This window comes from Pelecanus crispus, chromosome 20 (assembly GCF_030463565.1).
Source record: "Pelecanus crispus isolate bPelCri1 chromosome 20, bPelCri1.pri, whole genome shotgun sequence".
In the NCBI taxonomy this organism is placed as follows: domain Eukaryota; kingdom Metazoa; phylum Chordata; class Aves; order Pelecaniformes; family Pelecanidae; genus Pelecanus; species Pelecanus crispus.
In genome coordinates, this window is record NC_134662.1 from 4,872,607 (window position 1) to 4,936,700 (window position 64,094).

Here is a 64,094-nt window from a genome sequence, read left to right on the forward strand (position 1 = left end):
CTGCCCCGCTGCAGAATCAGGGGGGACCCGCTCGCTGCCAGAGGATTTCCTGGAACTCCACTATAAATACTTTTGGAGCCCCAGCAGCTTCCAGAGCCTGGGAGCGCCGGCTCGGGGCGGGTGGGAGAGCAGGGGGTTCCCGGGGAGCCGCCACTTTTGGGGTCGCAGAGCCCAAAGCTGCCAGGTGGGTGCAAGAGCTGGGGGGATCCCACGGCCCCCCAGGCTGGGGCTGTGCCCTGGGGGGCGGGGGGGGGACCCCAAGACCCCCACGCCGTGTCCCCGGGGCTGGGGGTGCACTTGGGGAGCCAGGATGGACCCTGCCGGGATGCCGAGCCCCGCGTCCCCCATGGCCATGGCGTGGGGGGGGATGCCCCCCAAAGTGGCTTTTCCCTTCCATCCGTTCGGCCCGGGGGGGGCCCCAGCAAGGGGAGGGCAGGCGCTGTGGCAGCTGGTGGGGAACGGGGGTAAAATAGGTTGTGGGCAGCATCGCAGCGGTTATCAGGCGCGATTCAGCTCCTCCCAGCCAGCGCTCTGGAGGTGATGTGTGTCGCTGAGGGCCTCCTCCTCCTCCTCCTCCTCCTCCTCCTCCCGAGGGGCAGCAGACCTGTCATTTCCAGCAGACCTGTCATTTCCAGCAGACCTGTCATTTCCAGCCTAACACAGCCCCTGAACCAGGCGTTTTTCCGGGGTGTAGCGGCCTTAACCCTTCAGATGCCAGCAAGATCTAAGTTAGCGCGCACAATTAGCACGACAGAATTACCTCCGTGAGTTTTGAGATGCTAACCTGTGGCACAGGAGCGCTCCGCAATGTCATCCCCGCAGCCTGCCAGGATCAGATATTGCCGTCTTCTACCACTTTAATCCACAGCAGCTTGATGGGTTTGGTACCGAAATAGCCTGGCGTTAACAGCTCGCACTTCAGCAGTTTTGCATAAAAAGACTTCCTCGGTAAGAGCCTTCACCAGCACAGCAATTAAACAGCTTTGAGGAAAATGAAATAGCGTGAATTAAACTGGCTCCTGAACTTGCGTATTCAGAAACTTTTCCAATTCTGGAAGGTCAAAAGCAGCTTGTCCCCCAGAAAATCCCCCCACTGCTGACGAGGGTCAAACATTTCAACCATGCACGAACACAGCGGAGGGTTGGGGTCCAGGCTGACCCAGTCGCGCCCAGCGGAGCCGGGAGAGGTGGGCTGGGGGGGCCGGGCTCTGCCCACGCTGCGCTCGGCTGTGGGCGCAGATCTGCTCGTAAAACACCGCTTCCCTTCCAGGGAAGGGGCTTTGCCCCGGGCTGTAACCTCCTCCTCCTCCTCCTCGCCACTCTGCCGCCCGCACGTTGGCAGCAGGACCTGTGGGACACACTCCTCCCATCGCACTGGCTCTTGTGGTTCCAAAACCAGGTTTTACGCCGCCAAAACGAGTTATTCCTGCTTTCAGCCAGAGCAAACCGCTTTTCACCCTTGGCGAATGCAGGCATCGCCATCAGGGAGGCTCGCCAGCGCACAGCCAGGCTGCAACCATCGCCTCTCCCTTGAAACAGCATCTTCCCACTGACTGCAGGCTCAGCCTGCGGCAGAGGACCACGGCTGGAAAGGGCGATCAGATGATTTCTGGCAGGATGAGGCCGGGATGCTCGATGAGGATCGGCGGGGTTTCCAGCCCGGTATCACAGACAGAGAGGCCCAGGGCTCGATCCAGCACGTGCATGAATCCCGAGTTACCATCGTGGTCTTGCCCGTGACAATGCAAATGGACACGCTGCATACGGAAACCTGAGCTGAAAACAAAAAACAAACAAGAAAATCAGTATTTTTCCCCTCCCTTCAAGCTGGGATTTGTTCTAGAGCAGGAAGCGTGCCCCTCCTTCCCTCTCTCCCTCCGAACAAGCGACTCCGGAGCACCGGCTGTCGGCAAAGCCCCGTTTCTTCACCTTGCTGCAAATCACGGCGAGTTGAGACGACGAGAGCGGCTTTGGGGAAGCGCCTGCACCAGGAGACACCCAGGCGTGACGGGACTCGCTGTGCGCCTTGGCTGCGGCTCTTCCCAGGTCGTTGGAGCATCGTTCAGCAACTTTTTTTAATCCAGAATTGGGGCCAGAAATATTCTGGCAATGTTCTTGTTCAAGTTTGCAATCTAAATCTCCCCCTTCTCCTCCCAGAGGGTAGCGATCCACCGGGTTCTTGAGTTATCCTGGGGTATTTAACTCAACTTACCAATGCATTCAACTATTTCAGGAGGAACACGGGATTAAATTTCTGGTTTGGAACGGCAGAGCGAGCAGAGCTGCAGCTCTCCAGCTCCCAGCCGGCGCCGTGGCACGCAGGCAGAGCGCAGGCAGCTTGTTTCATCTTCTCCGGCTTGTCTACCGGGGAGGTCCAGCCCTTAGGACAGGACACGCAGGACGGATAAGCCCGCGGGTAGCGAGGGGCAGAGAGCAGCGGTTCCATGGCGAGCAGGGCTGAAGAGGCGTTTGTGTCTCGTTTCCGCCCGGAGAGCGCGCGTGCCCCGGCTGCGTCCAGCGACGGCATCCGTGAGGACCTTTAATCCGCTTGCGGCTTTGAATTTCCATCTGCAAAATCCCACACAGGCATCAAGCTCCTCCTTCCTCGCCTGCTCTCCTCCCGTCACCCGTTTCGGGGGAAGAACGTGCGTCCTCCCCGGAGGAAAGGAGCGGGGCCACAACTTAGCGCAAGCATCCTCACCGCTGCGCGAGCGGTGCGAGACGAGGCGCGCCTCAAGCCCGCTGTGCTCGAAATAAGAGGCAGACCCAACAGTTTGTCCATTTGTTTATTGTCATTCAAATACTAAAAATCCCTCACAATACAATATACAGTTATTGATTTCAGATTCTTCCGCCATTGAGACTGACTATCAGGTTTTAGTGGGAAATTTTTTTTTTTTTTTTTAAATTTTCGTTTTATTATCAAAGATTTAGAGTCACAATAAATACGAGTGACAAAAACATACCCTGCGCTGGCGTAACGTTACTCTGTTACACTCCTTTGTTAGATGATTATAAATTCTTTTTTCTTTTTCCCTTGTTTTAAAAAAAAGCACAATGCAAGTTATTTCGCTAAATGCAATATACAGCGTAACTCTGCCTTAAGCAGACAAACACTACTGCGGTTCCTTGAGGTCTTTTTGCATTATATATATATATATTTATATATTTATATATTTATTATTTTAAAAAATGCCTTCTGTGCCCCCTCCTTCCAAAAGGAGAAAGTGACAAATGAGCCAAATAAGGTTTCTGACGAGACCTGCCTAAGCCTGCTCTGCTCTACTCACTTCTGCAGCCCAAGTCCCCCATTTTCCATTCTGAACTGTACTTTGGTAATTTTTTTTTTTTTCCTTAGTAAGAAAAAAAAAAAAAGACAACTAGGTCTGAGAATTCAGAAGTAAATGAACAGTTCCCTAAAACGATAATAAAAATGTCTATAGAAAAAAAAAAAACCAACCCCAAACTATCTCAAATTTAAGATTAACCAAGAGTCTTCCCCACTACTACAGCCGGAATGCCATTTACAGGTATCCCTAGAATACAAAAATCAGCAAAGTCACCCTTTACACGAACTGGAAAAGCCATCCAAGTCGACTGCGCTATAAAAATAAAAGGTTCGACCAGGCCACTTGCCGTGTTTCTGAGCAAAGGACTGCAATCTCGCCACCGCTCAGAAATCAAACAGATAATAAATTAGGTTATAAAAAAATAAAATTAAAAAAAAAAACCACACAGCTCCCAAATTGCAACACGGGTTTCAAATGAAAATCCGGGGTTTATTTCACAAGTTGCTAAAATCTAAGTACAATAGTCATTTTCATTATTACTATATTATAAAATCTTGTAGTCGCAACGTCTCAAAGAAAGGTTATATGGCTTGCAAGAACCAACGCTGCTCTAACCCTCTCCCCAGGAGAGGGGGAAGCAAGCAGCATCTGAGCAATGTCAAACCAGCTCATGCAGCAGTTTGCAGCGAAGCAGTGGAGGGTCGGGGAAAACAGGACACGATGCCGGATACTCCACCTGAATGATACCGATTTACAGGTTCGACTGTCGAGCAGCACGTTCAGTCTCTTGTTCCGAGGGAGCTTTAAGTAAGATTTTTTTTCCAGGAGTGGGCTGATGAGGTGACTTTCAGACAGCTCTGCGGCAGAACTAATAGCCCTTATGGAGGCAGGAATCCCAAACATGACAGCAGTAGAAATAAACCAAAGATTTGTTCTTAAAAGCGTGTCTAACCCCCCTCCTTCACAATTCCCAAACAATTTAACCTTTAGGGCATAACACCATTATGTGAATATTCCCTCTAATTGAGCTTTTCTGTTTGTCTGTTGCTTTTTTGGGTTTTTTTTCCTGCAAGAAGGGGAGCATACAGATGGGAAGGAGGAGATTTGGAAAGACTGCAGCAAGTGTTTTAACAACTATCTAAACCTAGCATGGTACCTTAACTAGCCCAGTTCAACACTACTCAACTGAATATGCAGTTCTGACTACAAAGGAAGAAGCAATTCTTCTGGCATTTAACACCCGTGTACCACTTAGCTCTCTTCCCCGTGCATTTATCTAAAACTTTGCAGAAACACATATGCAATAAATATATCCTCTAAGTTACCTGCAACACTCCAAGAACCACAGGTTAAAAACGATGTCAAAACTGGTTTGAATCCCGACAGCCTAATGTCCACGCAGTATTTTCTGTTCACTTAAAAAGCCTTCAAAATAATTCTACCCCAATACGTAAGACGTATTTATGGGGTTTTATTCTACATTAAACGAAAACAGATTGCGGTCTAGCACTGCTGAGGGAGCGACGTTTGTAAGACAGTATGTGCAGACTCATTTTTATTTTTAGTTCCGAATCTTAAAATAAGTCTTCTCAATTATTTTAAGGCTTGTTTTAAGTCTCCCCTATCCATTGTGCTGAAATGAAAATTTACAAGCTGCTGTACTGAACTGGCGGTATCCAAAACGGTTTTGACATAGCTTTTAAAACAGGCAAGTTTAATACTTCTGCCCCTCTTTCCATTCCCCCTTTTTTCCAGCATCAGCTGAAGCTAAAGCTACCCCAACACTGGAAAGAAATTGCGAAGTTCTCCAGGCTTCCCAAAAAGGGATGTGAATTTTAGTTTGTGAAGTTTTGCTTGTTCTTTTTAAACAAATGCACTCTTTCCAGGTGATTTAACAGTGCTAGACATTTGCATCAATGATGAGATAATGCAGGCATTTGTCAGAAGAGAGAAAAAAAAAAAACCCACAACCCAAAAAAACTCCACACGGGTAAGGAACTGAAACTTTTTCATAATATTTCAAAGTGCAAAAATAAAATGCACTCAATTTCTCTCTCCACATCTCCCAATTGAAAATATCTTGGAATGAAAAGAAAAATTAAAAACTCAAACCAATTCCTCTCATCCCCATTTAGTTCTTCATACACATTTGTAAAACAAACAAAAAACCAAAGTCAAATTGAAATTCTAGGGCTTTATACAGCAACAGATACCATTTTGCAAAACTAGGTTTTTCTATACTACTGAACAGTTTTCAAAGTATCTAAATACTGATATTCACACAACAGAAGAGGGGCTAAAATGAACGAGTTCTCTTTTTCACTATGCAATAGTTAGATCTGAAGGGGGACAACCCTATACAGTTATTGGTTTCAAGTTAGATCTAACAGCAACTGCTAAGAAAATAGATTCAGCATCGACTGAATAGTAACCCCGCCCCCCCTTTTCTTTTATATATAGATATATAGATATATATATATAATTTTGCAAATAATTCTTATCAGCACTACTTCTAGTACTGATATGCAACATAAGTAGTAAGGCATGTATTTCTGCCACTTGAATTCAACTTTAGTTTGGGAGAAGCACAGGGAAGAAGGAGGGAAGATGACGAGAAGGAAAGAAAAAAAATTGGACCTGATGGATTTGGGTTTAACCTGTGGAATCCCCAAAATATACTAAAACCACATAGAAACCTGTCCTTAAAGCAGGGTTACCTAAAGCTCTATCAAAAATGAAATACCGAAGTGATGGACAGAGGAGCATGCTTGGTACACCTGGAAGAACGGAGCTCTAGAGGGATCAAGGTAGGCAGTCCTGCCCCCAACGTGCCCAACGCGTGCTGGCATGGCCATCGGGCCACCGCGGCACGGACCAGGAACGGCACGGACCAGGAACGGCCGCTTCTCGGCGGGTATCGGCAGAGGAAGGAGCCTGCGACCTGACGGCAGCCTCCCGGTCCTCTGCGCCCTCCACTCGCCCTTTCTGATTGCGTGCAGCTTCTGGAATTCCTATTTTTTTTTTCTTTTCTTTTTTTTTTTTTTTTCTGAGTAAAATTGCTCAAAACAACAACAACAAAAAACCCTCCAAAAAGAAAATAATCAAAACCAGTTTCACTTTTAAGTCTCTGGGAACATATGAAAGGCCCAACTGCTCTTCGCTGGATTAGAAAGACCGAACAAAGGTGTTTGTCTATTCAGTAAATTAGATTTTAGACTACCAACAGTTCAAAGTCTATTCAAAACAGAATCCAACAAAAGTGAGAGACTCCTGCACTGGTTCCCACCTACCAGACAAATTTTGGTGGCAGCCAGTCCCTTAGAAAAAAAACCATACTCAACTGGAATTTGAGTTTGCACTTATTTATCATTAGGTCATCACCAGAAGATTTGGAAACATTATAATCTGTAGACTGCCTTCCTAGCTGGAGGAGGGGCAGGGAAGAAAAGCAAACATGAACTCGGCTCACTAAATGCATCTGCAAGATCGGGTTGAAATTCCTCTCTCCTTGAACTGACAATCCATGCTCGATCACGAACGAACACCATGTTCCTGGTGAATGGGTAGTTATTAATAAAGAAACCGAAGGCAGAGAGTCGTTTAGTCCTCCTTTTGTGCTGGTGACAAAAAAAATCCAAACTAAATACATAAAGCCAAAAAAAAAAAAAAAAAAAAAAAAATTCTTCCCCTTCCCTGACAGCCTTCATCATCAGTCAATCATAAGAATCTGAATCTGATAACCAAATGAGCTTAAGTCTTTCCCACCCACGTGGTGTCATTTTTTCATAGCAGGGACAGCAGCACTCGATGGGATGAGGAGTGGTCTTCTTGCATCCTATAAAGCCTGGGGCATATCCAGCTGGGATTAAAGCAGATTCCACTGTAATGTGGTATAAAAAGGAGGGCAGAAACAGGAAAAGTCTTCCTCTCGGGCATTCCTCTGCATTATTTCCACGTGGCGGACTGTGGGATGGACCGTGGGGGAATCATATCCAGGAGATATTCACGCTGGCGGTCTACTGCTGAAGACGACTTGTGCACAGCTAAACTAGGATTAACAAAAGGTAAAGCCCCACCTGACAAGATATAAAAGAGAAGAGAGAACAAGTGTCACAGTATGATACAAACATGAGACAAAACAGTGGCAAAAACACACTACTCTCATTTCACCCACATGAAATCGGATCATCTAAGGAAGCATGGGGCACTATTGGCCACAAAGGTCAGACACCTTCCGAAGAGGAAAGCTTCCAAAATCATCCGAACAAACAGGAGTAAGATTTTGTACCAGAAATGAAGATTCGAGCAGGCTAGAGCTCTCTGCAATGAAATTACGTTTTAAATGATAAATTAAGCTGTCAGGAATTTAAAAAAAAAAAAAAGTCAAGAGAAAACCATTCAGTACTGGGCAAGAACGTAGATCACAAAAGAGCTAGTTGCTACAGGTGTTTCCTTCTTGGAGATCCTAATTATCATTTAAGAAAACAAACGACTCTTCTCAAGTCAGATTCTTATATATATATATATAAAAAAGATTAGATTAGAATTTATAATTTCCATTTGTTCAAAGTAACAGCTTTAGTTATTTCAAATCCTGAGGAATGCTGGGAGCGTGCACTGTAGCCTTACCTAGAGCAAAACCATCTATTTACAGTATGTGGCTTTCAGCAAAGAGAAAACACCAGTCAAAATTAAACGACTGAATTAAAATCCCAGAAACTTACGACAAACTCCTGCAGCGCGGTACTGGCTGTGCGCACAGACTCAACGATGAACAGTCTGACATTACATCTATTTAGTCTATTTATAAATGTGTAAAGCAGTAGTTTTTGTTTGGTAGCACCACCTGATCGCCCCATTTGATGAGCATAAACAACCTCAAAAGCAAGTGCCAAGGATACTAAGAGCAAAGCCTCGGTACCACCAGGCTTTCATGCAGGAAGTGTCAAAGAGAAAGCATCCTTACCCAAAGAACTATGATTGTTGGACAGAGTGCAGCTAGTAAGTACAAAGAAAAAAAAAAACTTTAGAGAAAAATCTACCTGTATTGATGGGAGTCTTCTTCCAGGCGGCAGCGCTGCCCTTGCTGACAGGTCTCTCAGCATGCTTACCTGGCCTACTCCCAAGTGCTGCTGCAGACGATGCATTCTGCAACTTGGGTGACTGGCTAAATGCATGCAACACTCCTCGCGGAGCTCCAGGAGGACCTCGAGACATCTGGCTAGAAGTCTGGCAAGAGAGCAAACGGTAAGACAGGCGTAGCAGTGTCCTGTCTCTCAAGTACAACAGCCCCGATGCATCTTTACTGCCCCTCTCTCCTTTCTTGGCTGCTTCTGCCAAGCCCGGAATGCATTACTGTAGTTTCAGGGCTGAAAACTTCCAAAGACATCTCTACAACAAAATAAGAATCAGCTTTCTACTTCTGAAAGCACCTGTAAGGATGAGGAATTATAATCAACTGCAAAGCAGCAAAAAATGTGCTGTGTAAGCATCTCCACGCACAGTCAGCCCTCCACTTCCCTGTCCTAAATAACCACTACCTTCATTATTTCAACTCAAAGCAGCACTTAAGCAGCTTCTGTCTTCCTGCACCTGAAAGGTGCTTTTACAAGGTGTGCAAGATCCAGTCCCTGTCACAGATGGTTGCTACCATCACCTTAAAACTTCACAAGCAACATGATGTGTTTCTGGCTCAAGCCAATTCCCCCCCCCCCCCCCCCTTTTCCCTATCTTGGATCAATTCACTCTTGTATGTTTGGCACCGGAGCTCCTTTTTCCATTTGGTACATCCTAAAAAAAATTCAGGATCAGACTTTGCAGGATATGAGTTAAACACCCTGGATAATTACAATGACTCTGCAGGAAAAACATCGCTCTCTTCTGCTCTTCAGAACGTAATTTAAGTATCAGGTCCCCACTTGACAAAAACTACTTTAACCAGCCTGGTTTTAAGCTTACACTCAAACACACACACAGGGGAGCTTAAATAAAGCAAGTTCATGCATCAGTTTCGTGCCTGCATACCAAACGCTTGTGCTTGGAGCCACGGGACCCCTGCCCCACCGTCACCGAGACCTGGCTGCTGCTGGACGGAGCCCTACCTGCTTGAGCGAGTGGTGCTGCACTATAGGGTCTGACTTGGTCTGTACGGGAGACGCAGTCTGCTGCAGTATCCTTTGCTCAATCTCCTGCTCTTGCTGCAGTGCTTTTACGAAGGCAGCCTTCAGTCGGTTAGTGTGCTCAGCTTTCAAGGCCTTTTTCTGATTTGATGTCATGCAGGTTTCGCACATAATGGTTCCGTTCTTCTCCTCCCTCCAACGGCAGGTGAAGTCAGTCTTACACTGAGCACACATATAGGGCTCACGAGATGACACAGGAACCGAAACTTTACCTGGAGAACACAACCAGGTTAGCTCACCTCCACCTGTGGCTTCTATGAACAAATAATACTTGAGAAACCTCAAGAATATTCCAGCATAAAAAGAACCCGCAAAGCAAACCCTCCACCCGCAACTCCCCTCAGTCTGAAGCCTTTTGCATTACTAAATCTTTAAACTTTTTGCTTCTGTGAGTGCGTGCGTAGGTATCCAGCAGATACTTCTTTAGATACTGGTTAGAGAATTTAGTGGCAATGGACAAACAAGTGGCTGACAGGAAGTCAACAGCTCCAGGGAGAACTGGATGCATGCTAGAGAAATCTTTACAATCAGTGCCTAGCCTATGAGATGTCATAATGTTGTGAAATTTCAGAATTTTACAGTTAAAACAGTTTGAAAAGTATTGAAAGAAGTGAACCCTAGACTTGACAGAGTATGTCAACTTAATCCTGCGATGCCTGAAACTCCTCGCCGCCTGCTATTGAGCTAAAATCCAGACGGGAAAGGTTCTCTCCTCGCCTTTGAGAAACAATATTAACGCTATCTCACCTTGAGTTTCCAGCAAATTCTGCACAACTTCTTCCAACCCGACTAAGTAAATAAATTCGTTATTGGCTGCGCTTGGCAGGAAGTTCATCTCTGGCGCAGGCGGCTTGGGAGGAGGGATCTCCAACAGCGTCTTCTCCAGCTGCTTCCGCAAGGCGAGCTTGGCGGCGGCTTGCCGGCTGGCCGGTGAGTCGTTGGAGTTGACGATGGAAGCAGCGCTGGTCGTAGTAGCATTAGCCTGAGCAGACGTCACTGTTGTACCTTTGATTGAGGTTGGGGAAGCCTGGGAGGAAACACGACACAGCTTAGCGACGGACGCCAGATGGTTCGGTGCTTTCGAGACGCGTGCTGCTCTCCACCGAGGGACGGGAGGGAGGCAAGCAGCGCTGGCTCTGCCGCTGCGCGGGGCTGTCTGCGCGCGATGAAGGCTGGCTGCTTGGGGCTGGACCAGACCACCTGCCTCTAAATCTGATTTCGGGAGGCGACCAAGCAGACCACAGTACATACGGTCGCTGCACCACTGCACCCGTCATCTAACGCTCTAATTCTTTTTCTAAAGAACTTTTTCTTTACTGACCATTTTTATAAGGCAGTTTTAGAAATTCTAAAGAAAAAAAAAAAACCAAACCCAAAAGGAGCCCTTTTCCGTATGATTTTGTCAAAGCACTGACTTTAAATTGTTTCCTTTATCTACACTTGTACACCAGTATCAGGGGTAGATGCTAAGTTGCTGCTTCAGTATCTCCTGGTGTTTCAAACAGGAGCGCCAACCCATTCTGAGCTGTTTACCAGAACGCTCATTTACACTTCTTAAGGAGGGGGGGGGGGGGGGAATTTCTAATGGACAGCTTCATATTGAAATACCGAATGTGAAATGAGGCACAAAATTCAGTTCACTGAAATACGTAACTTCTTCCCAATACTCTGTAATGTTTTTCCTCATTCCTATGTGAATGTGAACAGAGAAAGGGAGTGCATGGGAAGAACAAGGAGCAGTAATAAACAACCGCATCAGTTAGATGACAGCAGGCCACACCACTTAAGATACAGTAACCAGACAATCAGTCATTAAAACCGTTTATCTGTTCCTCTGAGACGGATGTTATGTTCGGCACAAAACATCTTACGGAACTCACCTGCGGGATATTGACAAGCAGGCTGGTGTTGGGGACGTTGGCGACGCGGATCAGACCCTGCTGGATAATTCGCTGCCCCTGAATTTGTACGCTGGGGACCGATGCCCGCGGCGCCAGCAGCAGCGGAGGCGGCCCCGTGCTGGAGTGCTGTCGGATGTTGTGGATTTGCTGGGAAGACACAGAAATGGGCTGATGCAATGGTGCCATGAACGATGGGGAGGATTAGGCAGCGGGAAGTAAGCGGTGGGAGTTGAATGGGATGACATGAGACAGTGGAAATGAGGCAAGGCAGGGAACGCAAAGAAAGCGTGATAATTAACATCTGCGTCAAAATGCGATGTTTTTCCCTTTCCCTCTGTCAAAATGAAACAAGTAGAACATAACTGAAAAGAGATGCTTGTATGTGAGGCCATGACATTACGGCCAAAACAGCTGTGCCAAAAAAACTCCAACCTCTAAGTTTGAGTCAAATTTCTTTCAAAATGTATAGCTGTTAAGCCTGCTTCATTTTAAAGGCATTAGGAAAGCTATTTCTCAGAATGAGTTTTTCTCCATAATCAGAACAGAAAGAAAATGAAATACCAAATCTCTACCTTCCTCCTTAATGCTGGCTATGCAACAGATAAAAGCAGACCTTTTACTGCAAAATAAATCCTCATTTAACAAGGAAAATTTTTTTTCCTGGTATCCCATGGAAGTCGTAATTTCAGAAGAACGTATCAAATTGAACATTGCTTTCCTACTCCTTTAGTGACACCGCTGTTTTCTGTTATAGGTGATAAAGACCCTGCAAAGCAGCACTGTGAGACTTCCAGTCGACTATCTCATTTCAGCAGCTCTTACTCAATCGCAAGACAGACACAATGAGGAAAAAAAAAGCGAGTTTTAGCATTTGAAAAGGTGAAATTGATACGACACAAAGAATAATGAGGGGAAAAGATGGAAGAACGAGGGACTGCGTTTCATTTCCTCTGCTGCCGCTCTCCTAAAAAGCGGGTCAAGCTGGAAGCCTGTAAATTAACTTTCATAATAAAGGCAAACAAACTGCTTTGGCGCAGCTAAGGGAAGCAGCGATGCAGGTAAGACAGTACTCTGCATCACCACAGGATTTTCTCTTGCTTCACTGGAAGCGTTATAGGACAGCACAATATGCAAAACTGGAACGATGAGGATCTTTCAGTAGCAATACATCTGGCCATATTAAGAAATTCCAGCAAGAACTTCATAGGTTCCCTCCAGACAAGCAGAAAGATGACTAAGAAAATAGTTAAGATGCATTAGGGAAAAACAGAGCAGATCTACCACAAGGTAAATACTTACCTGTGCTCCTCTGACAAGAGGTGGCATTACTATCTGCGTGTTTTGCTGAGTTCCCAGTTTTGAAGAAGTCTGCTGCCCTCCACGGACCAAGGGAGGAGGAATAACAGTGCCTGGTATACGTGTAGAAGAGGTCTGCAAAACAGAAAATAGTTTACTCGCATTGTTGTGTTCTGGTATGTTTATACGCATGCTCTCTTCTGCTGCTTAGCGTGCCGATAAAGCAGTATCTGAAATCTTACGCGGCAGTACAGACATAGGTAAGGACGCGATGGCAGTCTGGCTACACACTCGGGGATTGTTCTCTCTCATCCTGCACAGAATTTCAAAGGTAAAGAGCAGTCCTGAACAACATTTTTGTCTGCCCTCCCACTGCTGAAATTCAATAGCTCAAGACCTGCGGTACCGAGACAGCCCACAGAGGCACACCATAACCCGAGTACGAGAGCGGGGGCACACGAGGGCAGCTCTCCTCTCTGGCTGGTGTGACGGATGCAGTATCTGTCTTGAGCCATGGAAGTACTGTAGGACAAGAGATGGCCAGGCTGGCTTCAGTGCAGTTAGTGTCCAAAAACAGAAGGGAAGAAAAAAAAAAAAAAAAAAAGAAAAAAGTGTATTTAGGGGAGGAATGGGGAAATACAAACTGCTGTCTTCAAGGAGAAGCAGAGGGCAGACAGAACTGGAGATGCAGGAACCCAGGGAGGCGAGCAGACTGGGCATGTGCATGTACGTGGGAAGGAAAAAAAAGAGACAGGAAAAGGGGAAAGCTTTAGAAAAATGAAAAAGAAAAGGAGTCCAGCTAAAGAAATTTGAAAAATTGCTGCCCAATGCTTTTTGGGCTGCAGACTGCATTAAACCCTCAAAGTTTCTCACGAGCTACACCAGGTGATATGGTTTCATGCATCACTTGCATTCCTGCAGACCACTAACGCTATGCAACTGAGCCTGAGAAGCACTCAGAGCTCAAGAGCAACAGAACTCTCCACCCTATTCATGGGGCTTTACAGATCTTGCCACTTCCCTCACTCAAGCCCCAAACTGACCATCATCTGTGAACAAAGACTTCTAAAAGCTGTGAAGCTCCCGCTTTCATGAGTTACCATGTGTACACGCACACATATTTAGGCAGGTGGGAAGTTTTATCCACTTCTGTTACGCCTTTCAACTGAAGACCAAATGTTAACTCAACTCCTACACACAGGAATTAGTAGAGTTTTTTTTACAGTCAAGCAAAAGCAGTTGGAGGTTAGGTTAATTTGCCCAAACACCGCAAATTAGACAGAATAACTTCAATTCTGGATTCTTAGCTCCCAGCTCTCTGCTCTGTCCAACTGAAGTTTCACTGTCTGATTGCTGAAGATTTAACTTGTGGTCCAGTTCCTCTGAAAGTGCTGTCTTCAGTGAAGGCAACTTGCCTCAAGGAAGAGATTACTCCAACTGACAGATTGCTTTAGGTTTTGTGAATGTTTCCTAAATGGATAGCAAATTTACCCCTTCCCTCGAGTATAGCATTCTAGGGGATTTTGAAATGAAGAGTTGCCATTTTCCAAGCGAAAGCATTTTGTGCTGAAGCAATTTTGAGATTTGTTTCGAATTAGCCCAAGGTAAATAACCAGAAATGTTTTACACCCGAAAGCAAAACAAGATACTAGAATCAAGAGGAAGATTCGGTTGACAGATATCAATTACCTCTGCTTTTTGTTTTTTTTTTTTTCTTCCTCAAGGCTTTCCAACGTTGCATTTAATTTAGCCTGAACCCAGATCTTTCCTACCATCACGTGCCATTCAGCCACCAAGCCAAAAGAGAAAATCATATGATTCACTCAGCTTTTACAGTTAATCATACTGAGGGCACAATTAAGTCTCCTGAGGGTACGGCAACAGGCTGCCACAATATTTCTATGACATAAAACGGCATCCTCTTTCGCCAAAGGTCGTTAGTACTAGCATGGACGTATTTATCGGCAGAGTGGATCAGGATGATCAGCCGCTGAAAGATAAGCTTATGAGAGTTATCTCCGTGTGACATCCTACTTCTATCTCCCACCCCAATCATTCTTAAAAAGCTTATAGCGGGGTTTCGGGAGTTTAAAAAAAAAAAAAAAAAATTCCACCTGGCTCCAGGCCATTAACGTGATGAGACTGTTTTTCCTGTACTGCGCACCTTCTTCTCTGCTCCATGCCCTAAACCTGGCAGCCTGGCCCGCCCCACTGACCTGGAGGGACGGCTTGCCAGCAGGAACGCTCTGCGGTCCCCGCACCAAGGGCGGAGGGGTGGCCACAGCACTCCCAGAGGAACCAGCAGGCTGGAAGAGGAAAAACCAGAAAGAAAGCAGACGAGTGTAAGGGTGTAAGCAGAATTACAGAAGCTAAGGGAATAAAAGCGTTTACCTCCTTGTGCCTCAGTAAGAGAATCTTCAAAGACTGTGGCTTCCCCCCTCCCCCATCCCTTTCTTCCTCCAAGCATCTCAACATACGTATTTAAATGAAGAAATTATTAGGTAAGGATAGATAAGATTATACCAGGAAAATAAAGGAGTCTGTAACACCAAAAGCAGAGCAATGCGGAAATTATTTCAGCAGTCTCAGCTTAGAGCCCACTTCAGTCTTATCCACCATTACTACTAGTCTCAACTAACTAGGTTCAAGCATAATGCAAAGTGAAAAAAAGTTTAGGAAAAAGACTTCAGATATTAAGAAGTTTAGAACATGCCATTTCACCCTAGTTAGTTCAAACATCCAGAGCTCATGGCTCAGCGTTCAGCAGCGAGTTGAGTGATGCAGGTATTTGCATTAGTTTTAATCCCATCTACTGAAGCACTCAGAAGTCCGGGAGAAAGACGACAATAAAACAACCAAAAGCAGCCAAGAGAGCTGTATTAACACCCATCTGCACCGTGAAGTGCACTCAAATCTATGCATCGCCCCCGTCACAAGATCCATCAAGTCAGTATCACATGCTGTAAGATAAAATCATTTAGTTGCCATTGTTACAGATACTTGAAATTTAGCCTGTGCCTCGATAGCAGCGCGTGGGGTGTTCGCACGCCCACTCGCCTCCCAACCTCCCTGCTCCCCTCCGCCACCCTCCACCCCTACCCGTCAGTGCCAGCGCGAACGGCACACGTAGCGAGCGGACCAGGCGACCGCTCGGACAAAAAGGTAGACCTTTTTTTCCCCGATGAAAACAGTTCTCCTCCCAGCACTCCGGATATTGCGCGTGGTTGTGCGAGATGAGGGGTGGGGAGAAAAGAGAAGGAAGGGAAGGGAGTTCAGGGTGGGAGGGCTGAACCATTCCTTCCAGGGGCTGCCTGGATTTTTGGATGATGGAAGCGTGTGGCTAACTGCAGACTTACTTCACCTGGTAAGACCTGGAATGCAGACCTGGGCTTCTGCCACGCAGCACAAAACGCAGCCCTCGGCCGCCAGCTCCCAGAGCCTGGGGTTCAAACGCTTTAACTCTACCTGTCAGCACATTCATTATGCGCACAAATCTCCTCCAAATGTATCTCGGCAATCTCTACGCGACATTAAGGACTGGACGGAGTGCTTAATAATCGGAAGTATATTACGTTCATAAATGCATCTGAGTTTTAACAAAAAAGTCTTCAACTTTTGAATGCAGTTGATAGGCTAAACTGTCTTGTCGTTTGGTCTTGGCAAGACAAAAAAAGGAATTCCACAAAAAGGAATAGTTAACAGGATAAACCACTATAAACTTCATACAGATTTTACGAAAAGTGAGATATGCTTTATTTGATAGCTATCTTATGTTCCAAAGGTTATGGCAACCACCACAGTTATTTGTATTTCCCTCCCTCCATTTCCAGAGATGAGATGATAAATATCTGTATGAAAATAAATACCTTCTGAGTAGTGGTCTCCTTCTGGATTTGACTTTGCCGTAACTTTTTCAATAAAACGAGCTTTGCTTCTTCTAACCGTAACTCTTCTTTTAGTTGTTTAATCATTCTCTCACGCTCCTCTGGACTGCTTTTCTGCAGGGCCAGGTAAGGCAATAGAGGATGGGAGAAGAGGGAGGGGGGAGAGGGAAAAGATAGATACCATACAAGTTACAACAAGAACCCACAGCATTGTAATTGTCATGCATGTCTTAATATCACCAACATGCCTGCAATATATGGACACAAGCCGAGTATGGAGAAAGAACGCAAAGAAAAAAAAAAAAAAAAGAAAAAAGTTTTGGAGATACTTTCACTAGCAAAACAAGTAAACCAAGTCGAGTGAAGATCTGGACAACAAATCTGTGTTATGCCATAGTGAATAAAGGGCATTGCGTCCACTAAAAAGCCAATTCTGAAAAAGGTGCACTTTTGAAGCATATAAAAATCAAGGAGGTAAGAGCCTGAAAAAAAGACATCAGCCTTTAACAGCTTCAGGATGCCCTGCTTGCAAATCCATCTTCATAAAACCACATATCCACCTGACCTTGTGATCGCAAGTGCCTCTGCAGGAGCAAGTGGTGTGTTTTCTTCTTTCTAGATGGCACAACTTAAAGTGTCAAGACAAGATGACTCACCATGAGTGCCTCCGTGTTGGTCTCTTTTAATGCTATTTTTGTTAAACCATTCATTCTAGGGCTAGAAGGTTCATTGTCAGACAACACTATAACGTCCGGTGAGGGGACTCTCTTTTCTCTCTTTATTTCACTGCAAATCAAAAGAAAAATACAGAGAACGAGTTAATAAAAACAAGCAAACAACTACTCCATGCTGCAAAGTAACATTATTTACAACCTCCTGCTAGATTAATCCTGAAGCTCTCAATTCTGAATAAACACGGAGGAGTTCAATCAACTTCTATTCTCCTAGTGGATACTAAGCTTCCCAGTACAAGTGTGCCATGAGGCAAGATGCAGCCACAGCATACAGGAATGGTGAATTCCTGCACGTTAGCAGCTTTTCCATCAGCCACTTCACCCCTCTTAGAAGACACGGAGGCTGTCCAGGGCTCCACATGCACCAGGGGAAGACCCCACCCCACCCCTAATCCAGGGACAAACAGGTCACTTGCTGCTGCTCTTTAACGTGCTGAAAGGCAAAACCATACCCCCCTTTTCATTTTCCTTTCCTAATGCAAAGATTTGTAAGTTGTGACTTTTCCCCTCCCAAATTACTGAATCTGAAGGAATCACAAACAATTCACACCTATTCACTTACCTAAGTTTAAGTACTTTATGTCATTATTTTCTTTCTATACCAATGCTACTAAAGCCTTTTCTGCTATTAACAGCGGAAACCTTTAACAGCCTTAACGCAGACACATCCAGGCAACTCCATCAACAACCACTGAAACACGTCCAGACTTACATTGATTTTTAACTCTTTATTTAGCTTAATGCTCAGTGTCTTGAGTGACGGCTGCACCTTCCGCCGGAATTCCTGACAATAAATCCCCTCTCGGCGCCATCGCCTACGATTATCACACGGGAACAGAATCCTAAACCGCGTGAACCGAAAGGGACAGAGACGATGCGATGCGACAACAGACGCCAGTGCCTCCCCTCTGCCGCGCAAGCTGGTGACCGTCAGATCACCTCCGGTACCAGGATCCGGGCTTCAAACTACGAAGCCTAAGTATTTCAGAGCACGGTTTGCTGCATGCGATTGCTGAGAGGTTTAGCAGGAGCTGCACGGGAATGGGACAAAGTCTCCTGCACCGCCCAGGAAACAACGACAGTGCTTGAGAAAGGGCCGACAGCAAGAATTTTAGGAGAAGGTAACACAAGTCGTTGTTTTGTTTTTCTTGTAACCCAAGGCCAGAAGCAGGAACAGGAAAGTTTACAGTGAGAACCTTCTGGCTTACATTTATGCATTAGACAAAATGGATAAAGAATTTGTATGAAGCAAGATGAAGCAAATATTTAAGTGTGGTTTGTATTATTCATAAATAAGAGATGTGGCACATGAGCTTTGTACTTTTAAATATCAGGCAATTACTTCTTAGACTAAACAGCAGCTTCTGGACTTAACTGATATGCCACCTTTATTAGGAATTCAATGATTAACAGAAATTAATCCTTATTATCTTAGTGATGCAAAGGATATTCGCAGTGAATAACAGCGCCGAAAAGCTGTGCACCCCAATAAGGTTCGTGAAACACACAACCTCAGTAAACACCCAGGGCAGGGCAAACAGTACTTTGGATACCGCAAAACCGTCCTCAAATACTGTAAAAACCAGCTTTTAAAATACAATTTCCACGTTAGCGGAAAAAATGAAGAGAAAAGCAGAGTGTCCTCTAGAGGGCACAGCAAGCCAGTAGACTGGAGCCATTTAAACTCTCCGAGGTTGTTTCCAAATGAACAGTGGCACAGGTGAAGTATTTCCAGCTTTCCCCCCCTGTATCTGAACGCACGCAGCCGGCTCAGGTCGCTCTTCGCAGGGAAGTAGCTGGGTCGGGCCAAGCTCCCAGCGGCTCGGTGAACTCCTCGCCACAGCGGTGAAGAGCGGGCGTGCAGGGAGCGCACCGGGAGCGCACCGGGAGCGCACCGGGAGCGCCGCGCAGGGCACAGCCCGAGCGGCTCCGCGTGAAGGGCCGAGACTCAACCGGAGCCAAGCGCCGGCCGCTCCTCCTCGAACTTTAAGGTTAAACCCCTTATGAAAAGCACGGGAAGCTACGTTACCTAAAAAGCTGGGAATCACGTAAACGCGGGGATGCGAGCGGCCAGCGTTCGCCACCCGAACCGGCCCTCTCCCGAAACAGAAGGGCTCTTGTGGCCAGCTCCACCCTTGAACCGGCTGCGGGGAGGGAGGCCGCAAAGAGCAACACGCTCCAGCCGAACGCGTCCCGCAACGCGAGGCGACGGGAAGCATTTTATTTGGCTAACAGACGAGAACCCCGCCGCCGGCGCCGCTTCGCCCCTCGGCAAGCAGCGGGGAGCGCGGCGCGGCTGCCGTCGCGCCGTCCTCCGCAGGCAGGCTGGTGGAACCCGGGAGCTGCCACCGCGCCCCGGGCCAGTTCTTCTCCGGCCCGGGCGGCCACGTCCGAACCCGCCTCAGATGGCGGCACTCCCGCACCAGGGCCACCGCCGGGTCACGTGAGACGCCGGGCACGTGACCTGCCACGGTGAAAACCATGGCAACGGCCGGTCCCAGCCGGTGCTGCCCGGCCTTCATTTTGTGAGGTGAGGTCGGGCTCAGGTGCCGGCAGAGAAAATGGAGCGGCCGTGCCCGGGGGTCCCTGCCGCCCCTCGGGGTCCCCGCTGCCCACCATGGGCACCCGCACCAAGGGCTGCTTGGTGGCTTTTTGAAGGGAAAAAGGGAGAAATGGGGGAGAGAGAAAGAAGAGGAAAAAGAACAACCACAACAAAAAAAAAGCCCCAAGAGAGTCAGACTGCATCGTGGAGTCCTCCTAGTTTTATTTTCAGGCTGGAGGAGTAAGGCCAGGCTGGAAGATGACGCCTGCCAGCCCTCGGGCTTTCCCGGGATACCACAAGGAGGAAAACCTTCACCCTGAACTAGCTCAGCGACGTGCTGGTAACAGAATGGCGAGACATCTGCAGCAAAGCGTGATCAACAGCAGTCTGCATTCATCAGCAACCTGAATACTCTACCTTTGGAAAAAAAAAAAAAAAAAAAACAAACCACCACAACAAAATTTAGGAGCGGGGAGCACACCTCGCAGCCCTCTGGCCAAGCCTGGGATTGCTCGGCCGGGGAGCCGGGCACAGAGGGAGAGCAGCGGGAGAGCGGCCGGCCGTGCTCGGGATGCACGACCGAGCACCGGCAGCTGCTGCGAACACCCCTCGTCAGCCCGTGTCGGGGCACCGGGAGCCGGCATGGACGTCGCTCTGCCCGGCCAAGCCGTGGTACCACACGCACTTTCTCCCAAAGCCCTTCCCGAGAGGGACCCACAGCACCTGGGCTAAGGAGCTGCCGCAGCCTGGATCAGGGATCCCCTCTGCTGCGGGGGGTGCCCCCAGGTATCTCCTTGCACTTGGGAGAGAGCGACATCAAAACAAAACGTCTACGCAAGATACCGCCGCTTTGCACAAACAAGAGCTGCCTAAGCCATTTTGTAGGGCCATGATATGAAATCTGGAACTAGGAAAGAAAACCTTGCCCCTAATAGCTCTGCAGTAAACCCCGTGCTTTGCTCGGGCTGTGAAGCCGGAGGAGACAAGACCAGGACGGCCCGACAGACGGCACTTCACCGAAGGGCCTCCCCGAACCCATGTGATTTCTCTGTTTTGCAAGATGCATTATGATATTCCTGACAGCTACGTTGTAAGATGCTGATCTAATAAAAGCTGCATTAGAAACCACTGCATTCAGAGTTTTAAAACCACGTATTTCCACAAAAGCATTAAATAGTCGTATCTATTTAGGACCATCTACCGACACCAATTTTGAGTCTGTTGACGTGCGACCTCAGAGAGGAAAACTCTTCTTGAAGCGGGGAGATCATACGTATTTTTTTAAGGCAATACTTATTGACCACAGCCAACAAAGTCGACTCATTTTCAGTATTACAGGATGCATATCCTCAGCAGCGTGACCAACTGCGTAGCGGATGAGGTGGCACAAGATTGAACTCCAGAAATGCAGACCAGAACTCTGCAAAACCATCTTCCTTCAAAAGGGAGTTTGCTTTACTCTTTTGTTAGCCTGTGTGTAAAGCAAAAAATTCAAAGCAGATGTTTCAAAATAAGAAAGACAATGGAAATATCACCACTTTCAGAAAAATACTGCCACCAGCAGTTAATAATTTGGGATAACTGCCCTGATACTATGACCTTTATCCTCTGAAGCCATCAGGCATATCCTTTAGCTAAATAAAGACATAGTTCTATTATTCTCCCTTCAGCTTTCATAAGTGTCGCTGTCTCAATCATTTGGACTCTACGCTACAAGATGAAAGCAGGGTTGCTGCCCAGTTACGTACACCCATTTAAGCATTCACAGCAATAAAACACAATTTAACAGAGACCTTGCAGAAAGTTTGTGTAAGGAATCAAAGGCTGACCTCCTAAAGTCCCTAAGTACCCTAAGAAAAAGGCCACGCTTCCTCCAATATCCTCTTTTAAAACCTCAGAGCACAAGGACAGACACATCACGCTATTCTAAGAGTTTTCCTTAGTATCTTGGAGCATCCTGTAGCAATTCAGAGCACAACAACTACTCCAGAAAAAAAACAAACAAAAAAGCCACCTTCTCATGAGGACACTGTGTATTTATGTGTTGATTTGAACGCAAGAAGAGGGTCAGGTAGCCGAATCCAGCCTTGGAGCTCCGCTTCCACTTAGCTGGGCCAGAGAAAAATTAATTACATTTTTGTCTTGAAGATGATACATCCGAGATCTAAGGTATCTCGAGGTGGACTCAACTTTTCTAACAAATCCACCTTCCTGCAAGACAGAAGTTTCAATGGAGTATGACCAAGGAAGACAAAGTTTAAACTTAGCGCTAGTAAGAGAAAAAGAGACACCCAGGAACTACTGGCTTTGGTAGAGGGTTTAGTTTCAGAGGACTCACGCTGCAGCTTACGGAGAGCTTCACGATGTTAACAAAAGAGCTCTCGTGTCACAACAAGCATTCTTTGCATTTGTTCGTACTGACCCAGAAGCCTTAGACGAAAAATAAGCTTCCTTTTACAGACCCGATCTCACCCATGCCCTAAAATGCCCTTTTGATGACTCTTCCAAAAAAAATAAAATAAAAGATAAAAATAAAATCAATGCAATGCTCACTTGGTTAAAGTTACAGAACTACGGACCCAAAACATGAAATCCCCCACTGCGGAGCAAGAGCCCCTGCAGCCCCATCCTGCGGTATCCCAACGCGTTCTGTCCATCCGAAGAAACCAAAGGAAGCATCACAACCGTTACTCAGACTGCAGCTTCATCTGCATCAGCAAATATGCAACAGTTTTGCCTCAGTCCATTCAACAATCTCTTGTATGCTCTCATCCAAAAATATTTGGCAAGGAAGGAAGACAAACAAGGAAAGAAGAAGCAATGCAGTGGGGATTTTCTTTTTTCCTGGAGCTGTTGTATCTACCCAAATCAAAGAAGCTGCAATGGATCTAGTGACTGTGGCGCGAAACTGAAGCAAAACAAACTTCATCCCTTCCTCTGAACATAAAGGAAGGAAACTTTAATCAAACTATGTCTGCATTTAAAATAAAACATTGGAATTCCCCAAGGAACTTCGGCATCAATTTTGTCACAATGTCCTTTAGTACAACACATACCAGGAGGCATAGATGCACCATACACAAGCTGAAAAGGAGATCTGAAGCATGGATCTGCGCCACATCTCCAGGCTCGCTAATGGGAAGCGAGGAGCCTTTCGCTCTTCACCGGCACTGCCGTGAACACCGATCCCCATAAATTCCAGTAAAGTGGAGAGTTTGGTCAGCCAATGCAGGCTGCGTCCTGATGTGCTCAGGAACACGTTAGAATTTCAGACCTGAATCCATTCATTTAGCAAGTTTTAAATGTGATTTGGCCAGATTTAAAAAAACAAAACCAAAACCCATCACCCTCAAAAACCCAAACCGACCCAAAATCCTTCAAAGCACCAAAATTTTGCATCCAAACCCTAAAATGAAAAGGGTTTCAGAGCACAGTCACTAGGCCAGCTTTCAGACAATTTCAAAACATTTTCTATGAGATGTTATTTTTAATTATCCTGTGTAACAAAAATGAACATGATTACTCTGAGGTTCCAGAGCAGCGCAACATTTATCAAGCACACAAATCAGAACCAGCAAGACCTAAAATTACAGGAACTAAAGAGTTCAGATAGATTATTTGCCTGAGAGCACTAATGCCTACGAACTCTTCAGTCTCATCTTTCCTGGCAGTTTTCATTTAAGCAAACAAGCAGTGGCTTAAGTCAGGCCAGCTCACATGTAATTTCAAGAAGCAAGAGCTTAAAGCTGTGGGTTTATTTGATACTTGTGTGTACCACACATCAGGAGACAATAGATGGGTGCAAGCAATTTTTGTGGAAAATAAACCAAACGTATCAAATGCAGACTTTTTGGCTTATTCAGACTTTTATTTCACTGGAAGGAAAATCCAGACTCTGTAGCTTAAAGTAACAAGACAACACAATACATATAGTGGTTTTGGAATGGGCGTTTTTTTTTTTTTGGTTGGGGTGGGGGTTTTTTTATGAATAAGACCCCAACTGATAAATGATCTGTAGGAATAATTTCTGTTTATCGGCCAGCCTTAAACTGGTTTTGATCAAACCACAGTTAATACAGGTGAGATAGTTAATATGCTAATTTGCTGCTCTTGGCAAATGGAGAAAATACAGGAAAAACAGAAAGATGTTCAACTGCCTAAAAAGTTTGCCAGTCTGCTTTACGGATGACACGTTCACCCCAAGATTGCCAACAAGACAAAGCAAGAACTGGGGACAGACAGACAGAAGTCAACTCTCATATTTGTATTTATTAACAGTATCACCCTCACCGCTGCCACCACGCTTGTGTGCTGTGACAAAACTATTTTCCTCTCTCTCTCCCTTTCCTTGTATGACTGAGAAGCCTCGCTTTTTGGAATTCCAAAGTGAAACATATTTTGAGGTTATCTATTTGGAGGATTACAATAATTTTGAGGATTTAAGATAGCACAGCGGAATAACCAGGCACAACACGGCTGCTCACAGGGTCAAGTAGCATCCTTGCCTGTAAACACCCCACACCTCTATTTACGAGCAAGGTTTCCTAAAATTGGGATAAGTGCGCTGCTCCTGAAGGGTCCTGACGCTTTTGCTCCAGAAGAGAGAACAATCTGTCCTCACAGAGCTGTCCGAGGACAGCAGCTCCCTCCGGACAGCCAGTCACACGCCTGCATCCAGAAAGATCACTCGCGGCCCCTGCCAACCTTACTGCGAGTACACCAGAAATCATGAGCTTAACCAGTACTGCGTATGCAACTGGTTCATGTTGTATGGTTCAGGAAATAGTACTAGAAAAAAAGAAAAAAAAACTTGGAAAATGGTCAGAATGTGTACTGTAGATGAAGGGAGCTGAAGCTGGAGTACAATAAATGCAATGTGATGCAGCAGGCAGCACGATCCAAAAACAGCTCCAGGAGGAAGCCCCAGCCTCAGCTGGAAGCAACTGATGCTCAAGGCAGGGCAAACGTGGTAGGAAATTCATGTATTTAAGGGGAAGGAAAGAACAGAGGAGCTGAAGAACAGAGGAAAGCAAAAGCAGAGCTTGAAAGCACGGACAGACCTCAGGATTCAACCAGGTTTGACAGATGTTCTTCCCCTCCAGCACGCATACTGATGTAAATCAGGGTATTCGCAAGCAAAGCCATTCACGTTGCGCTGTTTTACCATCCCACTGCAACCAGACAAGTCCTTATCAAGAGGGGGGACTCTCCTTCCTCCCATTCCTTCTCTGCAGTAGGTCTAGGATAATTACACACCAGTGTAGCTAGCTCCCAGTGCTGCAAAAACGCCATGCAGAGGAGCAAGATTTTGGTTTGGCCTTGCGTGACCTCTCATCAAAGACTTCTACCACTACAGACTTTCTTCTGTTTCTTCTGGCATCAGAAAATGTGCTCTAACCAGATCCTATTTTTAAATTTAGCTTCAAGGTTTAGGGGGAAAAGAAAAATTAAAAGAAATATATTTTTAACACAGAGATATTGCCAGGTTTGTATTTCAAATCTTGAAAATCAACTGATTTCAGAAAGATAATCCATTCAATCAGCTTTACGTCAGCTAAACTGTGATTATTGCCGGGCCACATTTTCCAAGGAAAATATTATGTTTTCAGTTCTAAAAGCATTAAGGAAGTTTAAAAGCCAAAACACCATACATCACTAAGCATGAATTTTACCCAAGAAGTTTGTAGCAGTTCGGTCATTTTAAGCAACAGCTCGTTTTTCATCTCCTCAGAAAATCCGCTCAACTGTTTTAAAGACACGGGTCTTATGAAAGCTGCAAGCTAAATTCCTCTGAAGATCAAAGGTCTGGAAAGGTAAGTTCCACACTTTAAAAAAAAAAAAAAAAAATCCTTAGAAAATTAAGATCCGACCGTCCCTACAAAGCCAGTTGTATTCTTATATATACAAGGGACCAGACTCATCCAGAGACAAGCCTCCTCCGTATCGCAGGCACCTTCAGACTCAGATTGCATTCGCTTGGAGATAAGTGCTCAGCGCCACGTTTATGCTCCGGGAGCGGAGCCACGCACAGACCAAGGGCACGACCACGATGCAGGAGCGGAGCCCCAGCGCCTGGGAAGCTGCTGCCTTACTTCCACAAGTTTGCAGAATCATTCAGGCTCATTTTTGTCATTTGAGCTGACCTAGGGTTTAATTCCTCTCTGTTAAGAATTGTTATAAAAAATACGCATTATGAAAGGCGTTCCAACTTACAAACAGTATCCAAAGAGCTTCTCCAAAGTCTTATGAAATGCTTAATTATATTTATTAACTTCAGTGGAATTGGGATCAGACCGCCTCCTTATGCAAGCATTTTTTTTTGTATGGGGAAGCCTCTTCTCCCTCCTTGCAGGAACTGAATACAACAATATCCTATTACTACTTGAAATAAGAATGCCGTACAGAGAGAGGATGTTCTCTCACCTCATCTGAAGAGGTGTTACTGTTCCAGACGCTCGCTGGGAAAGTTAAGCGTACAGCCCCTTGTTCACCATCCTGTTTGTGCATCTTGCAACAGAGACTGACACCAACAGAGCAGAAACACTGGCACGCATTTCAAAAATATTATAAATTCACAAAGAGCGTATATGCATGTGGGGGCAAGTACTGCAACAAAGAGTCAGAATACCTGGTTCTAATTTATTCAATTTTTGGTAGGAGCCATCTTTTTAGATATTCTTCAAAAAAAGAGCGCGCATACCTGTGTTAATTAGCAGGTAGCAATTACGCCAAAAGACACCTTCAGAGATTTACTCCTAGTCTGCACAATACAACTGCTTGACGTGGAAGTCATGCGTTACCCCGATTAACTGCTCCTGTGCAAGACATAAGCACCTCCAAAATATCAAACTGAGCAACTTGTGTAACTCTCCCTTTGGCAGAAGTTTTATGGAGAAAGCTGAAAACTATCACTTTCCCTCAAACACACTGACAGAAGAGGTCTTGTTTTACATACGCTGAAGCAGTATTTAGAGAAAGTAATCAGGCTCTTGCAGTCCGAGTTATTTCTCTTAGAAAGGCATCAAAAGTTGGGTAAAGGTTACAGATGAACTGCCATTAAACATCAAAGATACCCATTTTCTTACCAGCTCCCATCCTCCTCCCAATAATTCCTGAGCAGTTGATAAGGATCTCGTGTTTTCAGTTTCACACCTCAAATCTGCACTGCTGTAATACCCGACATCCAAGCGAACACAGACTTACTACTCCAAGAACTGTTTAAGCCATTTTGCACAGACAGGCAGGTCTCAGTTCTTATGTATTACCGCTCCAACATCAGCTGGTGTCAGAACCAGGAATAAACAAGGCTTCTAGACTTCCTGCTCAATATATTGGATCTTACAGCACTACAAAGGAAAAAGCAAGACTCTGAAGGGCCAACATCAGGGCCGCAGAATTTCTGACAGAATTTTTATCCTGGTACAGCCAGAATCTGGATTAGAAGTATGGTGGAAGATTTGGATTCTGGCTTTAAAGCGGTGCTCATAAATCTGTATGTCAGAACCACCCAATTCATGTGCATATATCATATACAAGTCAAAGGAAAAAGCTTTACATTTTTGTAATAATAAAATTCTCCAAAGAGATAAGGAACTTTGAATTCATGCTTTCAGATGTCAAAATTCAGACACCTTAAGGAGGCTGGACTTTCAAAAAAGTCTTAAGAACTTGTCCTACAGAGAATTGCTGCAGACAGGTGCTGTCTTTCCATACTACTTCTAGTGTCAAAATCCACAAGTCTTTTTGAAAAAAGAAAGTCAGACTTATCCATACGTACTGCTCCGTCAGGAAGAATCAAGTTGCAATTAAAACTCCTCTGTTTAGACAATTATAATCTATTATTTTTCTTATTTCACAGCTCAATTAAAAAAAACCCAAACCACTCTTCCTCACATAAATCTCAATCAGTAGCTCAAAGCGCATCCTCTTTAGAACTTGTATGGTTTTCTATTCAAGACCATATTTCTTTACTCAGCTGCTCATCACAGCTGCCACTGCTGTCAAAGCTTGTGGAAGAAAAATCAGTAAGGAAGGTACACAGAAGTAGCTGTTGAATCTCACGTGAAGAGCCAGAGCTGCAACGCACACGTAAAATTTTCATTCTGTCTACCTTTAAGACGCAGGGAACTTCTTACCTAGTGCCATCTGACCACTTTTTACTGTGCCGGTATCCCAAACGTTACAGTGCAACTGCAGCACGCAGGTTGCGACTCACCTTTTTGAGGTACTCATGTCCACAGGCTCGTCCCCCGTCTGAACCTCCACTTTAATGGTAGCTTTCACCTCTCCGCTTTTTAGTAATCCTTGCACTTTTCCAGCTCCAGGATCTGTTTTTATTTTCATGTCGCCTTCAGCATTTATATCTGTTCCTAGTAGTCCTTTCTCCATTTTTATTTTTTTACTGTCCACATCGTTATGCGTTATCTCACGTTCTAACGCTCGTTTCTGACTTCGTGTCCTGCATGCTTCCTCTGTCATTGTGAGGCTCTGGGGAGAGAGGAGACACAAACGAGTTAAGTACACTGGAAAAAAGGTAAGTTGGACAAAACACCTTAATTTCAAAACAGGGCAAAGTACAGCGGTTGCTGCAAAAGAAGTTCAGAAAGAGCAATAAAAGTTTTGCCGGTATGCTCACTTACCCTATCTTCAAAATACATCTCAGTCTGAAGCTATTAAGCACCCGGCATCACCGTACTTACACTTTTTATGTTAAGCAAAAACAAACAAACAAACAAAAGCAAAACAAGAACACACACACAAACCCCACTAAGCATAAACTAGAGTCACCAAGGAGAAAACAAAAAAGCCTGCATTAGAGCACAGGAGAATATACAAACCCCCACGACGAAAAAAAGTTTGGTTCTTTACCAAAAGGCAGGAAGAATGTATGTATTTGCCTGACATGCAAATAAACGCAATTACAAAATTCTAGATTAGGATCTCCCTGGGAGCGCTGCCATGCCTTTCTGAGGACCTAAGCCCGATTGCAAGTTTCGGGAATCAGACACTATGGGGAAAAGGACCACCACACCCTGCGTGAAGAGAGGCTTCCATATTTCTTGACAGCCTGCCGCCAGGCGCTAAGACACTGCCATTGTAATACTCAAGTTGAGACTTTCTCCCCTCCTGGTGAAGGAGCCAGGCTTTTCCAGGCGGCAGAGGAAGCGCTGGGCTCGGGGGAACCAGCCTTAACTCCTCGCCTGCCGGAGGCGCGGGAAGTTTTGCTGCTGGTGGGCTCTGACATCTCAGCCCGCACTTCGGTACCTGCGGACACCCATCCATCGGACGCGGAGCTGAGTCAGGCTTTGATCCCATGACATCACTGGGCTCCACATGACCCTTCCCAGGATGCAGCCTGCGAGACAAAGCACTTTCCAGAAACCAGTCTGAGCCGGCAGCAGGCAACCCGCAGCGGGGCTAACCCCGCCGCCGGCCGGCACCCCGGAGCATCCCTCCTCCTCCTCCTCGGGCATCCCTCCGGGTGCTCGGGGACAGCGGGCACCAAGGGGGTGGCACAGGGTGGGGGGGAGAGGGAAAGGCACCCCCCCCCAATTTTTAAATTAATTAATCCATTTATTTATTATTTTAAGCGTTCCTCCCATCCCAGATTTTTTTTTCTCCTCCTTTTAAAATGGATTTCAAGAGTAAGGCCAACACACAACAGTTGGACAAAGTCTTCTGAAATGTTTTTTAGCAGCAAGAGATTAACATTATTATGCAACATAATTAACCTCTGCTCACCCCCACCACCCCGTTATTCAACAACGTCACATAAGCATTATGCGAAATTCCCATTTTGATGGTATAAGCCCCGTGCAAGTGACCACAAGTTTCTCTGCAATGTGCTGGATGAAATATGTATTTTTTTTTAAAGGGGGAGGGGGCGAACGTTAAAATCATAGTCAATACACAAAGTGCCTCCTCTCGGCTGATCCGCATGCACAGTGTGACCACACTTGAACTTACAGTAACAGAAGAAAGGTGTGTTTTACAGAAAGGCTAAGTTAATTTTGGTATTTATGAAAGTGAGTAAACAGCACGCAGCCCAGGCAGGCAGCCAGCAGCACGGCGATTTTCAGCACGGCGCAGCATACCCCAGCTGACAGGCAGCAGCCTTTTCCAAACCCCGCTCCGGCTCAGACAGCTCTGAAAGCATGGCTTTTAACTAGAGCAGTAACTTGGTTTAAGTATCTCTGCTGACAACGCCGCAGCGTGACAACTGCTTCTCCCCCCGAACGAGCGATCAGACAGCCTGACCGGGGATCGCAAATCTTATTCCTATTAACTCAGCGCAAACTCATCTGAACCCAGGGCTAAAACAAAAGACGGGCCAGCTATCGCCCGGCTTACGTATGCTGAGATGTGCTATTAATCACGGTGACTTTCTTGAAGCAAGACTGCTTAGTCAGTAGGAAACCTCCTTAAAAAAAAAAAAAAAAGAGAGCCTGATCTGGGTTTATTTTCAGTATCTTTGTATTCTCCAACCTTGGACGGATGAGAAGCAGCAACTCCAGCAGCCTGTGCTGATCCGAGAGCTACAGCGGCACTTCAGGCACTCAGGCTGCAAACTTTAAGAATGTTTTTACGACGCTGTATTTCTACTCCTTTGGTTTTCCCAGTTTTGACTGGGATGGGGAAAGGCAGTACCTCGAGCTGTACATTTCACAGCGTATCACACGCAGAGCTGCCGGAATCTCGCTTACCTGCGTGAACATCACAAGCCACGGAAATGATCTAATCTCGTATCGGCATTAAGTTTTATTTAAAAAATTAACGCAAGCAAAATCCTACTGTAAAGACAGGTAATGCACACTGACTACTTCCCCAAGCACCTTTTTCCGGCTAACCGAGACAGCTCAGAGCGATGGAGGCAGGCACTAAGCACCCCGCCCGGAGCATCTCCAGGGGCAAACCCTTCGTACACAAACTCCTTAATCTGTTCAGTCTGACCTTTGGAACACCTTGACGAAAACGCACGGCGTACCTTTCCAACAAAATCCTCTCCTATTACATTTTCTCCAGGACACCACATCTTGCACCCTGCGACTCCTTCACGAACTAGCAGCACCCATCTCTCCTCGTAACCATCGCCCCCTTACCAGACACCGACAAACTTTACTTGGAAATGGCCTCGGCTTCCCTGTGCTTTTGCTACTCACACACTCAAAAAGCAACACCTCCGTTCTCCTTCGAGGAACGGTGCTGCTGCTATGACAACTTTTCTGCAAATCAAAATTCAGTCCAAGTTTTTGTTAAAAATTCACAGCGTTTTGTCATGACAGCGAAGGCTGGAAAGCAGCAACTGGGGACAGCGATTGCTAGAGAGAAGGAGAGTATCTGTAGCACAACCAAACCAGCGCGCTGTGAAGATCTATGTTACTGGAAAGACCTTGGGACGAGATTGCACTAAGATTTTTACAGCTAAATCTGAAGACTGCAAGCGCAGGCTCAAGGTTTATATACACTGCAATAAAGAGATCTGGTTGCACAGTTCCCCTACCGCAATAGTGATTAAATCGTATTTATTGTAGATGAGCCCTAAACCCAAGCTCCCTAAAATAATTTTAACCCTTTCAGGAAATAGTACCGGAAAACAATTTGCTAACATGGATATACATGCAGAGACACCTAAAGGAAAATTAATGTGGCACTGAGAGAAGGGGAGGAGGAAAAGAAGATATAATAATCAGAAGGATTTCTTTTAAAAGGCTATTCTGCCTCTCTTTTCAGGAACAAGAGATGGAAACTGGTAATGTCAGAGACTTTATGGGAATCACCTAGGTTGACGGGCCCCATCTCCTGCAAGTCTGAGGGCATCAAGAAGCAGGCGTATAGTCTAGGTGACTCCCTGGCAGGATCTATTTCACACAGCAGACTACAAAACTCTTCCCAAAACAGCCTAAACTCAAGGTCTCTAGGAAAAGGTTAAAGCCAGACGGGCGTCCTGGCAGAGAGGAGGAGGAAGGGCGCAGCTGCAGAGACCTGCACCAGCAGGGACGGTGTCCTCGTCCATGGAGAGGACGTGAGCAGCTCCTGCATGACAGGAGGAGTAAGAAAAACCCAAACCCACCTGGGAAGATAACTCCCTCCCGATGGCAAATCTGGCAATTTGCTTAATCCCCAGCACGCGAGGACAGCATGCCAGTCATCCCACGAGACTTCACCACCGTACCGAACAGTCACCTAACCAGTACACTCTGTGACCAGCCCTTAAGTCTGCCGGATTTATTGAGATCGCACCGTCACCAATTGATTCCCCTAGATGAGAATAAACCAGCTGGATGTTTCAAATCATCCAGGCTGTTTCAAGGATTACTTATCACTTCTGAAGCTATTCCCAAAATCCCCACTTCTGCTTCTCCACCATTAACAGCAACAGGAACCCATCAACACAAACAGCTTCAGTTCGACTCTGCTATACCTCCTCTTCTTTCAAATAAAAGGAAGTAAGGATTACACAGTAAATTTTAAGTTTTATGGAAGGTTCTGCTTTCTATTACAAGGAACGGCATAGCTCGGGGCGGAGTGCCCTGGACCTAAGCAGCAAATACTCAGCTGTGCTATCGCTGTAACAGATTAACTACTATGATAAATTCAAAAAGCAGTTAGTATATCATATAAAATGCATTAAACTCCTCAGAGTGCAGACCATTACACTGGTGGACCTGAAGTCTTGTCAAAAATTCCCCCACGCAGCTCCACTGCCCTCTGAGCACACTGACAACAGGAAAAACCCCAAACTGAACCAAATTCACAACCTATTTATGCTTAACCTGGTAAACATCGCGTATGCTCGTGGTGCCACCTGCACACTTTCCATCGGAAAATGGTCGGAAGAGCTCTCTTGCCATCTTCCAAACCCTTCCTCCGTCCGAAGAGCAGCGCAGCAAGACCAAGACGACAAACCTGGTTTAACTCAGCCAGCGTCTTTTCCAGCAGGGACGCGCAGGACACCGTGCATGCAGCCCACCCCCTTGCCTTGGCTGGGGACGCTGCAGCAATCACCTGCTTGCTCGCTTTTGCCCCTGCAGGGAAAAGTTACAGAAGAGGAAAAAAAACTCACAAAGTTCCAGCTTAGGACTTGGGAAATGAATTACTTTGTGCTGATTTTTCCAGATGTGCAGTCCAGCCCGGAATAAACCCAAGCAGCTGCAGAAGCCATGCCCGGCTCACCCGGCTGCTGCCCAACCAGGGCATGAACAGGCAACCGGGGTGGCAGCCCAAACAGGTTTGAGGCACACGCACACAGAGAACACCGACACGGTACATGAAGACAAAACCACAATTAAAAAAAAAAAAAAAAAAGAGAGAGAGAGAGAGAGAAAAGCAAAGCACACTTTGCTTGCTGTTTGTAATGTACACTTCCACTTTTCCCCACATCACGTTCAGAGTTACCCATATTGCCTCCTCTCTCCTCTATGATTTATAACTTCCTTGTACAAACTCCAAGTGATTCCTTCACAGAGGAGCAGCTCTTACTTTTCACTGTTTAGCACAACTTGGTAGTTTGAAGTCAAAAGGACTGAAGTTAAAATGACATCCCGACGTTTTGCTAGAACCGGCAGCAGTGCCGGCGAGCACCAGCAGCAGATATGGGTTCGGCACAGACCACCTGCAGCCGGGCTTGAATCCCACTGCAGCCACGCACTAACCCACCCAGCTACGCGATACGCGCTCTTTTGGATCGCCAAAACCAAGGATCACCAACCATCCTCCCCAGCATGATCTGGAAACCTTTACAGCAAAAGAGGGGGGGGGGGGGGGGGGGGGGGGGGGGAAGACAAAAAAGAGACAAGGTTACAGAGGAGGAAACAGGGAGGTTGAGACACATTCAATGCCCCTCAGTGAAAAGGTAGTTGATCAAAAACTTGCTGACTCTGCAGAGCCGCTGGCACCAGCACAGACCCAACGCGCACACCAGCCAGGCCTCCTGCAAGCGCAGCCCGTGCAGTCACCTTGGATCCTCCACACACGCCCTCCACACCATGCCTAGAAATTAATTTCTCACAGCAGGACGTAAAAAGTTTCAATGAGAAGTCACTGTTTCAGCTGAGCTTATTTTCTTGCCATGCTGTAAGCGGGCGTTTTTCCTATGTACTCATTGATAACGAAGCCAGAAGTGAGATGTCCTGGAAAAAGCCATTACAATTTACATCTCTGTGTGTGCGTGTGTCTGTGCACTACTGTGTGCACGCGTATTCGTGTGTGCATGTGCATAAGCGTGCATACGCATGCACACACAGAGAAGTTCATGACCTTATCACGTAGCTATTTAGAAAGGTAAACTTTAGAGAAAGCCAAAATAAGAACTAGATTTTTTTTTTTTTTTTTTAAAGACTAAATTAATGCAACAGCAGTAGGACAAGAACACTGGTTATTTTGCAGGTTGGGAGTGGAATCATCCCGCACCTGAATTCAACCGGGCAACCGAAAACCCATCCTTTCCCTGATGAAGGCAACAAAAAGCGCAAGAGCAGCCAGAGGTGGGTTGATCATTTTGCTACCTCAGCCATTATTTCCATACCATGAGACCTAAAAAGAAGAAGAACTGCAAGTGCTGGAGCCCCCCTTCAGCCGAAGGGAGGAGAGGGGGGTCCCTGCTCCGCAGCCCACTCGCTGCTCCCAGCAGGGAGAGGCTCCCAGCCCCTGGCTGGCTGAGCACTGCAGCCCACCAAGGGTTAAGCCCTGCCATTTTGGTGCCATTCACTGATATGTCCATTAAGGGTGTTACATAACAAAATGGCAGCCCTTAACCCTTCCCTCGCCGGGCTCCCACGCTGCTCCGCTGCACGCGCTCACGCCAGCCGGCCACCGCAGCACCTCCCGGCTGCCCAGTCCTGCCTCCCTCTTCCACTATTGTTGTTATTTCCCCCTTCTCTAAGCATTCAGGGAAAAAGAAATGAGCTTGCTTAGGACCGTTAAGTACTTGTGATTAAAGGGAGACGGAGCCCACAGAAGTTTCCTCTGTGCCACGGGTGTCGGGCATGCGGAGGCAGCCGAGCAAAGTTCTCCGCCGGCCAGGGCACAGCAGCGGAGCGGTCCACCGGCAGGAAAGCATCGTTTCAGGGATACCAGCCCAACGAAGCGCTGAAGGAAAACTGCCAAAATGTGGGGTCCCAGGATCCTACGCTGCCCTGGAAAGAGCCGCGACATCCCCACGGCTGCTGCTGGCAGCCGGCTCCGGAGGGGAGCACCTGCGGCAGCGCCTTCCGCACCTCGAGCTCGCAGACGCTGCTTTCATTGCCATCCGAGTGACCAGGCACCGAGACACACGGCGTGCCCACGCTGCAACTGCTTGCAGTCATTATAGCGCAGTAGGAAGCAATTCAGCCCAGCTTTGACTAAATATTTACTAAAATGAACAGATAAACATTTGTAGAAAGGCCCCGAAGTCGAGCTCTGAGCACCACAAACACAAAGTTCTGTATTTGGCCAGAAACAGGACTTTGGTAGCTGAAGTCCCACTGCACCAGGAGTCACCCTTCTGCTTTCCGTGCTCTGTGTGTCAACTCGCCTTAAAAGGGGGGGGGGGGGGGGGGGAAAGGAAAAAAAAAAAAAAAAAATCACTCATGGCTGAGTTTGACTCCGTTTATTAAAGAGGTGTGGAGTCTAAGCCCTATCTAAGTATTACAAAGAGAGAAGCATTCATGACTTAACAGAAAGCTCAACGTGTCACACAGATTATATGAAACATGTAGCTGTGTAAATGGAAAATAGCTGTTGCCTGTAGAAATCAATCTAGTAATCTGCTAAAATTTTGTAGGAACTTCAGAGAAGCAGTCACTATCAAGGTGATCTTAGAAAAAATAATAGAGCAATTAAATGCATAAACCAACAGGTTTTTCCTCCTAAATACCTTTTACTAGCAGTGGTGTTCTTTGCTCGGAGTATTCAGCCTAAAAAAACCAAAAAACAAACCCCCCTGGCTTCTCAGTCCTGCCGCAATGACACAGATTCGCTGGTTCGCTCTGCAAAGCGGTGCCAGTTTTTCGCATGCTCTGTGATCGTGATTCACAGCTGCAGTTTTCAGGAATGAACTGCACGGTTCGGTATGGGCTTGGTTCACTGTCACCCCTGAGCTTGCCGGGGCAATGCAGCCACCCTCACACGAGGCAGCCAGAGGAGAAGAATGAAATCCAAGTAATTTTGTTGAAAGGCATCGGCTATTATCAGAAGCGCACGGTCTGACTCCACCTCGGTGAGAAAGGCTCTGCCTTTCTTCAAGGTATGGATTCTCGAGGCACATCGATCCTCACGGGTATTAACTAATCATTAAAAACTGTTTATCCAGTGTTTATTTTGACTCAAAAATAAAGCCTTCCACTTAAAGGACTACAACTTGATTTAAACTTTTAGTTGATGGGAACAGATTTAAATATTAAGTAACAGCGCCGTAGATTGCAATCAGATCCTCTCCCCTTCCTCCACCCCCCTCCCCATTTAATGTATGCTTCTTATTAGAGGAGGGATCTAGGTTGGTTCATTTATTTTAATGCAGGAGCAGCAAAATTAGCATCTTTAAATACTCAGTCACAACAACAATCAGCTTTTCCAGCACCACATGCTGTGCATATTATAATACAGGCAATTCCTTGGTTTTTCTGCATTTTAAAAACTTAAGAGAAGGGAGGCTCCCTGTGCGCACAGGCCACGCAGACTGGCTGCAGCATCACGCCTCTCCCAGAAGTGCCGCGCTGCGCGTTCCCGTCCAACCCGGTATAAATTATTTAATAGAGCCTCGGTACGATCACAGAGGGAATTGGTGTAAGTGGATACAAAGGACAGGGCACCAAAAGAAAGATCTGAACAACTAAGGAATTTTCTTATTTACCAATCCACATTCTAGTTCTTCGAAAGAGAACTTTAAAATTATATTAATTCTAAGGTCCACTGCGTTGGGTTTAAAGAGGTGTTTTTAGAGGGTACTACTTACAGCCACTACACGAGGGATTTGTTTGACCTGAATTCTCCCCCAAGTTTTATGGATCTATTTTTGTCTAGAAACTACTGGGCAGGAAGTCTGCTAATGACTATGTCTGGGCTTTGTATTACCAAAAAAATCATGGAGATTCCTCAGTGCAGGACAGCCGTTAAATACCAGTTTTGATTATGGTTCAAAATGCAGTATTTGGAGAACAAGTTGAACTGGCAAAATAAGATAGTATTTATGCACACTGCTCTACAACATCACAGAGATATGTTTTTCAGGTGTTTTATGGTGATAACTCAACGAAGAAGAGAGCAGATTAAGAAATTTCCATGACTATGCTCAAGATGTCCAAGTGTGATACTCTCTGCTACTCTCACTGTTACTCCTACTCCTTCACCTCTGACTGATGTCATTAAGAAAGGTGCTTTTATGATTTTATTTAGCCTTTTTGTCTCACTTTCCAAGATTTGGGAACTTATGTAAGAAATAGCAAAAAAAAAAAAAAAAAAAAAAAAAATTCAGTGGCTCGCACAACATTAGTTCTGAAGCTGACTCTGGTAAAACACAGTAAATCAAGTGAGTAAATCTATGAGCAGAGACATCACCAGAAAAAACGAGATTGGAAGAAAACTGAAGGCCAGAAATGCTTAATATTGATCACTGGAGCCTGGGCAATACATGTTTTGGAGAAAAAAAAAAAACATTGGATAAATCCTTAATTTGCTATTTATAAAATGCTTCATTTGACAATAGAGGCGACAGGTGAGCACCATCAGGCACAGCTGAACAAGAGAGCTTTACTTCAGCTACGCCCCTAGAGCATTGCCAGAGCTACAAGGTATCTGCAGAAATTTCACTTCCATTCACAATTTTTCTTCTGGGAGTTGCACAAATGATCAAAATATACAGAAAGTCTCAAGGGAGAAATTTCTGTGCGCTTGCTTTTGCTTCTCCTCTTGTTCAAGACCGACAAATACTGTGCAGCTGTTGTGAATGCCCAGTTAAAAGGAAGTGAAACTTGTGCGTCCCTCAGTAAACTAGGGAGATTCACCTACTTCGGAGCGTGGATTAAGCGCGAAGTGAAAGGCCACTTTTGGTTAAGGCACAGGAACCGAATCCTGATCCGAGTGTAACGTCGGAGCTCCTCTACAGCTCTTCCTTGTCCTCCTGGACAAGGCAGGAGCCGAGGTGCCCAAGACCAAAAGCCAGTTCCACCCTCCCAGCCCACCTCCCCGTTTTCAGCAGCGAAGCAGGGGAGAGAGGGTGTCCGTGCGGTATTAGAGACTCGTCCTCCATCTTCTTCGCAACGCCTACCTGTCAGTGAAGTTCATGGGTTCCAGGTGGGATCCCGACCAGGCCGAGTGGCTGAAAGTGACTGCAGCGAGGATCCTGAGGGAAGAGACAAGCCGGTTAGCACACCTGGTGACATGCCCACCACCGTCACCCGAAACACGCTCGCTGATGAGACAGTCGGCCTTAAACATTGGTACCTGCAGGGAAGATGAGGAGACGCCATCCTAGCATTTTAAGGAAAGGAACCGCGAGTCAGGCTTGTGTTCAAAAGCTTTCAGATTAAAAACAAAAGCACACGCGCAAATATTGTAAAGTTACTGCTTTCCTTACTCTCTATTTCTTTAGTCATTGCTTCTTAATGTTAGCACTCTTGGAGGAAACCGACTGCTTCTTGGTATCTCTGGTTTGACCCAGACACCCACTGGAGCCAATATTCCCATCTCATTCATCTCATTCCCATTCGCATCTCATCCCATTCCCAATTGCCAGCTTCCCTCCAAGAGGAGGCCTGCATTTATCCTAACGGCCGGCACCACCGGAGCTCGCTCCGGGCAAGTTGGAGCAGTCGCCGTGCCACCTCCCCATTCTACTTCTTGGGCAAAAGCAGTGCTGGTCCATGTGCACACGCAGGAGAACACCACTTGAAGACACAGCTTCAGGAAAAAACCTCGTTCTCCCTTTCCCAAATTGATTGTGACGCTAGCTGAAACGGCATGCTGCTTTAAAGACAAACACTGACCAAGAAAAAAAAAAAAAAAGTCTTGCTTCATAAAGGTTTTCAGCCATTTTCAGCTTTCAGTTTGTCCAACAAGCCAGCAGGACCCTGGACGTACATTTTAATCCCCAGTAAGATGCAGCACACAAGGCAGTATTTACCCAACGTTACCTACATGAAGGCAGTGTTACTTAAGCAGCGGGAACAGAGGGATGCAAACGAAGAGAGACGTCTTTGGAAGCGACACCACGGTCACACGCATGCTCGCGCACAGGCTCATTCAGCAACTCAGTGACAATTCGGTGTTTTCACTTAAAGGACATCAGAGCAAATTTTGATGCCAAGCTGGATGCACTGGCTAAATACAGTCGGAGGTTTTGGTGGGGTACCACCACCGCCCACCCCCCGTAACACGGATGGACTCGGTTGTCCCTCTGTTCCTGGTCCTTCTTGGGACCACGCCACTGCTCCCAGCAGAAGCTTCCATGAAGTTGCATGTAAAGCAGAGAAGAAGGGGGAAATGACTTCTTCGAGAAGTTTTTGTCCTGTAGGACAGCATACAAAAATAATTCTAAAAGAACATGCTCAGGTGGTTATCTGCTCCTTATTCCAGAAAAAGTTCTGCTGGCCGGCACTCGCTTATGCTTTACAAAAATCCTTTTATGAGCCTGTACATACAGCATATGACATCCAAACCTTCCCTCTCCCTCTCTATGAAAACACTGAGGGAAGAAACCCACAGCCAGTGTACACTGGTCAGTCAGAAAAATCAACTAGTTTTGCCGTACTACTACGTCGGCAGTTACCCGCGCCAGCAGCACAAGCTGCGTCAAACGCCCCTTATCACAGCCTGCTTTTGCCCAGCACAAAGCGAATCATCAGTCAACAGCCACAATTTTAGCAGCGGGTCTTGCACAGCACCGCACACGCTGACATGCCGCCGGTGTCGGCTCTCGGGGCAGACGGCAGCAGCGCTGGGCTGTAGGTGGAGCACAGTAATTGATGCACGCTGGCTGCCAACACGACTCCTTGGAAGCTCGGCCTCTTATTTCTGCTAAGCCACCAAGAACTGAGTCATTTCCCTCCTCAAAAAGTTGCAGAGCTATTTTCTTTTGTCCAGAAGGCAGGACAACAGCTCACCGTCCTCTAGTCCTCCTCTCTGGATAGGGAAAAGGGCTGTAAAGGGTCACCCCTCTGACACCCACCCCAGGATCAAACCGTCCCCCCTGGACCAAACTCCAGCAAGCTCAGAGGTCATCTTGTCCCAAAAGCTGGCAGATTCTGCCCAGTACATCATCTCTGTTTCACTGTTCTAAGCATCCCAAAAGGTTCCAATAGGTTAAACAAATTGCTGCAAAAGTGCAGATGTAGAAATTTAATGAATGGATGGATATGCAACTGTATTCCAGTCCCTGATTAGCTATCTAGAGGGCAGGTCTTGCTAATTATAGCTCATCCTATTAGTCCAATGCTTTTCTAATTAGAAGCCCATTGAAAACCATTGCAACAGCTACTTCAGGGCCTTCAACGGTGCTATAAAAGCCGACAGATAGAGCAGTACTTCCATGCTGCTCCTCATGCATCTGGCCTGGACACGAACAAACACTTCTTCATTGCTGAAGACGACAAAAAGCAATACACCCAACACAGACTGCGTACCGGGTCGTGACAAGTGCTACAGCACAGCCGTGGTAATTGGTAGTTACGACACTATTGCAGCGAGCAGGAAGCCACAAGTTGTAACGCTGCTGGGGGGGAAAAAAAAAAAAAAAATAAAAAAAAAAAAAGGAATTATTCTGCCTGGTAGAGATAATTGCTGAACGGGACTGGCAAAGGTCATAACAGGAGGAGGGGACCCTCCAGGCACCGGCTCTGCACCGGCTCCGTCCGAAGCTGGCTCAGCTCTGCCGGAGGACGGCACACAAGGCACCTCCAGCACAGAGGAAGCCTGCGTTTTGCAAAAAGTTTTCCCCGGCAAAGAGCAATGCAGTTAGGCGAATGAGCTCGGCAGCACCCCTGCGTCAGAGTGCTCCCGTGTTTTGGAAGAGTGCAGCAGAGATCGTTCCTTCTGACGTGCTCTGGACGTGGGAAGCCTAAGCTATCGAATCGTATTTCTGAGGCTGCGGCCAGCCTCCATTTTTAATGAACTGTAGCATTAAACTCCCATAGTGCTCGTGTCATGGGACTAAAATAGTTTTCATCTTGCAAGGACACCAGAAGAGCAGTTTAACCGCTTCAGTGCCACGGGATGCTGGCGGCGCGGGACCGGGGCCCCCTCTCGCACTGACCCGCACTCAGCGCGTGGAAGTTTCCAGTGAAACCCAACAGGCGGCTGGCAGCGAGCTGCCCGGGGAGGCGGCCGGCGCCACGGCCCCGATCCCGCTCCGGCTCCCACGCTCCGTCCCGCCGCGGCCGGCTCCATCCGTGCTTTAGCCTTCTCCTGCACCTCCGTGATGGAAAGTTTGCTTTCGCAGCGCACGCCGCTAAGGGAAAAAAGGTTAACATGCTCATGAAAATGTTTCCAAGGATTCATTTTAAAGCATCTGTGCAGGGAACCTCCTAGGAAGCGGGCAATTAAACAGTTAATACTCGGAAGTGAAACTCTGTCCAAGCAGCAGCTCCGGGTTTTGACAGCGCTTCCATCAGAAAAAGTCACTGCAGAAGAAGAGTGCACGGCCGGACACCGGAGCCACAGGTACGGTGTGCTTCGGTGCGACGCTGCTGTCGTCCGAGGGCCCCGGCGGCGGGCTCTGCCGCTGCCCTGTCTTGTCGGTCCGGCATCGGCTCCTCCGCCGTTCAAGACGACTGAATCTTGACTATCCTAGCACTCCGCAGTTCTTTCAAAGGTTGGATGTTTCATTTAAAAAGAATTGTGGCTCTCATTCCAATATAGCAACTTTTTAAAACCATAAGAAGTGAAATGTTTAAGAAATTAATGGAGCACTGGACTGAACAGTATCTCTTGCTAACTCGCCCGAGCAGAAATCAGATCTATTTGCTTGGAGCCTGCTTTGTCACTCATGAAGCTTTTTTTTTCCCCTCTACAAAATGATGACAGAAGTTGTAGATGAGACTACTAGGGACCGCATTTTTAGCAACATTCCTGAATCCCATCAACACTATCTAGAAAAATTATGACCCAGTAAAATTGAAGAGAGATTTAGCCTGCAAAACAGGGTTTTAAAAACATTACATTTTCAGAATAAGACAAGCTACTGATTCTCTAAGAAGATTAAGGCATGGAAACTATGACACAGGTACCACAGTTCAGCATTGCTGCTGTACATACCTCCTCAAACAACTGAGATAAGAAAACAACTGTACTTTTTGGAAGGCTGAGGGAACTGGTCAGCAGAAAAAAGGAGTCACATTTCAATTTAAATATTGACAGACAAGGGGCTAGCTTCAGTCTGGTGTTCGGGCTTTACTTCCATAAACATTTTTGAATACAGGAGTAAAGTCTTCAACGTATTGGTCTAGAAGGAGAACTCAAAGCTGTACAAAAGTATCAGATTGGGGTTTTTAAGCACCAACATTATCAGCTGAAGGAATTTTTATACGCTCCAAAAATGCGGATTTCTCCCTGCACGCATCTCAACAGAATTCTAGGAAGAGCCATCAGATAGAAATAATAGGCATGGTGCACGTTCCAATCCAGCGTAAGCGAAGCGGAGTGGAAGAGCACTCCTCTGGTTTTTCCTGGATGTGCCGATCCGTTCTGTACCTGGCGTAGCGTTGGTATTTCTCCAAATATTCAAGCGCTGCTTTTTAGCTTCTGCGTGCCTAGAGATTCGGGTGAAAGCTCCTGAACACCCTGCATACCCACTCCGCAGTTTTGGCCTCTCTGCGGTGAAGTGCCACCTTGTAGGAAGGGAAAAAAGCTCCGTTCAGATGCTCATTAACACCAGGGCCACCCCTTTATTGTGCACCAGTCAGACGGCAAATAAAACCTGTTACAAATTAAGAGTCTCTCCCGCTCACTCCTGAATTCCTGCGCCAGAGATAGGACACACGGCTCCGCTCGCGGGCCATCGACAGCATTGATAATTACAGCCGTCGGATCGATGCCTGCGCTCGCGGGGCAGGGAAGCCAGGGGCTGCAGTCACCCCGCAGTTAAGCCGGTCCGCAGACGGGGATCACGCGCCGCGCCAGCCGGCGAGGGCATCGCTTGAGACGGCAGCGGAAAGTCAGGCAGGGAAGAACTACTTACTGGCAACAGCTCTTCTTCAAGCATGTCACCCCAGCACATCCTTCTTTCGGAGCATGCTTATTTTCCAGCATTTGTTCTCTACCAAGCGGACACCAAGGGCTGCCAAATCGCACGGAAGCACGCGCAGCCCTTCAAGGAAAACCCTGCCTTTGCCTCTGGATCTGGGAGAGCACGATCTACTGACTGCGCCAGCTGCACTGCACTCCATACCAACCTCGACGCTATTTAGCGGCACTGGAGTTCAGCTTTACTCTGCCCTCTCAAATCCTACCGCTCACGTGCACCAACGTGCAAGAAAACCGGAAACCTCGGAGTAGGTTTTCTCCAGAAAATCCAGGCTGAACCTTTTGAAAAACACTGGTATAACCTACTCTCTTGCAATCAAAACTTACTGTTTTGAGACCAAAGTACAAGTGCATTTTGACTTCTCTCGTTCCTCAGTCTGGAATATCTCAGCGGTAATTACGTTACCAAGCTCCTTACAAGCCCCGCCATCTACCCGTGCTTTTACTGAGATTAGCCAGAATTCAGTCAAGTGTGGATACCTGGAAGATGCAAAGATAAAGAGGTTCCAATAATGCACTTCAGAAAGAAAAATCAACACCAACTGCAATTTTTTTCCCCCCACTTCCAGGAAGCCTTGCTATTCAAGACCTTGCAAATCTGGCTTTCTGTAACCAGAGCCTGGAGTGCCCCATTACTGCTGTCCTGGTCAGCAGCTCACAACGCTGCAGCGCCCACAGCAAACGCAACAGCGTTTACGGATGCGACGTGGAAAACGCAACACCGGCTAGCCCTGCGCGGAGTCCCAAGTCAGCACAAAATGGAGTGCATTTCTCTGCAGGTTGATTCAGAAGATCGGGCAGGCTCAAAATACCCAGATCACGATTTGGTTGGCTACTCATGAATAGAAACACCCATGATTGTCTAGGGTTGCACCACTACGGGCTCCAGCAGACACAAGCATGCAGCTTGCTTTTCACTCATAATACAATTTATGTCTTCAAATGGGGGCGGAGGGGGGCAGGTTCCCCAGCAAATCACTGAAAAACCAGATATTGCTCAAAAAGTCCACAGGAAACCGCTCCAAGACACTTCAGTCTCATAAAAGTAAGAGCAACACGTTACAAAATGAGCTATGAAAGCTGATTATTTCTAGATAAAGTTAACCTTAGAGCAACCCTTTGGGTAGACCAGTTTTGTTTTACTTTGGTTTTGAGAGCCGTATTCTCCTGTACAGAAGCATCTAAGCCATGCCATGTTCTCACTCAAAGGAACAAAGAGGTGTGATAAGGAATTGGGAAAGTCCACGACTGAAACAGAAAGAAAATATTATTTTTGTCATTAATTTTACACTTAGTAGTTTAAACTGTGAAACAGGAGTTAAGTCAGAGAAAGGATGAAACCACTGATTAAGAGGTTGCATCGGAGCCAGGTCCGAACAGCTTTATACATCTGTTTCACATCTATCCAAGTTAATCTTTGTAATTACTATATGGGTAGACCTGACTCATTAAATCAAAATCTTTGCAAGAGGCTGACTTGCAGGAACAACAAAAAACACCCTGCATGTCAGAGAGAGCAGCCAAGCAGCAGACATGAACAAAGCAGTGCCCGTTTCAAGAAGAGGAACTATAACATCTACTGTTAAGCACAAGGAGAGAACACCAAGAGCCGCTAAAAATAGATTAAAGGGTTTTGGTGTGGGGGTTCTTTGTTTTATACATAACACAGTTTGAACTATTTTTCAGTTACTCTGTATTTACGGCCAATTGTGTTGATCCTCACCCAGAGCCAAGATGTACTGGATTCACGGGGTGAGCCCGAAGGGCTCCTACCGCTGACACATTCGTCATCCAGATCAAGAACGCTGGCTCTGCGACCGACGCTGCAGGACAGACACGCTCGACGTCGCCTTCGAGGCGACCGAGCCTATCCAGCCATCCTATCCACACCGAGCAGTTGCAATGAACTGGTTTTAATCAAAGTGCAATCTAATCGCCTAATGGTGCTGGTCTCTGTGGATTGTTGTATAAACATGTTTTTCAAGAACTGGAATTATTATCTTCTGTTTTCAGATGTAGAATAGCTTTTTGACAGAGGAAGGGGGTGTCTCTTTTCTATGCAAAGAGGCAGCATTATGAAATGCATTTGCAAAACTGTTTGGCAGAATATTAAGCAGGGGAAGAGGGATGTGTGCATGAATTTATCACCTCTTTCACCGAGTGCCCAACAACCCCAAGGAAGAGGACTGGAAAGCTCCGGATCTCTCATTAGGAGAGATGGAGACTAAGATGAGTGGCAACATTCCATTTAAAAACAAACAAACAAACAAAAAACCCAAACAAAACAACCAGGTGGCAAATTGTTATTTCTAGCTCTGGTGGAAAAATCTGTTCAACTTTCATCACCGAGCAAGATATGGGTTTTGTACGCATTGTGTTTGCTCTGGAATGCCGTGTCTGGGGGCTTGCTTCCACCCGCCTCGCCGATGCTCGCTGCTGCAACAAGGCTTTGCTGTGCTCTGCGGGCAGTTTGTGCTCACCAAGTGCCAGTGACTTTAATTGGGCAACCTGGCATCAACTAAAATACAATAACTTGATTTCTCCGGAGTAATTTGGTTTGTACCTACCTGGCTTCAGCATCAGCTACTGGAAACACAGCAGTAACCTTTTTTTTTTAAAAAAAATCTTCTTTTTTTTTTTGGGGGGGGGGGGGGGAAGCTCAAGATACCATCCTCCACTAATGACACATGCTTAATCTCAGTTGTAGGAGTACGTTAATAACCCATAAGCTAATAATTTTGTAGCAGCAATTTTAGTTTCCCCAACTATATTATTTAAAAACCTAACTGAGGGTGTGTGTACAGAATGACACCGTGCAGAAATCCAAATAAGGGAATGAAATGGCAGCTTGGCAGGGACCCAGCGGCCACACCTATTTACAGGGGAAGCCGAGCACAGCCACCATCATTAATTAATTCAGAAGCCTCGGCACACAAAACTTGATCTGGATGCGCACTGCATCCCCCACCTGAGATCAAAAGGGAGCACTGCACGCAGAACATCACAAGCCACGCTCGCGCACAGTCATGTCTGTATTAAAAACACGAAGGCTGCGGGGCTGATGTTTAGCCCCTGGTCCTGCAGTTAGAAGGGAAAAGGAAACAAAAGTTGTCATTATCACCCACGGGATCGAGGGGGATTTTTAATCTTGAGCAAGCCTAACCGCTGGTAACAAACCTGTAAGGGTCCCTCGACCCAGAACAAGCAGAAAGCAAACAGATACCGAAGATGAGCAAGACAAAATTTAGGCTCTTGGTTACTTCAGTGGCTTTATGTAAAACAACATCTAACTTCCACAAAAACCATGAGAACATTTTGGGTAGAAAACAACCAGAAGTGTTACAATTACACCGAGCAACATTTCGCAAAGGAGATCTTCTTATCAAGTTTGCGTATCTAAATGTCCTAAGGGATCAATAACATGCGCAATATTAAAATGAGTCTTATTTAATTACTTCTATAGTCTTCATCATCATAATTCTCAGGCACCTCACAGAAATAAGTTACCCGTCGGGTCTCAACCGACAGGATTCACGTGCTTTTGTTCCCCAAGCCACTTGCATCACTTAAAAAGTCCCGGCTGCTTGTTAAACCATCATCCTCAGGCTTAAAACCAGGTTTTGGTCCAGCAAGAGGAATGAATACATCTCTCTCTGGGTACCTTTGCTAAAGGAAGGAGGAAAAGCAGAAACTTAAATACTTTCAACACAAACTAATGGGACAAAGACTGCAGGTAATAAGTTTGGAGGTGTACTCTGCCTCCCAGATCCCAGCTTTCCCGCAGCGCGGAGAAGTGCGCGATCACAACTGCAAAGCTTACAATATTTATTTTAAAATATGTCAAGCAAAAAGTTTACTTTCTTTAGAATGTAAGAGATTTTTAGAGCTTTTCCAGCCACAGAATACCTTACACACATGCTATATACCAGACTGTCCCCAAAGACGCTGTGCTTTCCATCTCGTGTTCTGTGTTACTGATTAACATTGCTTCTTTCTTGACTATTCATAAACCTTCCCACAAACAGTATTTGCAAAATATATTACGACCTATTGATACAACAATCAAGCAGTTTCTCTTGGCTATCCGGCTGTTCGATCCTGCCATCGTAGCCCACAGAGGGAGCAGCAGTGGTTCCTACATATTAGCAAACTTTCACAAATTGCAAGATGTTAATTTAATGTTAGCCTTAACTGTAAGTGCTGCCTACTATCTGGGAACATAACTGTCATGAAAATAAGAATTACTACGCATAGCCAACCTGGATGAGTCTCGAGCTGAGCTTCTGAAAGTTACACAAGGATTACTTTTCAAGTTCTACAGAGAATGTCATCTCCTCATTGGGATCTTTCCTCTCAGAAAAAGCTACGCCATGAGCCAGCCTTCTTGCAGTATCATCTGCTTTCAGGAATAGGCACAGAAAAGCTGTTACAAATGTCATCTTCCTTTTCCCCCAACTATGAAAGCGAACTTGAATTAAAAAAAAAAAAGCTCAAGACATCAACTGCTGTCACATTTATAGAGTTAATCAAGGCGTGAAAGGCAAACTTCTCCCTAGTGCACGCGTGGCCCAGAAAGGGAGGATACTGCCCACAGAGCATCCCCAGCTCTTCATGAGCACAACCCACGCGCAGCTGGAGCGAAGCTTCACTGGACACCCTCCACACGTACCAAACGAGCAGCGCTGCTACGAGGCAAGGGTTCTTCCACTACTGAAACAACTCGGCACTTGCTTTCAAAGATGACATCTCAGAAGCCCTAAAAACAAGCAAGCCAGCGGAAAGCAAAATCTCAAGTCCATACTCAACAGCATCCTACAGAGCGTAACACTAGCACCGTGCCTGCAATTAGCACATGTCATTTCACTATTTTACAATGAAAACCAGAAAGCTTTGGGTTTACATTGCGCATGAATCTCAAGAGGTGATTCAGTGCGTTTGTACGTACCGCGACACTAGGGACACAGGCACAACTGCAGCACCTAATTCTGTTGGAGACAGGATTTTCTAAGATCCTATTAAATACGAATGCCTTCAGTTTACTTCCTCTAATTCTTGCAAGCATTTTGAAGCTTGTGATCACATGGCTACTTCAGCAAATGAACACACTGGGCAGAGCTAACAGGCTACGGCAAGGAAGTTGCTCCTACTTACACCAATAGGTAAATCAGCATTAGCATGAGATCTAATGATTCAATTTTCTGACTCATTTCAGTATGTGGAAAGTCTTTGGTATTTGTAGCATAAATCAGACTAAGAGAAAAGCCACTACCAACCATCTTCAGCAACGCTTCCCCTACGAAACAGACACAAAAATGACTTTGCTGCTGCGACGAGGCTTGCCCCGTTTCAACAGCATCCCACACCAGTGCTGGGCTCCGCTCGGTCCAGCCACGCTCTGCGCATTTACAAAACCATTTTAAGAAAACCTGCTAACACCGTGGCGGCCACGGCTAACTGCCTGGTGCGCAGGAGATGCGCTTCCAGCCGCCAACATTGACAAGAGTCTCTCCATCCAGACTGAGTTAGGAAACAAGCAGCAAGTTAACCAGCACCTCTCAATTGGAAGCGTTCTAGTTCCCATAGTCTTATAGGTAGTAAAATTGGGTATTTGTACCCCAAAGTGAGTAAGACAGGTCATGTCAAAATCAATTTCAAGACTAACTGAAAACTCAATAAAGGCTTCATTTTTTTTCCACTGAAAAGCTACAGAATAAGCCTTTATTCCCTCAGCTCCAGCAATCTGGCACTTTAATGCAAAGACCCCACCATAAACTCTTACTTAATTTTGGATATTTAACAGAGAAGGGGGGGAAAAAAAAATAGACTGCCTTGAGATCAGCTGGCTCTTACTTACATACCCATCACTGTGTTCATCTGGTCTCCCACCAAATGATTGAAAAAAATAACCACCCTTCTTAGGTGCCACCTGACATTCTTAGAAGTTGCTGCTACCCACTTTTGTCAGAACTTTGAGTAACAACATTTACTGTTAAAAGAATTAGTAATTATGATAAAAAGAGTTAACGGAACCTCTTCCCGGCAGGTGAGGCAGAATATCTATTTCCATACTCTCTGCTGGAACTACCAACATTACACAGTTAAAACAGCAATGGGTTATTTTCACTCGATGGGGTGCAAAAAAAAAAAAAAAAAAATCAAGAAAATATCATACAGCCCCACTCGCTACTAGGTGTTTTAGAAACTTCTTCAGGTACCTGACTTTTTAAATATCCCCTTATATTCAGCTGGAAGTGTGGGGAGAGGGGGAGGAATGGCGTTTACTTCATGTCAGGGCTTATCTCCTGCCTTGTGGGAGTGCTCTTTTACAGGCTTCATTTTTTTTTTGTTCCCATCCCTCCAGCTCCCATTCACACTGCTGGAGCGAGGGCAACAAAAAGCACATATTGTTATGGATGACTGGAAGCGCGGCGGACTGCCTCCCCACTCTCCATCCACACGGCTTGGGCCACCGGGTCCAGCGATTTTTGGGCACAACTTTTAATTTAGTTTGATTCGTGTTTATACAGGAGTAAGCCCAAGACAGCAGGTGACGCACAAGACACCAAAACCAGAAGACGAAGCGTTCACACACTGATCCCTTTCATGCCGCAGCAGAGTTTACTACAGGGCACTGCAAATTAGCAGGGAAACTGCCTTCAAGTTATTAGTCACCTCATAATTGTTAAAGGAATTGGAGACCAACTCTTCTTCCAAACATGGCAGCAGTACAGCTTTTCCGGCAGAGCTTTAACTTAATGCCAGATCATCTGGAATACCAAACTTGCCAACGTCTCCGAAGAGGCGAGTCACAGCCAAACTGCCTCACCTGGAGGGTCACCCAAAAACAGTCACGAAAAGTCCTTTACTCTTGTAAAAATACTGTTTTGGTTTGTTGTTCCTTTGGGAGAGAAAAAGGGGGGAGGGAGGGGAAAGAGAAGGAAAGGAAACAAAGAAGGAGGAGAATGAATAGAGGCTGAAATGCATTTAAGCATTTCAGAGGGGGAAGAAAAAAAAAAGGTAAAACCCAGAATTTAATAGGAACGAATACAAGCAGAACAGATTGAGATAAACTCAGAGACGTGTGTGTAACGTAGCTCTCTGACACCTGAACGAGACTTGAACTCCTGCAGCACTTTGAAACTCCAATCATTTTCACGATACAGACCATTCGATCTATTCTGCTTAATGCGAGCAGCGCCCGATCGAGCCGCGGAAGACTTCTAAAGGGGCAAGGACCCCGCCAGGTCTGGGCCAGCGGATCGGCTTGTTCTGTGCACAAACCAGAAGTCAGAGGGAGGGCCCAAGGAGCCCAGTCGATGCCCAAGGGCTCTCCAGGAAGGACAACGGTGGGAGGAGAAACAGCCTCCTGAAATTGAACCTTCTTAAAAATAAAAGACAAAATAAACACGCCTGATCATAAGCTTCCGCATATCTTGGGTTAAAGGCACACAGACCTGACCCTGCCGCCGGGACAGACCCGCCTGTTATACGGGATATACAGAAAGAAATTCTGCACAGCTCGAAAACTCACCCGACTTGCGCACATCACCTACAAAGACGTGAAGTCCTGAATTAACGAACAGGAGAGTCAGGGGTGAACTCCTTACTTCCCCTGGTCTAGGGGTTTGCCAGCTCCCTGCTAGCCACGTGACACTCCTTCCCCGTATTTGTCTGGCCTTCAGCGGCTGTGGCTGGCTGTTAAATTTTACACTCCTAGATCTTTCAAATGTTTGCATTTCCTAATACAACAAGCCGGCATTACAGATCGTGAGGTAAACCTGACAACTCTTTTTCCCCCTCTTCTCATCTTAAGTCCTACCAGCAAATCTCATTTGAGAAGTGAGATGACAGCGGTTTACATCATTTCAGCGATAAAAGCTAAAGAAGATGAAGATTAAAATAAAAGGAATTGTTGTTATAAGCCACATTTTGCATGCTTCCTTTGTAACACACGCTTGTACCCATTTTGCAGATGGCATAGCCAAGGCACGGAGAGGTTTAAGTGACTTACCCAAGGCGATATAAAACCTCTCCTCCAGGGAGGACAGGGAAGCAAAGGCAAAGGTGAGAACAAGTTCCCACAGCATGCAGGACATCAGCTGGTCCTGAGCAGTGTGATTTTCAAGATGCAGTAACAGGGACAGACACCTGGGTTCTGCCTACCGCACCTCCGAGCTGCGCCGCATCCAACAGCTCTGGCCGGACACCGACCCGCTGCTGAGCGGCACCGTCCAGGCTGCAACGCTGAACTGCGTCAAACCCTACCGATGATAAAGACAAGGAGGAGAGAAAAGGGCACTGCTACAGCCGCACCTAGCGAAGGTTTTCCACTTTCTGCCTTATTTCAGTATGTTGAAACAGCAACACATCCAAACATTTTTTCTTAAAGAGTCAACACATCAAAAGCAGGCAAAACTTTCTTGCTGAACCTTGATTTTGTCCCATACAGCCCAAATGGCCTCATCAGATTATTTTTTTCCTCCAAACGCCCTCTTCACTCAAAGCGAGCGAGCTGCACTCATGAAGCCAGAGTCACAACACTGCTTTCCAGCCTCACTTGCACTAGAAAGAGAGGAGCATAGCGGACAACATGAAAGGCCCCAGCACAACGAAGAGGTGCTCTGTAATTAAGAGGTAGGAAAGCTGTACGGGAGAATTCCTCCCTGCCCTGTGGTAGCCGCAGTCTCCCAAGGTGATGCCGAAGAGGTCACAGACACACACACAAATGCTCGCAGGTAAACACCAGCTCTTTACTGGTGCCCCGCTGAAGAGTTCCGAGACCTGACACACCGAGAAGTCAAATACCAAAGAATGCAATTAAAGGCAATGAAAGCTAGAAACGCCGGTACCTTCAGCAGTCGGGGAAGGAAGAGGAGAAGTGCTGAGCAGCAAAAAGCCAACATAGGAAACTGTGTATTAATAAACCTTAACCTTTCTTCTGTCCCTGTCCTATAATGCTTGCTTCGGGCAATTCGCTCTCCTTTTCCTCACCCGAAAATGGACACATGATTCAGCTGACAATGAGGTTCACCGAGGTACACAAGGCTTTCAGGCTGAGCAGTGCTAAGCACATAGAAAATATCACAAAGAAATGAGTAACCTCAGAAATTCCAGGTGGTGCATAAGAAATAAAGCAGGAACCAAGAGCTGCATGGGGGTCAACATATTGTCCACGTCCCCAGGCGAAGGGATGCCACAGACATGCAGAGACAAGGGGAGGGGGAAGACGACTAGAAAAGCCTAAAAAAAAAAAGATCCCAAGCAAGTCTTTACACCAATCAATCATAATATGAATGCATAAATAAGCAGAATGTCTATATATAAAGTGCCAAACTCGAGCTTGTAAGTTTTAAGAGCACAAATCTAAAACAAGCAGCATGGGTAGCACAGGGAGAGCAGGGACAGCCTGATGGAACTATCAAGAACAGACTTTCAAAGAAGAATACAATTGAAAGGCTGTCCTGGAGTTTCCCAGTCCATCAGCGGCATGTTCTTCCCTTAACATTTACTTTGTCTAATGCCATGAGAAGAGGAAAGAGTGCTCACGTACCATTTTTTTTCCCCACGCAACAAAATATGCTAACTACATTGCACTTCACATACTGGTCTACAGACCGTGTGCTGTGGTACCTCAAACATGAATAGCATTACACAAAAGCAAACGTTACTTCCCCACATCTAAAAATAAGTCTACCATATTTTCAGATACCACAGTCTCCAGGAACATTTGGAAGGGAAAAAAACCCCCACCATACAGTTCTATGTTACTTAGATTATTATTGACAAAGATATAAACTGGAAGCGGAGAAGTGCCTGGAACAGGGCTGTGATGCTGATCATTCTAGGAGGAGGAATGAAAAACACTTCCACATCACAGTTCATTTTTCCTTTTATTTTGTAATGAGAGCCTAGCACATGTATTTTAATTCAAAAGGGGAATGCACACACCGCATGTTTTATTTCCAACTTCTTTGTTGCAACCTATTTGAGCAGTACCCTTACGCAGGATAAGAGCCTGTACCTGCACAGGTACGTATCACATGCAAACTCTGTACACAGCACACAACTTTCTACCTCACAAGACGCAAGAAAGTGCTTTGTGAAACACCAGCAAAATAAGCACACGACTACTCCCCTCAGAGTGTGGCAGTAACAAAGTATTAGAGCCTGGGGATGAGCTCACAGTTCATATGTGCATAGTAAGTATCAAAAAATAAGTTCTGATGCCCAACAATTTGAATTTTTAAATGCATAAGTACACTTAATATCTACTACCAGCAAGCAACACCTAGATACTGCATGTTGAAGTTTGTGGTTCAAAACACGCTCAACGAAAACATTCTAAATTTAGTCAGCAAAACAGCGTTTCTCCACTCAGAAGTTACACATAAAGTGAGTGCTCCATCAAAGCAGAAAACCTGAGCTTTGCTGACCACCACAGCCCCTTGCCAATTCCATCCTTCCCAATTTCTCGTACCAGATGCCGCCAACTTTCGCCTGGTTGGTGACCGGCCAGGGACTTACAACACGGACATCATTTCAAGAGGTACCACTCAAAACCTAAGACAATCTCAAACACGGCCTCATCACACCTGAACGAGTTTTAGGACTTAATTTTAACAATACTTCCAGCACTATCCAAAAGATGTCAGAAGTTGACTTCTTTTATCCCAAGCACCATTTCTTCTTCTTCCCCCCCCTAAAGTGGCACAGCTGGAGCGATTCAGTAAGAAAGTAAAAATGCTTATAGCCCATCTGGATGGGTAGGGCTAACAAAGAGCGCACCCAGAAATAGAAGTGTAAGACAATAAGACAGTAAGCCTGGACAGAGTTCCTTCCACAGTTATAGTGCCTTTGACAGCAAAGGGATAATTCCAGTTCAAACCTGAGGCCACGCAGAGAGGTCCCTAAAGCGGCCAAACGTCGTACGTACGTACGTGTGCCGCCGGCCAGCCGAAACAGGGATCCAAATCCTTCATCTCGCCTTGCATAAGCATCGCAAACATCACACAGTACACCAGCGCTGTCTGAATTTGAACCAATCATTTTAAACAGCTCCACATACGGCTACCGGCCTGTAATTACTACAAAAATTACTACAAAAAAGTCGTAACGCAGCTATATTAAGTTACAGTATTAGCATACTGACACTGCATCATAAGCCAGCGGTGTTGCATCATCACCCATTGATGTAACCTCATGACTATGTAACAGTTAGGGATGGTATTAGCTACTCCTCTGCACTTCCACCTCTGAGAAATACATTTGAAAGAGAAATGTATTTGGCCACCTCCATCCCGCTCCGCTGCTGGATACCGAGCAAGCAGACGGATACAACTCTCTCTTCCAGTGAGACTCAGCAAGGTGGTTTTTACTTCCAGCATGGATCTCGGTCCTCTTCACACTCACAAAGTTCAGCCAGAGCACGCTAACTGGTAATACAGTCGCTCTTTTTCCGCGTAAAAGCTAGAGGAGCACCAGCCTGTCGCTTACCCACAGACAACGCGTAAAGGGGCGAGCTTTTAGAGCCTCAACGTCACGTGTCAAGCCGTGCAGCCCTATTTTCAAAATCAGATAGTTGGGGGGGGGGGGGGGGGGGGGGGGGAGGAAAAAAAAATAAAACAAAATCCTAAACAGTTCCCAGCCCTGAAACCAGCTTATTTTGTGATCCTATCTAAGATACTTAACCTCAGAGCCTCCCTGCCTCCAGGATATCACACCCCTTTTTTTGTCCAGAGCTTGACAATCCAGACGCGCCGAAGGCTACGCCAGCAGCGAGTAATGGAGCGTGATGTACAGGAATACGCCGTTCCGTACACGTCACAATCTCGGATGGCTGCGAGGCAGCGCTGGGGGTAACGTCCCCGCCCGGCAGCCAGCTCTCCCCGCTGCGTACAGCGCCCGGCGGGCTACCGGCCTCCCCACGGCCCAAATGCCAGCAAGGTGTCAGCGCGGCGTCACCGCCACAGCCCAGCGGGTACCGTCCCAAGATTTGGTGGGACCGACCGTTTGTCGCCAGAGCCAGGCCCGTGGAGCGCACGGCAACGCAACGCCCAGGAGGCCGCCGCGCAGTTCACTTGCACAAAAAGCTTTCCACGTGCTCCACATCCCTTTATTTCTTACTTTCTTCCGCCGTCTCCTGCCTCTGGTCCCCTACCACCTCGTCCTCTCTGCTAACAGCGCATCTCTCGTGCTCCTGCTTCTTCCTCCCCACGCCTCCTTCCACTTGAGACGCCGGTCAGTGGCGTGTCTGGAAGAAAGCAGGGTTTCATTCCCTTCTCCCACTGATGTATGGCAGCTTCCAGCCTACTGGCATGTCTCTTATTCCCAAAGGCCCCTCGTCATTTCACTTCCTGTGTAACTGTCTCTACCAGCAGCTCTGCTACCTCTGCTTCCAGCTGCATTCGCAGGCGGGCAAGCGAGGGAGAAACATGAAAGTCAAACACCTGCAAAAGAAGCTGGAAACGAGCATTAGGGCCGTGCCCACAAATTACTGCTCCCTGACAGTCACTGCTGTATCCATCGGCTCAGGAACCTCTGACCTGGGGAAAGGGGTTTCCTGCACAAAGTACAAAAATAGGAGAGCACGGGGCAGCCAGAAAAAAGACAAGTGAAAGTAAAACCTAAGACGTATAGAGAGTGTAAAATAAAATAAAATTTAAAGAAAAAAAAAAAAAAGTAAGCAAATGCTCTAGAGAAGTACGTGCGTCCTGACTTACGGGCTTCCCCAGCTCCGTGGCTCGAAGCGGGTAACGCTGCCAGCCGGTTTGCGGCCACCGAGCCCCGGCTCCTCCGCAACCGGGGCGGCGATTCCCGGGTGCTTCCACGGGACTATCGCGACCGGCGCCGAGCCCTGCCCGGCCGCTCCCGCAGGCGCCGGGACGGTGCAGGAACGGAGAAGCCGGGCAAGGGCGCGCAGCCGGTAACGCCGTCCCCGAGCACGGCCCCGGGGCGGGCGGGGGGCGCAGCCCGGCGCACCTTGAGCCGCAGAAGGGCGGGCGAGGACTCTTATTGTGACACGGGCCGCAGCCTGGCCGCCCGCCGGGCCACCGCCGCGGCGGGGGCTGCCCGGGGCCGCCGCTCGCCCCCCGCCGCTCGCCCCCCGCTCGCCCCCCGCCGCGGGGCCGGCCCGGTCCCGTCCCGCCGCCTCCAGCCGGCAGCGCGGGGGGCAGCGGGGGCCGGGGCGCTCCCAGCCCCGCACCGGCCCGGGCGGCGACGGAGGAGGAGGAGGAGGAGGAGGAAGAGGAAGCAGGCGCGGCGGAAAGCTCGTAACAACTTTCCGAAACAAACGCCTCGCAGGCTGCCGTCCCGGCGCCCAACAAAAGCCGGCGGCGAGCCGGGGCGCTCGGCCCCGGGGCTCGGGGGGTCGCGCCGCGCCGCTAAACTTTTCCTTTACCGGCGTGGATGCAGGCGGGGAGCCCCGCCGCCCGCCGCCCCTCCTCTGCCCCTCCCGCCCGGCGGCCGCAGAGCGGGACTTTGCACTTCTCCCGGGCTAGCGAGGGCTGCCCGCGGTCGCCGCACGGCCGGGCTCTCCCGGAACTTCCCCCGGAGCGCACAGGCATCCCGAGCGGCCGCCTCGCCCTCCCTCCCCCAAGACAATAACCCCAACGAGAACTTTTAATCGAGGAACTCACACGCCGCGGCACCTCCCCGCCGCTCCCCGCACATCCGGACGCCGCCGCTCCCCGGCTGCCGGTTCGTCTCCCCCCCCCCGCGCCTCGCCGCCCCCTTTCTCCGCGCCGCCAGGGATCCCCGGCTAATCCTCCCCGCCGCTGCTCCCCTTGCCAAATAATGCGCTTCTCACACATGGAGTCGCGGCGTCACTCGGCGGAGCATGCGCGCGGCGGCCCCCGAAACACAGGGCGGCCCGTCGTGCGGCGGGGACGGCGGCGGCGGAGGAGGCAGCAGCGGCCGCACCGCGCCGCGCCGCGCGGGGGCCTGGCGCCGCTTCCGGGCAATGGTGGAGCAGGTCTGTGACCCGGGGCACCATTGGCCGGAGGGGTCGCGGCACATGGCAGGCGGGCGGGGATTGGCTGCGGCGCGGGCGGGGGGCGCCGCCGCGGGGGGCGCGGGTCCCGCTGCGGCGCCCGGGGCCACGTGGAGCGGCGGCAGCGGCGGCGGCGGCGGCGGCCTCCGTGCCCCGGGCCGGGCGGGCACCGTTCTGGTCGCGCCGCCGCCTCCCGGGCCGGGCGGAGGGGCGCTGCCGGAGGCCCCGCGGCCCGCTCCGGCGGCAGGACGGCCGCGGACACGGATTGCTCTCGGCGCCGCTTGTCTTTTTCCTTCCTGAGCGTCTGCAGGCGCTGATGAAGGAAACGGAGAGCGGGCGCTGCTCCCGCCGCTGCCCGGGCTCGGCCGCTCCAGCCTGCTGAAGGGCACCGGGCGAGCAGGAGCGGCAGAGCCGCGGTAGCCAGGCCGGGGCAGGCTGCGTGTCCCGGGCAGCGCTACCGGTGCTCCGAGGCCTCGCTGCCGGCGGCACGGGCTGGGCTCTGAAATCTCTCCCGAGGACCGTAAAGCCCGGCAGAGCCGGTGCGGGCCCCGCAGATCTAGCAGACACTCTTAAGCGGCCAGCACTGCCAACAGCGGCTCTCCTACCCCCGAGAGCCCCAGGGTAGCTGACGCGACCGCTGCCGGCAGCTCGCAGCGGCTCAGCAAGCAGCAGAAAGCCTGGAAATATCTTGCAATACCCCGAACCGCAGCTCTTGGCCGTGGCGTGAGCGGGGAGCGCGACTCGGAGGCGCGGAGCGGCCCCGGCCCCGGCCCCCAAGGCAGAGCCCCGGGCGCTGCTGCGGGGCGGCGCGGGAAGGCGTTTGTGGGGCAGTGCTCTCCTCCCGCCCATCTTCCCCAGGACGCTCCGGCAGGGCTTCTGAAGCCGTCTTTACCAGGTGTTAAGTCCAGCAGGGGAATTATTTTAGACCCAACCGACAGCAGAAGAAACTCTGACCTGCTGGGTTTTTCTGTTACCGACCCCTTCAGTACAACACGCTCGCAGACTCTGGCCGGGTTTCCAGCTCACTACCGCTTTCCCCGGTCTCAGCAGAGGCAGCTCGCCGAACGCCGTTCCCTCGCTCTTATTTCTCTGGTCTGTTAAGTATTCCCACCGGGCTGTCATCCCCGTGCAGGTCTGCCTAAGGCCGGGGTGCATGAATAACCTTTGCAAGCTACCAAAAGATCCAAATTCTTCTAGATTTTCTGTAGCGGACTAATGCCAGCGAGCCTTAAGATTGCCAGTTTTCCACATTTCTGGAGAGCGGTTATTTTTTGGATGTGGTCTGTTGGCTCCTGAGTCTCCAGCCTGACAACATCTTCACTAAGCCCAGTGAGTCAGCCTCAGGTTAATTAATAATTTTCAGCGGGGCCATGCACCGTACTTTAGGGTCTCCTTCCCCTCTAAAAGGATGAAGGTTCCGGCTCCGCAGTCCTATTTCTGACACGTTTTCTCACGCCTAGCTGAAGCATGAACTTACAGAAGGGAGGGATGTCACAAGGAGTTAGGGAAGAAAGTTACCCCAAAAGCGATATCCTGCCAGACCCGGTGTGCGAATGCTCCCTGCCAACGCATTTCCAAATGTGATACTTATTGAAAGAGGTTTACAAGCAGAATAATTAGCGATGGGGTTTCTGTTTTTTTTCAGATTTTGATGACTTAATTCTAGGCTGAAAGTTAATTTATAGGTCCTGTGAAAAGGCGGGGATCCTCTTCTGCCTCTTTGTGGGTTACGGCCCCTTATCATGCCCCATATCCAAGCACAAAGGATTTCCCACAGTGACGCTCACTCGTCTGCACCATTATTTTGCCTCCCGGTCACCACAGCATCCAGAGGCTTGCCAATTAGTTTTTCACATGAAAAATGACGGACAACCCCTCGTTGTCCACGCATAGCCTCGTTGGCCACGTTGCACAACAGCTAGCCCGCTCGCCGCCGGGCGCGGGCCCAAGGCGAACCTCCCTCCCGTCCCTTTGCACAACAGGACTACTAGGGAAAACGCAGCTTTTAGCTGTTACAGGTCAGGCAACCGTCAGCCTACAAAACCAAGCCACCCGTCTACGGCCCTGCAAACCCGATGCACAGAAATACCACCGCAGACTGAAGAGAACGCTTTTTTTATGCTTTTCTTTCACCAGCTTACTTAAAACATCAAAGTAAGTAGATAGAATAGACTTGTGTGTGATTTAAAACCAGCTACTGATTTTTTGGTTTTATTTTTTAATAAAGACTGGCTTCTTGTTGGGGGCAAAGTTCAAATTTCTTTTAGATGTCGCTGGGGGACAGTCCAGGTGTAGCATCAAGTGGGACTGTTAATAATTCAGTCACCTGGAAGGTGCATCGGTGTTATAATCGCTTAGCGGAGACACAAGCTGATGGTATTTCAATGACGATCGAGTGCGGCAAGTCGGTGGCTTCATCAGCAAGAGAAACACCGACACCACAGACTTGTGTCTTCCTAGAAATACGTACCGGGAAGTAACTGGTTCACCAACATGTTTATGTAAACTGCTAAAGCGAAACTAGTTCTAAGCTGCTTTCAGCAGGAAAGTTCTATGAAACGGCAACAAATTAAGGAAAAAAGCTAATTAAATTAATCTACCTGTATCTGTCAGACTTTGAAAGAGTTGGGATTGGGGGAGGAATTCTGTGGGTATGTTAATCTTGCGTTCAGAAAAAAATAAAGCTGATGCTACTTAGGGTCCAAACAAGGCAAACCAGACATCTGACACGGTAATTAATAAATGGTATCTTATCCCTATTTTAATATATAAACATCTTTGCCAGGTAGAGAGTATTGCTAAAACATGATTAAAGCAGTCCCCTCTCCTATTTAAAACAGCGCCTAAATCTTCACAGCTGAGTGTCGGTGCACCTCCAATCTGAATACGCTCCTTTTGGGGACTCTCTGCCTTCTAACTAAATACTTCGGCGCTGTGCATCACTATATTACAGCTTTATTAAAGCAGGCAACATTATTAGCATTATTGGATTTTAATCTAAATTAAATACTACATTTAAATTAAAATCCAATAGTTCAAAATTAGAGAAGCCATTCATGTAAGCGAACGGCTATACTTTTGCACATCTCCTCCTTGTTGTGACTCGGGCGACGCACAGTAAAGCAATACCGGAACGGTATTACCTCACCATTCCTCACCTGGGCCTTGATTAAAGCTACTCAATTAAGCGCAGAGCGGAGCACCGCGCGTGTGCGGTCAAAAGGGAGAAGGAAAGCCGGGATTGAGCCGGCTGTCTCAGCTGAGACCGGCACGTCTTGGGTGTGTCACCGAGGTGACACGTTCGGAGGAGGGCATCGGCTGCACCGCGCTGATGACGCTCCCCGGTGCCTTGGCGCCTGGCCTGGCTCCGCGCGGGCGGCTCCGGAGCGAAGCCGTCCCCGTCGGCCTTCCAGCCGGGCCAGCCGCACTCGCGCGCTTTCTTTGTCCGTATCAGTCTTTTACATTCTTACAAAGATGTGTTACCAAGATCCAACCCAGCTAATTGCCTCGAATGCTTACTTGGCGCATGATTTTCATTTAAGCATGCGGCATAAACCCCCAAAACTGCATCAATATGCATTCTGATAACCAAAACTGATGTTACGTAGCCTGGATTCTACTTTAAAGCTGAACATCTCCTCACAGAAGCAAAATTTTGCTGGAGCCGCAAAATCTAACTATTTTGTTCTTCCAAAGGTATTTCCCGCATTCCAAATGCAAAGTCCATAGAGAATATGGATCAAATACTTCATCCTTCCTGTGTATTTTAATACCACACTATCTACACTCTTCATAAAAATACCACCCAATACAACATACACTAGGAGGTTAATTTTGTTGCAACGATAGCAGAATTTGGTATTGGGATGCAAGCAGAAAACCCCAACAATTCAGGCAAAATTCACAAGTGTCCCTGAAGAAAGAATGAAAAATTAGATGAAGGCTTTTCTTAATGCACATCAGAATGTAGGTCAGAGGAGAACAAGAAGTAAAGCTCAAGCCAGATCTGTTGGACTTGGGTCATCTTCCTACAACCACCAGCAGATCCAAGACGCATGGGAACATGCTAATATTGGCATACGAAACAGGCTAAACTAGTTCTTGAGCTCCATGGCCGATACGTGTTTTAGCAAAGGCAGAGAACACAGCTCTGAAGTCGTGTGATGGTCAAGGGGACCGAGACATCAGGGGCACGGATACTTCTGAAAGCTGCTTCAGATCGGCGTCTGTATCAGTTACATTCACCTCATTTCCACTGATATAGATAGATAAATATATATATATATAGATGTAGAAAGATAAACCAGGGGCTACTGCTGAGTGTGTGTCGACCCGAGTCCGACACTGGGACAAGACGGGCTGCAATCCTTTTTTTTTTTAAAAAAAGCAAACCTCAGCACCTTGTAAAGGATGGTTTGGTTGTTGGTTGTTTTTTTTTTTTCTTTCATATTGCTGGCTAGAAGTTTGAAATGAATGGACTACATCCGTAAACAGTTACAGGGAAAAAAGGATAAAACTGTAAGCACGCTGCAACAGCGCTCAAAATCTCAAGAACACAATTTTAAGATGGCTTATGCTAAGAATGAAAGGAATTCCATAGGCTTGAGACCAAGAGATGGTCCTTTACTTGCTTTCTGCTGAACCTATTTTCATGCAAGTGCAAGTTGCAGCTCCCACCAGCTGCTCCAGACAGAATTTCTGGTAAGTAGTTCAGGAATAGGATGAGCTGGTAAACTGGTGCTTTTTGACAAGAAGACCGAGACGCTTCAGGGTCACTATATAATCTGTGCTGCTGGGTCTGTTTGCCTGTCTCCCACCCACTGGGAGTAACGCTTAAACGTGAAACATTTTCTGCAGCAAAGCAGGACGCGAGCTTGGAAACAGTCAAAATTCCACGATCTAAGCAGTGAGGTGAATGACCCTAAATAGAAATGAAAATTAATCTTTCTGGAACAGAAAGAAATTAAAGATCAGTAAGTTACTGAGGAAATGGGGAAAGCAGCGGACGTATGCAAATACTGCTCGGCCCAAGATGGTGCCTTTGGTGTGATATTATCTGACCCTGTCTCTAATAAGCACTTTTATGGTTGGAAGAGGACATACGAGGAGCTTTGCTCCAATTCAGCAAGCACTCCATGGACTATCGATTTTGCTCGGAAGTGGGAGAGAACAAAGTTCACCCAGCATTGCTGTTATTTAAAGATCTGCCGAAGAACATCTCAATCTCCTGAAAACTGGTCCACCACAGACTGTCTCAGAGCACTTCAGTTCGTCTTGTGATCTGCAACTTCGGATACAAATGTTCTGCTGGCAAACAGTGAGTCAGACCCGCAGAGCCATTACTTGAGGGAATGGCTGTAAACAAGCACCTCTTGCTTGTTTACTGATCATTGTCACATGGCTCATCAGTGCTTGACCCCGATTAAAAGAAGAATTAACTGGCTGCAGAAAACTTCGCAGAGTTCCTGTATAATTTGACTTGCTGCAAGCTTTAACTGCCACAAACAGTCCTGCGAGAAGCAGGAACTCCAAGCGGTGGGCGCACACCTACAAAGAGATCCCGGCCTCCCTCCTGCCGATTGAATCAATCACTGAATATTCCCGAGAATCTTTTTCATCTGGACCTGCCAGCCTATTTTTAACAGCCGCATCTGCAGCCTGTAAGTGTGATACACCCAAAGACGACCAGGAGACCTCTAGAACCTTAGTGTCTCTATCATTTTGTGCGAGAGATAAGGCTCGGTCCATGGGTCTCTTCTCTAGCGTGGAACCCTTTTCCAGAACGGAATGGGATACTCGGCACTGGGGGAATCTGCTTACAAGAAGCCTGCCAACCAGCAATGCCTTGTTCTGCATCAGCGGGACTGCTGATCACTTAACACCCTCCTTAAATGAAAACTCGGGGTTGTGCCAGGGTCCACACATGCAATCAGATGATTTCAGTATTATCTGCTAATTTCCTCCCCTCTCACACGCACACGCTGCATTTTGCCGCCCTAACCGGTGAGCTCGTCAGGGTGGGGGCACTCTGCGAGTGCCACAGGACCGCCGTGCGATTGCACTGTGTCATTTTGGGAGTGAATGGCTTCCTGAGTGCAGTAACGAACACTGCCAGTTGTGCATCATTTTTTTGTTGACTCCTGATTAAAAGATATTTAAACTACTAATTCACACTAGTATCCGTGTCCATATACTCTGAAACCCTGAACAGTGAAGGCAGGAGAAAAAGAGAGTTGGCGCACCACTGTTCTTAGGAAGGATTCTTAGAATTAAAACGCGTATGATGTTCCCTCCAGCGTGGAGAGCGTTTTGGTCTTTACTGCCCTCCAAATTAGAGGTAATGGGGGAAATATAAATATGACCTCAATAACTGATAGTTTTTACTAAACATGGAGCAGAACAGACCAAAAGCTCTATTTGTGGTTACCCCACTTTCTATAAAACCAGTTCTTAATCCTTGAGGGGACCAGTTAGGCTGCCTGGTATACTCTGGGCTGAAACGGTTTGTTTCTCAAGATTAAGCAGCAGATCTGAAACTCACACAGCGTCGTAGATGCCATGATTAAGACTTCGCTCTCTCCCTCCGACACGCGTGAGGGGTCCCTGCACAGGGCTGCGGTGCCGTTTTCAGGAACTGCGCCAAAGATTTCGATTTTGAAAGCCAGATTGTGCTGCTCAGCCGAGTTGTGAATTTTCAGGTTATCAAACTTAAAACTGGAAGGGTTCAGAAGTATTTTCAAGTAGGATTTGTGTTTATCCACCCAAGTGTATTGGAAATTGCAGGAGGTGGTTGTTAGACTCCAGGTTGTCACTGTTAATAATACATCGTTATTAATCAGATCTGAACAAGCCCCCCAGCCAGTGTTTACCAGTTGGCAAACTGGACGCAGAAAAGCCTAATTTGAGAAGGATTTGTTTTTACAGTTCAGACCCTGCAAACTAAGGGTTTCAGAGCGTGTAGGGAATGTCTTTCACTAGGTACACGGGTTTGTAGTTGCAGCCTGAAGAACTCCACCTAAATTCCACAGATGTATTTGAGCAATTCCCAGTAGTTTATTCTCTCAATC

At 47.2% G+C, this 64,094-nt stretch overlaps 2 protein-coding genes across 3 annotated transcripts in view; one reads left to right on the top strand and one right to left on the bottom strand.

The window, feature by feature from the left end:
- The window catches only part of LOC142595477 (plasmalemma vesicle-associated protein-like), a 2,248-nt gene extending 1,515 nt beyond the window's left edge, over positions 1-733 (top strand). Inside the window, exons 3-4 of the mRNA XM_075723828.1 lie at positions 1-120; positions 712-733. The exon at positions 1-120 is cut by the window's left edge and continues 442 nt beyond it. Coding sequence (XP_075579943.1) covers positions 1-120; positions 712-733 — 142 coding nt within the window. The remainder of the gene's footprint in view (positions 121-711) is intronic.
- A 5,533-nt stretch (positions 734-6,266) lies between these two features.
- Positions 6,267-56,710, bottom strand: GATAD2A (GATA zinc finger domain containing 2A). Of its 2 annotated transcripts, XM_075723535.1 has the most exons (12): positions 56,675-56,710; positions 38,071-38,145; positions 28,042-28,313; positions 17,207-17,336; positions 16,533-16,664; positions 14,883-14,972; positions 12,670-12,801; positions 11,350-11,517; positions 10,217-10,496; positions 9,392-9,681; positions 8,333-8,519; positions 6,267-7,366 (listed from the first exon to the last, which is right to left on the bottom strand). In XM_075723535.1, the coding sequence occupies exons 3-12, from the start codon at positions 28,302-28,304 to the stop codon at positions 7,236-7,238; spliced, it is 1,803 nt and encodes a 600-aa protein (XP_075579650.1). In that variant the 5' UTR covers positions 28,305-28,313; positions 38,071-38,145; positions 56,675-56,710; the 3' UTR covers positions 6,267-7,235. The 2 variants fall into 2 exon arrangements, with proteins under 2 accessions (XP_075579650.1, XP_075579651.1); XM_075723536.1 differs by lacking the exon at positions 14,883-14,972.
- Between the last annotated feature and the right edge of the window lie 7,384 nt (positions 56,711-64,094).

Bases quoted from the DNA above. Each gene is read 5' to 3' on its own strand.
- GATAD2A (XM_075723535.1), bottom strand. From the start codon at position 28,304: ATGACAGAGGAAGCATGCAGGACACGAAGTCAGAAACGAGCGTTAGAA. The intron at 11,518-12,669 runs GTAAGTATTTAC...GTGTCTTCCCAG, and splicing joins CTCTTGTCAGAGGAGCACAG to CAAATCCACAACATCCGACA. The intron at 9,682-10,216 runs GTGAGATAGCGT...TGTGTTCTCCAG, and splicing joins GAATTTGCTGGAAACTCAAG to GTAAAGTTTCGGTTCCTGTG.